The sequence below is a fragment of the Phaseolus vulgaris genome, chromosome 9 (assembly GCF_000499845.2).
Source record: "Phaseolus vulgaris cultivar G19833 chromosome 9, P. vulgaris v2.0, whole genome shotgun sequence".
Taxonomy (NCBI): domain Eukaryota; kingdom Viridiplantae; phylum Streptophyta; class Magnoliopsida; order Fabales; family Fabaceae; genus Phaseolus; species Phaseolus vulgaris.
The window spans coordinates 747,201-818,802 of record NC_023751.2 but is presented as its reverse complement, the minus strand read 5'-3'; the positions used below and the strand labels follow the sequence as shown (position 1 = coordinate 818,802).

The window sequence follows — 71,602 nt, the reverse complement described above, 5'->3', positions numbered from 1 at the left end:
TAGCGCCTTACCAACCTCCTATCAAGGGACACCTTCCAACTTAAATACGGAACAACCAAACCAAACTCAAGAAAACATTAAACAACCTGCCTCATACAATTCACTGGGTTCAAAAATTACAACAGGATTTTACAAAAATCTAAGACCAATCATTTACATGTAACAGTGCGAATACTTTAAGCGCACCTACCACATTATTATATGTTAACTTTAATTTTGATATCATAATTTTATCGACACAATATTTTAAGAAATTAAAAAACTCATTCATAAGAGACTTTAATTTTAATTTATCAATTGAATCTAAACTTAAATATTCTCTTGTATCACCTACAAATGTAACCAACAAAAGTAAGTTATTTACCCATTCAAATGTAAAATTAATTATCATTTTGAAAAACTAATTTTATAGACAAAAAAATAATTAGTTGTTATAGTGACTAAATTAGATACCATTTTAAAAATGAAAAAAAAATTGGTTTCTAAATTATTTTCTATTATTGTTAAATAGTTTCTAAATTGGTATCTAATTAGCTATCAAGGTTTTAACTACCAATTATTTAGATTCTAAATTTGGTAACAAAAACTTTGGTTGCTAATTAGATATCAATTTAGAAACCATTTAACAATAATATAAATTAATTTAGAAATCAATTTTTTTTAACCTTTAAAATGGTCTCTAATTTAAACATTATAGTAACTAATTATTTTTTGTCTTTAAATTTAATTTTTATTTCATGATTTTCTGCATCAAACAATTTTTAAATTAGTACCTTAAAACTTGGACAACAATTTCAATAGTTAATTGTTTTCAGATATTTAAATTATGTAAATAGTTCAAATTACTACAACTAATATTTTAACTGAACTCATGTTCTGATGTTATAAATTATTGCTAAATTAAGTTAAAATATTTTATTTATAATTAATTATTTATAATTCAATTTTTTAAAATAATTCAGTTTCAACCTTTGTTTTTAAGAATCCTAGCCTAACGTAAAACCAAATAAGTGTTATGCTTCTCTCCAATTATCACATTCTTATATAAACATATGACTGTTATGATTAGATAAGCACCAAGATGGTATCTAATAACATTAAGTAAAGCATCGAACGAAACTTTTATAGGGTACATTGCATATCAAACTATATTTACTATACTTTAACATATTATTCCAGACAAGAAGCCCAATTGGCTACGTGTATTATGGGTTTGGTAGAGGAAGACAAAGAAAAAATAATTGTGAAATTTATTATATTATTTTCCACATATTTTTTTATATATAAAATTAATCAAATTAAGTAATTTTCTAAATGTGTTGAACTTTAAAATCAAAGTAAGTTAAAGGTTGGTTTTATAGTCACATAGATAAAAAATAACGGTATCTCCTTCCTTCATTCTTAGAATTTTAAATTATTTTTTTTCATGCACTATAAGAAGAAAATGAAATTGAAATCAATTTTTAGATACAAAAAATAATTAATTGCTATAATGACTAAATTAGAAACCATTTTAGAAACCAATAATTATTTAGTTTATAAATTTGGTAGCAAAAATTTTGGTTGCTAATTAGATAACAATTTAGAAATCATTTAACAATAATAAAAACTAATTTGAAAATCAATTTTTTTTAGTCTCTAAAATAGTCTTTAATTTAGTTACTATAGCAACTAATTATTTTTGGTATCTAAAATTGATTTCTATTTCATGTTTTTTTATTGTGATAATTTTTATGAGAATAAATAAATTAAATTAAATTAAATAGAATATTTAATAGATGTTTGAATTCCGTTTTTTTTTTAAAACTATATATTTCCAAACCAAATTTAATATAAGATCAACGACATAACACACTTATATATGAAGTATGAAGTGACTTGTATTAATTAAAATTTTAATTGAATACAAGTATTTTGTATTAGTTCAATTTAGAGTGGACATGCGAAATTAACTTTGTGTCGAATTTAAATTGAATTCACGTATAAAGCATTTTCTAGATTAAAAAATAAGACTTCTTTTAAGTTTTTATAAGTAGTTTATATTTATGTTAATTTTTAGTGGATATAAAAAAATCCTTAAAATCAACATAAAGTTTTATGAGTAATATCACTACAAGAAAATCATGAAATAGAAACTAGTTTTTAGAGACAAAAAATAATTACTTGCTATAGTGACTATCTTAAAGACTATTTTAGAGACTAAAAAATTTTTGGTTTTTAAATTAGTTTTTATTATTGTTAAATGATTTATAAATTGGTGTTTAATTAGAAATAAAAGTTTTTGCTACCAATTATTTAGATTCAACGTTTAGTGCAAGTGAATCAAAAATGAAATAATCAAATTTTCTAGTTTTTAATCATAGCGTGGATAGTTAAAATCAAGAAAAATGTCTTGTTAACACCCTCTGCACCATGACACACATTTGACGTTGTCAACGTGGCGAAAAATGATGACGTGACAATGACAGTTTTGTAATAATAATGTTTTCAGAAGCATGTGGGAGACCGCTTCTTGGAACTCCACCACCACCGAGGACTCCTCCGATGACACTCTTGCCCATATCCTGGCTCCGCCACCTCCTCCACGAGTTTCTCTGTTGTGAGACCGAGTTGAAAGTCGTCGTTCTCATGGGCTGCGACCCCTCCCAGATCGCCAAGTCGCTGCTCGACAAGCTCTTTCCAGAGCTCGTCGACTGCGTCGTCAAATCACTCGATGTTTACAATGTCGTTGCTCTCGACCTCGACACCAACAAGAACCTCCAGTGCCTCGCCGAGATCGTCATTGTCGCGCTCGACATGACGACACACTAGGAACAACTCCGCCGCTAACAGTAAGGACCCCGTGCGATCACTGTCGTAAACAATGGCACGGAACTGGTCGACGTTGAGACAGATCCACACAACTCTCAGAACGCTGTCATTTGATGATTCGAGACCGTCAGAAACGCCGGTGTAAGGTCCTTCGCCGCGAGGATCAAAGGCGAAACTCTCCAATCCAACACCACCATCAATCGTAACAACCTTCCATATCTGAATATGGGCTATATATTACGTCGGTTAGATGGTTTAACCGGTGTAATATTGGTCATTCTGAGTACAAAAAATATATTACAACGGTTGTTACTAAGAACCGATGTAATATTCTTTTTTACTCTATTTTGAAGTTCATATTGCTCATTCATGTACAATTTTATTCTGCTATGTCATTGTCACATCTGTAGCATCAAATTTATGTTCTGTTAGAGGGTGTTCGTGTCTCTAAAATCTATACACATTTATATGAAGTTAACTATTGGATGAATTTAAAAATATTAAAATGTAATTGGCATTGAAATTTGAGTAAGAAAATGAGAAAAAGTGAAACTATAATAAAATGGCAATGGAAGGAACAAAAAGAGGCTACCAAGCTCCAGAAAGTCCTCAGCTAACAGCACGCTGTCTCTTATAGTCATAAGTCTATCATGTGTGCATCTTCTCATCCACAAACTTTAGGTTTGATGCAGCTACTCACACCACTCACATCACCAAATTTATTCTTACAAAATTAACTTGGGTTAAACATATTTTCTTCCATATGCTTTTACGAAAAATTAGTATTTTTTCTATTTTAAATTTTAGTTGAACTTTTAAAGTACTCTTTAATAAGAAAATTATTCTAATACATAATAAATGAATTTTTAATATAAAATAAGATATTAAAATATTTCATATTATATAAATTTATGATAAAAATTTGTTGATTATATAAAAAATATTGATAAAACCCTAAACCCTAAACCATAAGCCTAACTCAACCCCATAAAACCAGCTCAATAAGATTGAGGTTTGCACCCACTTATATACAATGAAAGGCTCTAATCTCTAGTCAATGTGGGATCTCCAACAAGTTTCTATATTACAAATACCTTAAAATCTAAAATACGTCTTTATAATTTTTTTTATATGACAAACAGATTTTTACAATAAATTAATTAAGATATTAAAATATTTTATGTTATAATATTATAGTATAAATTTATGTTAAAAATTTATTTATTACATAAAAAATACTAATAAAAATATATTTTAATAGTTTTTATTACAAAGTAACATAAAATCTAAAGTTTATACTTAAAAAAATTTAAATTTTAATATTAATATAAGAAAAAACATATTTAACCATGAAACTTTAAACTCTAAGTTTAATAGACATAAGTAAAACATTATCAGTAAATTACAAATCATATTTAATATAAAATTTAAGACAATCATTATAAAAAGTAAATAATTGTGATTACAGTGTAACTTTTTTCCATATATATATATATATATATATATATTACTTTTTATAAACAATTTTTTTTAAGATAGTAAAAAAGATGGAAACTCGTCTCAGATATGCACCAAGGTGGCAGAAGTATAGAGTGCAGAATAATGAGGGAGTCGAAGTTGGGGAATTAAACATTATCATTGACAAAAATCTAAAAAGTGAATCATGAGCAAAGCAAGAGGACAAAACTGCCAAACTTAGCGGTGGCCACATTCTAAATTACACATAAAACTATAATAGGAACAAACTGAGTCCTCCACTTTTCGACCACAAAAGAACAAGCTCTATCAGTTAATCAATTCATTTGTTTCTAGGTGCACTTGCGTGTTTATTTGGACACTAATAAAGTGCTCCCAGTACAAAGGTTCTGAGCATTTCTATCCACCAACGCCGAAATCTACATCACTTTCATTTTTTCCTCATCTGAATAATGCCTTCAATTCCATGCATTCCCAGCATATATATGTTGTTCATGATTCCGAAAGAAGCAAATTAAGATCTTGGGTATGTGAAATATGGCATACCGGGTCTGAAGGAAGCAAGGGGAAACGGATATGGTGGTGGAGGAAAAAGAGGTTCACCGTGACCAGCAGAGGCTATAGTTACACCACTACTATCTCTACTGTGGATTGAAGCATTATTCATAAGACCAAGATTATTTCTCTGCTGTTCATCAACAAGGCCACTTGAACTCCCACCCTTATGATTATACCCTTGTTCAGGGCCTTGATCATATAGTATTCCACTGAATACATGCCCCCCAATGTTCACAGATGTTTGATACGCTACTTCATTGACCGCATCATCCATAGACCGAACCTGAACGCACCGAAACATAGCCATCGAATTCGCAGCACCAGGAAATTTCATCTCTAAACCTGAAACTAAAAAAAAAGAGAAACGTAACAAAAACTTTGGCTTAATAAAGCTGTATATACATCCTTCACGCCTTGGTTTTAAGTGTATAAATAGTAACCTGAATAGGGATTGATCTGGTTGTGCTTTTGAGGAACATCTCCATGAAAGTTGTGTGGAGGTGAAGGTGGTTGCTCCGTGTTGCGCCTCTTGTCCACAGGAGTCCAAGTACTCCTGATATGGGTTTGGCACTTAAACCCTTTGTTCTTGCAACAAGTTCTGCACCTTGAATATGAACATTCCTTCTTGGCTTGGTTCCCACAGTCTTGGCACTTGGAACCCCTTGACACTACTTCTTCTTCGCCTTGTGTTCCTCTTTTCATCTTCTTTTCTGTTAAATTCGTATCACCCTACTCCTACTGAGCTCATCCATGGCTCTAATTAAAAGAAAACGATAACCTTGTTGTCTTTGTTAAAAAAATATAATTGTTACCAAAGTATTATTTATATAATGATGTGCACTTTGCTCGAGTTCTAAAATAGAAGCACACCATGGCATGAGAATCGATTCTGGGTTGAAGTAAAATCCACGTCACCGAACCACTAGGCAAACATACCGGAAAGAAAAAGTGATTAAAAAGGAAAACGTGTTAGAATAAGGGAAAGGTAAACTAAAGGGTTCTGTGCACGACAAAATGCAGGTATAACCAATGGCTTTAGGAAGTGAATCACTTAAAATGTGAGTGTGAATCTTCAACAGTTTAGATGTCTTTGGTTTGCATGTTTTGAAACTAGCAATTATTGGTTGTGTATGAGACAGTATAAAGTTAGCGTGTCAAAAGTGGTTTTTGTTATGCATTTGTCCAGATATATTAGGAACATGTCTTTTGAAAGTTATTCACTCGTATTTTTTTATTTGGTAAAATAAAAAGGAATATGGGTAGATGTAACTAAGAGTGAAAAAATACTTTAGGCTCTTTTGCTGTTCCTTTTTTTACTTGGCGCCTTTCCTCCGTGCATGGATTATTCGTCTATATCCTTCCTTTTTCTTCATTTTCAGATGATTGTTATAAAAATAAATAGGTTATAAATTTGCATTATATGCATTGCTTTTTGTGGAATCTCAACTCTAATTGTTATGTGCTTTGGGCCACTGAGCTGCTACTGGACCATCTTAGAGTGTTTTGGGCCTTTGATCTCAACCCGGAAAACAACTCACCATAAAATTTTAGAAAAATGATAAATTAACCATCTTGTTCCAATATACCACTTTTTTTCTTTGTCTAAAATTTCAATTTTTATATGTGAAATAATAAAAATATTCTCTTTTTTATATCATCAATTAAATGTTGTATAGTCAAGCAGGTTTTCAATATATCATTCATCAAAATTTTATGGCAAATTCTTCCTACAACTCTATACTTTATCGTTGTATCTTTATATTTTTTAAAATTTTAATAATATTCTTTTGAGTATGGTGTTCTCTTCTTTGTTTTCAAGTGGTGATGATTGCTTATGGTAGTTGGTGGTGAATATTGGTAATTGATGTAAGTTTTGTGTTGTCTGTACTGGTTGTGAGTATATTTTCTTTCGCTTATTCTTATTTCTATTTTTCTGGAAGTCACACAACTAAAAAAAAATAAAAATCAACAACCTACAAAAATGGAGTACAAAACTTAAAAAAAAAATTTACACCGGAAACGTCGAATACAATTAATCTTATCACCAATCATCTCACACACGTTCAAATGATATAAGTGCTCTTTTAAACATTGTGGCGGAAGAAGAATGAAAATATTGTAGTTCATAGAGAGAAGTGTGAGAGTGCACTTGAGATCATGATTTATTTAGAATTATTTAAAAAAAATTAAAAAGATTAAAATCAACTTTTCATGATTAATATGGAAGTGCGTGTAAAAGTATAGAAGTTGAGGGCAAATTTTGTCAATTTTATCAGTCACTTAGTTAACAAATGCTGGTCTAGCCTTCAAAACATCATTACTCAACGCAATCACAGTGCTAGCAAGTTAAAAATAATGTCACATTTCAGAAACAGAAACCCTAATTTGAAGAGAATCAAAACCAAGTAATCAGGGTTGCCCCCAAATTTTATTTACTTGTACACCATATATCTGCCAACTTATGAACTCACTTGTGAACATATGGATAAAGAGATAGTTTTATAACAATGCATATGCCATCTTATGCAGATTAATTATTCAAAATAGTAAAGCATAAAAATCCCATGCTGCATAATAGCTATTACAACGACGATACTCACTTTTTTTTATCATTGAATTAGCTTATGATGATTCTCCACAAAAAAAAAAAAGGTTATTGTGATGATATAATTTTTCAGAGAAATTTTAATAATTGTTATATTAATATAATATGATATATTAAATATTAGTTTGTAGAATACATGATTTTATATATTATGGTAGAAGTACAGTGTCTGTGATAATGGTTTACTATTGTGGAGTATACCTTTGGATCTAATGTTTTGGTTGGAACAATTGTAGCATGTGGGGGGCATCTTAAACCGGTGAGAACGAAGAAACTAAAGTAACAATATCAATTAAATAATAGGCCAAATTTTATGCCTTTGTAAATTCCAATGTCACTTTTTTATTTTTTGTGAATATTTACTTTTTTGGAACTACAAAAGAAGAGTAAAGTCATGAACAGTGATTAAAGTTGACAACAAACTGATCAAACATCTTTTTGACTTTGAGTTGCATCTCATAATAGTGGTATTTTGAAGCCATCATTTCCTCTTTACAAATTATCTTTGTTTTACAATGCAGAGGAGAATAAGAAATTACAAAAAAGAAACAAATGAGATCAAATAAATTCTAGGATAAAAGAAAGAGAAAAAAGAGTTATTAAAAAAATTGCAAAAATTATATTACTTTCTTTATGCTTTAAATTTTTTTTCAAAATTACAGTCAATTAGATATATAAAAATAAATCATAGTAGGAATTATTTGGTGGCAAATACACATGTATTGGTATGGACCTACCCATCATTGTCATGGACTGACCGAGCCGACCGACGTACCATCAAGAATTAGGTAATACAACTGTGAGTGTAATCTATTCCACTAATCAAGTTCAATAAGGTAAATCCATTAAAATAATATAAATAACGCACATCCCAAGAAGAAATGTACGTTATTATTACTGTACACACCCAAGTGTCGAATATCCTTTTTACTAACTTGAGCATCGGAGTGCCTTATGCAGGTACCTCCCGCATTTGGCATTTATCCGAGACTGAGAGACTGAGAGCCGAAGGAGTAACGCGAAAGCCAGAAGGATCAGAATGAAGCTTAGCAACCTGCCCGAAGAAATAAAGAAAACGAAACATTCAATAGTTTTTTAGGTCTCATCTCCCTAAAGAACACATATATCGAAATAGTACTAATTCAATCAAACATTTGTATTTGGATATATAAGAAGAGAAGAAAAAGAGTGAATCAAATGAGGAAATGAATTAGAGAAAGAAGTGAAGAAATGAATTATAAATTGTGTTGATATTTTGGTTTTTGTTGATGAAAAAGGTGTGAAGTTAGTTGAGAAGTGGAATAAGAAGGCCCAGCAATATTTAAAATGTGTTATATGACCACAAAACGAATATCTTAATAGATTCCCTTTGGTTATGGCCCATTCCTCCCATCATTTTATTTTTTGGTGCATCTTACATCGATGTGACGCCCCATAACATAAAACACACAATTCACCAAATTTTAACTTCTCATTCATTGCAATACTCCACCTTATTTTTGTCATCATATATACATACTTACGCACTCTAACTACTTATTTACCACCATCTTCTCATTCTTTCTTTTATATATTATATATTGTTAACCTCACACCTTATTTTCATCTGTCAAAACGGTTAAATGTAAAAAATAAAGAAGATTTGTTATCAACGAACTTCAAATTTATATATTATAAATATTATATTTGTATTTTGTAAAAATTATAAAACATATTTAAATCTTGAGTCACAAAAATGTTTATAAATATATATATATATATATATATTTAAGTTATTAGAATATTATTAATGATTTCATTTTAATTATTTAATTCAGACATTTTATACTTAGATGTAGTTTATGTGCTTCAATAAATTACTTTACATTTTTTGTCAATATTGTTTTTACTATTTTCTTATTTTAAACCGTCCAATCTATTTCAAATAATATTTGTATCTCTAAAGATATTTTATAAAGATTTAATTTATAAAAAAATAACATATAGTGTAAAATATTTCATTCCCTATCCTTCGTACATGCAATATTTCTTCTCTTTTTAAAGTTTTTTTTTCTTTTCTGTAACATATCTTTTAAAGTCTCACTCTGATTCTCGTATTTTTCAAAATCTAATTTCGTCTTTCAAAAAGGGACGAGTTTAGAATCATTTCTACTCAATAAGTTTTCAAATCAAACTAAGTATATTTTGCTTTGAAGATTTTTGTTTTTCTTTTCTTATTCATTGTAGATATCTATCTCGATTTTGTCAATTGAGTAAAGTAAATTTCTAAGTTTGTTTAGTTTTATACTAAAATTTGGTATGTAGTTTAAATTTTTAGAATGTTGAAATTCGTTGGTTATTGAGGGTGTTTCGTGTAACTCTAACAACTTTTTATGTGGAAGCTATTTTTTTTTTTTTACATTTTGTAAATAAGTTAAAGATAAATGTTAAACTAATCCTAAGAAGTGAGAATTCTATTGAATATAGTTTAGAAATATGGAATAATTAATTGAGTAACGTGTGATCGTAGAATTTGAAGTAAATGATTGATTAAAATTTGAACATGGATTTTGAGATTGTTGAGTTTGAAGACAAACATAAATATATTATTGTTTGTATAATAAACATATTCTGGATTATATACATGAGAGTAGGCATAAGTATATGTTTAGGAAACGTAGATAAGATGAATAATATATTAACTTTTGTTTTACTTTATTAGTAGAAATGTATTTATATTTATATAAAACTTATAATATATTTTAAAATTATTTTATATATAATAATACATCTCTCGTAATATGAGATTTATCCTCACTTATATACTATGAAATGTCTTTATTTCTAGTCGACGAGAGATCTCCAACATATTCTTTAATTTATGCTGATACAACATTGATGTCTTTAAATATGACGATCGTTTACCTGCAATATCGGACTTGGCGCATAATACTAGACTTAAAAAATTGACCTTAAAATAAATATTTTCATTATAAAATATTCTTATTTCTACATCTTCAATAATTATTACAAATGGGAAACTCTGTAAAAAAAAAAAAAAAAGTTTTTCTTCTAGAAACAGTGGTGCAGTTATATTTGTTTACCAGATTTGAGTATGAAAGAATGAGGCAAAGTGTAGTCTTTATTCTGGTTATAAAGAGTAGACGAATAGGAAGGAAGAAGAGAGAAATAGAAAGGAGACAAATTGTACGACACATATTAATGTAATAGAAAAGCATATATAATTGAATTCACAAGTTGGTGAAGTTAGCACACCAAGCATTCAGTGGCTGAGCTGGCAATGCCATGTACCAGAGAAGCTACACGAAGGGTCATGGGGTCACCATATTTATTTCTCTCCCAAAAGAATCAACTTTATTAGAATAAACTTCAAATTCTCTAAATTGTGTATATTATTCCTTTTGATTTTCTTAATATTTTTATTTTCAGTTTTTTTAATTTTGTATAGAGCTATTTTTTTAAAGTTTATTAAATTTTATTTTAGTTATTATGTGCAGGTGAATTTACTTTAAGAACCAAAATAATAACAAACCTCAAAAAATTGGAGGAGGTATATAAATTGTATGGTTTTTTTCTTAAAAGACGTGTAGAGGGTTGAAGGAGGAGAGAGTATATAAACTACCTTTAGCCTCGACTTCTGAAGTGGGACTATATTGGCATACTGGAACAAGCCTCCCAAGTCGAGGGCTAAGGAGCCTCTTGGGCCCCACAAGGGATGTCAATGTTCCGACTTCAAGTATGAGAGATAGCATCGCTCGGGTCAATCACCGCGAGGCATTGTCTGCTTTGGAAGTCAGTACTTCATTACGGTTTTGTCCTTAAAAGACGCATCAGAGAATTGGAGAAGGAGGAAGTATATAAACCGTCCATAACTTTGACACTTGAACGATGTGAGACTATATTTACATATATGAAAGAGAGAGTAACAATTCATTCGAAACAGATTTGAGGTGTTTCTCTCAGCAATTATCATTAGCAAAATCATTTCACTCTCTACTGATATCTCAAGGATATGAGTTGCATGCTAAATATAACATCATGAATTTTGGAAAAAAATTATATTATTTATAATCATTTTGGGTGTTGACTGTGTTTGTGTGAGTCAATAAACTATCTGGGAAACAAAATTCTTCGATGTAAAAGGATTTTGGTTAGTATTATGATTATATTACAATATGAAAGTGAATGGACAAAGATTAATGTTATGAGGTGTTTGCATAAGTTGAATGAGAATAACTAATAATAATAATAATATAAAGAAAATATTATTAAAAGCCTTCAACATCATAGATTAAAACAAAAATAACATTTCACAGAAAGGAGGATTAAATAATGAAACAAATTTATTAAATTTTTTTGATAAACTTTTAAAAAATCCTACACATGAACTAAATACAAGTGACAAAATGAGTAGACCACCTATTATCAGTGTTTACATGATATATAATTCCAAACGAATAAAATATTGTTCTGCAAAATAAACAAAAAAACTAAAAAGGAAAAAAATTTAATTAAAAGAAAAATAAAATAAAATATATATATATATATATATATATATATAATCTCACATTTAAACCTAATTTTTTATATGAATAATATTGGTGCGTAAAAAGTGTTAGATTTTTATAAAATATGAATATAATATTGATGAAGTGGATTATTGGATAAAATGAGGAGCAAGGTAGATATCAGAAAGGGTCCCTGGTTTGTAGGTTAAATGTTGGTAATAGTTATGTGAGGCATGTGAAATTATGAACCTGCAGTGCAGAGCAAACAGAATGTAGGCTACTTCCACCACCTTTCTCACTGTCAAAACCTTTTCAACTTTCACTACCTCTTCCTCTTTAATTTCGCATTCAATTCGCCAAACATAAATACATGGATTTAATATCCTTTATAAAACCTTTCAGATCTCTGACATAATAACTTCATTTTTTTACTAAAATAAATTTTAAGACTGTAGTTCCAACCAGACTTCCACGGACATTTAGTTCCACTAACACGTTTAACAATGTCAGTGAAGTTAAACTACCATTAAAAATTAGGTAATGCAATTATAAATGTGATTTATTCTACTAAACAGATCCAATAAAGGTAAGCTCATTAAAAAATAATATAAATAATGCACATTTCAATAAGAAAGGTACGTCATTATTATTGTACATCCCCAAATGTTGAATACCATTTTTACTAACTTAAGCGTCGGAGTATCTTCTGCATCTACCTCTCTCATTTGGTATTCATCCGAGACTGAGAGATCGGGTAGAGAAGAACCACAGTAAAGTACCAATGACCTACCCGAAAAAAGGAAGAAGACGAAACCTTCAATAATTCTCTAGGTCTCATCTCCCTAGCAGGAACAAATACAAAATTACGAAATAAATTTTAAATCTATTTTACAATAACTCATAAAATAAGAATTACATTTATTATATATTATTATATTATTACTAGTTCACGTGGCATCTCCAAAAATACGTTTTATCATTTTTAAAAAAAATACCTTTTAAGCTATAGAAATAAGAACCATGTAAGATATGTTTTTATGAACCAAGACTTTAAAATATATGTACCACTTTGTGAGTAGTTATTAAATAAGAAGTGATTTTGTATTTTTCGAAAAAATAGTTAGCATATGTTTAAAGTATTTATCTTAAGATTTTTATGAAGTTTGAAGCATGGGTTAAGGGTGGAGGGGTTGTGTAAGGTGCTACTTCATTAACTTGATTCATCGACTCAACAACTAACAAAGCCTGTAACCTACCAAAATATAGGTTTAACATAAAGACAAATATCTCACTGTATTAATGAATATTTACACTTAAGCTTTTTGCATTAAAAAAAATATAATAAATATATGATCACACTCTAATATAATATTCCAATCATTTAGATATCATAGTTAAATTTTATTAAATGTTGATAAAAAAATATAAAATGTAAGTAAATATATTGAAATCTTACATCAATTAAATATAAAATATTTCATAATATAGAGATGAAGGCAAACTTCATTTTATAAATTTGTAAAATTAAATTAAATTTAAAATATATTTATTAATATAATTATTATTAACCTTAATAAATATCTTGTTTAATTTTTAATATGTTTCTGTTAGGGAGATGAATCCTAAAAAACTGTTGATTGGCTTCGTCTTCTTCCTTGTACCGATCGGTCAGCTCACATTTCAGCCTACTCCTTCAGTCTTCGTGTTATTTTTTTAAGTCTCGGTCGCCTGATTGCTTAGTCTCTAAGGAGAATGCCGAATGAAGTATCTGCAGAAGGCACTTCGACGCTCAAGTCAGCAAAGGACGTTCAACACTCGGACGTGTACAATAATTAATGACGTAGTTCTTGAAATGTGCGCTATTTATATTATTTTAATGAAACTTATCTTATTTGATCGATTTAGTGAGATAAATCACACTTAAATGTGTATTATATAATAGTTTAGTTTTACTAATTTTGATTAAGCGTTAATGTACCAAAGTGTCGATCATCCTACACGAACGTCTATCATTTCGTCAATTCCACTAAGTCTAATCTAGTGTTGACAGTTCGATCCGGTACATAACCTAAATTATTTTAAATGGAAAGAAAAAAAGTAGATAGGAAAACACGTATCCCAAAACTTTATATTCTGTATCTTAAAGGGAAAGAACAGAGCCAAATGAATAAAGACAAGCCGAGAGAAGCAGTAAAATTTTTGTTGAGAGTAAGAGACTACGACCCATAAACTTTTTCACTGTACAAGACTGATATATCTTTTCCTTCTATAATGTACTTTTGTCTTTTACGTAAATTATACAAATAATTCTTTTTACTTTCTCGATAACAAACAATATTATATATATATATATACACTTATTTTTATTCATAGTTTTATTTTCTCAGTACAAAATAACGTCAAAATTCTCTCATTTTTTTTTCTTTTAGTCTTATATTCTTACTCACCATTTCCTTCTCTGTTAACTACACAAAAGTTAAACTTTATCTTAGATTATTTTATTTGTTTACCCAAAGTATATGTGCCTGTAAATCACTTTATTTTCCTCTTTATTATCTTAAAATGAAATAACAAGTTCTTCCCTCTGTAAATCTTGCATATGAAATTTAAATTAATTGGCAAAGATCCCAAAGGTGTGCTAGTTACCTTATTGGTGCCGACAACTTGCATATCATAGAACATATCCTGTTCAAAGATTCTAAAACCGTGATAAAAATAATAATAATCATCATCCATATCCACTCACAAAAAAAGTGTTCTTTGTCGTTTACTTGGATCTGTAGAGTCACTACTTTATTCACTTTTCCATTTCCACCTTGTAAAATACTATATTTAATATGCATAGAAGAAGAAATTATTTTCCTTTTAAGACTTAAATATATTTTTGATTTCTCAATTCTACCAATTATTCTTTTAGTTGCTTAAAAAATTACAATCCTTCCAGAATTATAATATATTTTTTAATTATTTAAAAAATCTACAGGAATATATGTAATCTCTTAAAAGAAAAATTTATGCAAACTTAACGAAACAAATTACATCTTTTAGAGAAAATAGAATTCATGGTCCCTTACAAAAACATAATCTAGCCAACACAATAATTATTATATTTCCTTATTTATCTTCTATTGTTAGAAAATAATATGCATCTCATTTCTATAACTAAACAAAAATTATTAAATAAAAATTAATTTTAAAAAATAATAATAATTAATTGTTATATTGATTAAATTATATATTATTTTAGAAACTAATTATTAATATTTAAATTAAATTTTATTATTGATAAATATTTTTTAAATTAGTATCTAAGTAGTGAGTAAAATTTTAACTACCAATTACTTTATATTAGATTTAGTATTAATTATCTAATTCGATACTAACTTTAAAATTAGTTTTATATATTAATAATTTTTTAATTTTAAAAATATTTTTTAATTTTATTAATATAGTAACTAATTATTTTTATATAAAATTAATTTTTATTTTATAGTTTTCTCTACTAATAAAATATCAAAGATTTCATAAAATTTTATATAAATAAATAAAGAACAAAAGCAGTAGATATTTTATTTAATAATAATAAATTCGTTAATAAAATTGTGAGTACTGTTTTTCTAGAACTAGTTTTTTTAAATTAAAATAAACTAAAAAAAAGGTTAAGAAAACAAAAAAAGATAAACACATTAAAAATTATTTTAAAAATTGTTACAAATGAGTGGTACTTGATCTCTTTCCATCTATTTTATTATTAAAAAGTTACTTTAACAATTATATAATAAAATACATAATTTTAATTAGAAAAATTATTTCACCTCTTTATATAAGATCCATATTTTAATAAAAATTTATTCATTCTTTTATTATAATCTAATACATAATTGTTAAGCCACATAACAATCTTTATTATTGGGCATTTTAAATTTTGCATCGATTCAAAGTGAAGGAAGGAAGGTCTGACAAGAGTCTTAGAGTACGGAGTAGTAGGGACCTATATTTTGACAAAAAGTTATTTCTTTTTATATTCATAAATTTGCTTTTTTAGGTATGGCACGTCACAATAATTGATGCCTCATAATGTCACACTATATATAGCTACAAGATCGTGAGGATTACGATTGAGAACGTAATTTACATCCTAATTTTTAAGTTCTATTACGAATTTCTAGAACAAGATTTTTGCTATATATTTTAATGTGTTATCCTAGATACATAGCCTAAAAATATTAAATATATTCCATTAAGTATTTTTAATAATTTAGAAACAAGTGCTGGATAAATTCTGAAGTTAAATACTTAAACTAAGAAGTTGGCACAGTGGTTACATGGCTTTGTGCCCTTTTTAATGGCAATGGTTCTCTTACTTTAGCATTTAATGAAGCTGTGATAGATAAGCTTGCATGCATGAAGTTGTTTGTTCATAATTAATTGATAATAAAATCAATTTAAAATTTGAAAAGCACTTCCCACTCTTTCTCTCATTTATTAATATGTTTCTTTTATTCTTTTTGTACAATTTCGGTTTCTTAATTATATATTAAAATTGGAATTCTTAAATTTTCTAATCAGTTGATTTATGTAATGTTACTCGTAATGTTTTTAAAAGTTCATTACAAATATATGCTATTAATGATTATATTTTGTTAATGTTAAGGTTTTCTAAACACATTACTTTTGTAAAAGTAAAGAAATCAAATATGGCTAGCAATCGACGAAAACAAAATCCATTGGTTATCAAAATAAGATGTGACAAAATGTGTTATGATAATTGATTTTTTTGAGACAAAGATAAAAAGAGAAAAACAGAAATACAAAATAAAATAAAATAAAAACAGAAAATATAAGAAAGGATATTATAATGGATTTAACTTGCCATAATCTTGAAAAAGACTATCATACACCGTTTATTAAATCATAAGTGAAGAGTTTGGCAATGGGGCATAGCTAATAAAGATAGTTTTGAAACACTCCAATAAAACTGATTGAAGTGATAACCAAATAAACTACATGTGTGGATAAAATTTTCAATTGATTTTAAAATATAATAAATTTAAATAAGTTTATACATATAAGTTTATAAGAAACACAATTTTATCCAAAGTTCAGTTTAAAATTTTAGCTAGTAAAGTGTATTTGATTTATGTTTTTCGGTCTGGTGTTGGAATCTTTACGGTGTATGAGTTTTGTGAGATTGATATGTAGTGTTTATGGTTATTGATATGTCCAATTTGGGAAGTTGTTGTATGTTTTTTGCAGGTTATTTATGGTTTATGTATCCTCCTCGTAGGATCGGTTTGTTAATGTTGACACTTGGTTATTTGGCGCACTTCAGCCTGTTGCAAAGATATTGCTTAGTTGTTGGATGTTATGTCTTGTATTGAGGGTGTGATCTCTTTGGTGAGTTATTTTTTGTTTACGTTTCCTTCTTGTAGGATCGGTTTGTTGAGTTTGGCACTTGGTTATGGCACTTCAACCTACTAGCAAATATTTTGTTTTGTTGTTGGATGTATGTCCTATATTGAGAGTGGGATCTCTTTGGTGCTTGATGTAATTGTATTTGTTGAGTTTCTATATCTTGATCTAGTTTATTATTTTGGTTTGTAGTGTAGTGTATGTTGGATCCTTAGTTGGTAGGGTGCTAGGAAACTTGTTTTGGGTTTTTTGTATAATTAAGGGTTGAGACACCCTGAGATGTCTCATTTTATTTTATTTATTCTTTGCTGATAAAAAAAATATAATAAATTAATTATAGGCATGTCCATCTTAAGAATACATCTACATCCTTACAATTTTTACTCTAAAAGCATCTTTAGTTTTAAATCTTTTATCAAAATTTTAAAAGGAGAGATAAGATCTTTGACATGAAAAATGAGTTCTTTTATAATATTTCCAATAAAAAGGTATCATATTTTAAATTCTCTTACTAAAAAATCATGGTGAGACCTACAAGAAGTTAGTTAAGATTTTAAAAGTGATATTTTAGAGTAAAAATTGGATGAAATGTTGTATCCTCCTTACAAGAAAATCACTGAATAGAAACCAATTTTAGAGACAAAAAAATAATTAGTTGCTATAGTGACTAAATTAGAGACTATTTTAAAAATTAAAAAAAATTATATTCTAAATTTGGTAGCAAAAACATTGGTAGCTAACTAAATATTAATTTAAAAACTATTTAACAATAATAGAAACTAATTTAGAAACAAAAAATTATTTTAAATTCTAAAATGATCTATAATTTAGTCACTCTAGCAACTAATTATTTTTTTTTCTAAAATTAAGTTTTATTCAATGATTTTATTGTAGTACCTATTATTCATACCGAGAAACATACATAAAGTAGTGTAAGGTAAGATTTCGGTAAGGTATTCACGCTTTTAAGAAAGAAAAAAATATTTTCTTTTATTTAAGAAGCACCATATTAAATTGGATGGTCTTTCAATATAATTAAATAAAAAAAAGTGTTGTATTAACTAGATTTAAAGTTATTACTCTATGGATAACATATTAAATTATTAAGATTTATTGTATGAAAAAAATGCAAAAGAAAAGGGTTTGATTAGTTTGTTTGTATGTGGATATGTAGGGTTGTGTGAAAATGAGTGTAGAATGTTATGGTTAATTATGTTTTCCATGGCAGCTAGGTATGTTTGTTTGTTTGTGGGTTAGAAGAGTGATTATAGTATTTGAGGGGAAAGGAAAGAGGTAAGGAAGTGGATAACGCAGACCATGCCTGAGAGTTGAGAAGCACAGCGAATGAGAGTGAAAGATTTTGGAATATGTTGAGAATAAAAATTGGAGAAGAAGATGCAACTTGCTCTCTCCCAATCCAGATTTTTCTCAAAGTCAGAACACACTAAATAGGGCTCAACCTAAAGCCAACTCGCCCATAATTCTTTTGTCTCATACACCCCACCATTAATTAAACCCCTTCTTCTTCTTCTTCTTCTTCTTCTTCTTCCTCTTCTTCTCTTTCTCTTCTAACTCTTCCAACACAAACGACCAAGAACCTAAGATGAAGATCCAGTGTGACGTGTGTGACAAAATGGAAGCCACTGTCTTCTGTCCTGCAGATGAAGCTGCTCTTTGCCGTAGCTGCGATCGCACCATTCACCACGCCAACAAGCTTGCAACCAAACACCCTCGCTTCCCTCTCATCTTCCCCACCTCCCAAGACTTCCCTCTTTGTGATATCTGCCAAGTACTCACTCCTCTCTTCAACTTTCCACAACCCTCTTCTTCAACATCTAACACACATATACATTCTTTCAAATTATTCAAACTAAACTTAATACAAAACAACCCCACTTCACTATGAAAGAAATTTTTCATTTTTCTATCTCAGTTTTCTTATCTTCAGATATCAGTTCTTTCTTCATATTCTTGGTCTCGTTTTTTTTGAAGAAAAATAGCTTGTTTTAACAGGAGAAGCGTGCATATCTATTTTGCCAAGAGGACAGGGCATTGCTGTGCAGGGAATGTGACCTTCCAATCCACAGAGCGAATGAGCATACGCAGAAGCATAACAGGTTTCTTCTCACGGGTGTGAAGCTCTCGGCCACTTCTTTGGATTCTGCTTCCTCTTCCACCAATTGCACCGATACAGTCACTGCCTCTGAAGGAAAAAACGGTCGATCTAGAACCAACAGACCCAGATCAATTTCCCATGAAAATCTCACCTCTTCTTGGAAGGCTGAAGACAACGTGGGCAGCGACACTGGTTCGGTTTCAACCAGCAGCATTTCTGAGTATTTGATCGAGACAATACCCGGTTACTGTTTCGAAGAACTCCTTGATGGTTCATTTGCACCTACTAATGGTTTCTGTAAGGTTTGCTTTACACCTTATAATATGATGCAACTTGCAAGTATATATAGCTTGTTTTTCTTCCGAGGTTTTTGTTTAACAACTTTGAACCCGCGTTTGTTGTTGCTGTTGTTTTGTCGTTGTGGTCGCAGAAGCAGAACCATGATCATCGTTGGGCGTTTCAGAACCAAGATCTAGTTCAACTTAGGACGTGTTTGGTTGGAGTTAAGGAAATTCCAAATGGGGGATGTTATGGTTGTGCCGTTCCTTAAAACTAGTCATGGATTGATAAAAAAATCTAGACCAACTACTTGTAAAAATCTGTTGGAAAATATCTTCCATGATTTGTTATCTGCGTTTCTTTTTTATAAACTGAGTGTTTTTATTATTATTATTCTGATTTGGCTGATTAGTATATATAATATTTTTTGGGGTGAATTCATTGAATAGCATGCTCCACTTTCTAAAACGGATAGCATGTTTTGATATGACTTGTAACTTTAGGCGTATAAAAAATGTTGTTAATGAGTTATGAATCTTTAAAGCTATGGAGTATTTTGGGTAACATGGCAATCAAATTGTCATAATTCATAGTCAATGCTATTAAACAACAACAACAACCGACAGTTTTTGCCTAGTTGTAGTGCGACGTTGATTGATGTGATGGATATCAGGATTTTTGAAGCTGTTAATATCGTCACCTTGGGGATATTCAGAGAACGACTTCACGCAAGCTTCAAAACCTAACATGGGGGTTGGTACACGGGCCATTTCTCTTTCATTTTCATTATAACTCTATTTTTCATACAATTCATTTTTTATATTTGACATTATTAAGAGGCCTAGTTAAATTAATTACAACCTCAAATTTTACACCAATGTTTTGTTAACACATACTGAATCTACTTGTTCGTCAAAGTTGTTATGTTGGAAGGAAACATGTTATTTATAACATATTGATAGTAAGGGTGTTTGTTCTTATAAATTAACAAGTTTAATTCCCAATAATATTTTGTGGCTCCAACTTTTAGTAAAATATTTGTTATGTGTTCTTACCTAGTGTTTTGGTGAGGATTTTAGTATTATTATGTAAAAATGTTTTCTGTCATAGACAGAGAAGAGGAAGTTTCACATAAAAAAGAGATTTTCTGATGTTTAAATCAACAAAAATATAAAATAAATAATATGTGTGTTAAATATATATATATATATATATATATATATATTTTGAATAAGATAAAATTATAGTATTTATAGACCTTTTAGATAATGACTCTTAAGTTTATCTTATGATAGTCACTAGCTGATAAATAGTCTCAAGAATTATAACTCATTTAATTTTTAATTAACTGTTTTACTGTTAGTAATTAGAATTAAGTTATGTGACTATAAATACTTTCAACTTTACGATGGATAGGTACATTATGCTAATTTCTTAATCTTTCTTGTATTTTTTCTGTTAAAATCATTTTTCTTGTAAGTTACATTGTGCTTGAATAAAGAAAAGGTTAAAAAAATGAGATAAATTTTGAAACTTAAATGGAAAGAAAAAAAAGTAAAATTACATTTAATTCAAATACAAAAATCAGTCAAACCATTAACTTTAGATAAAAATTATATTTTTTTTAAATTAGTATTAGTATTAGTATTTACCTATTTTATTACTTGCTAATTCTTTTAATTAAATTATCATTAGTGAATTTAGTGTAATGGTAATTAAAATGTTTTTCCTGTGTGTGAATTGAGTTTTGAATATTGCCAGAGAAAAAAACAATTTATATTTTTTACCATATTTCAAAGTTTATTTTAGACCTAAATATATGTTGGACTGACTCTTAGTAAAAGAAAAGAGTATTTTAATTTTTTGTGTTTCACTTTATTCTCTTTCTTCCATATTTTTTTTTTCTCCAAAACAAAACAAAGCAAAAGAAAAATATATTTAGTTATATTTTTCCCCTCCCAATTAAGTATACCATAAGTCATCTCTTTAAAAATTTGATACCGAACTTAGTTATTCTTAATAAATTATAAAATAAAGTTTAGCAAACATGTTCTTTCTACCTTATTTTATAAAGTTCCCTAAAGTTATATACATTCTTATACGATGAGAGTTTATTACTAATTAAACACAGTGGATATTATTTAAACACACGTTCCTGCTAATGCCCATCCAAGTTTTATCCAACCTGAAGAGAAAGATGTGAGCGACGCAAATGCCATGTTTTGCTTTTCTACAAACGAAACTATAATCATAATTGCGTTGGATACCCGGTGCTTATGGTTTCATATTAATGTCAATTACCTCAACCAAAAGCAAGGTTCAAACAGACACCGGTAGTGCTTTTCCACCTCGTAGAATGTTATAAACTTCTTAAGATGACATGTTCCATATAATTGAAGAAGTCATTTTTTTTATTTTAAAAAAATGGAGATATTATTTCCTCAAAATAAACTCATGTTAGCAAATAAGCTCTGCACCAAATATAGATTGTGGAAACCTTGCCCCGAACGAAATTAATTTCCCACTACAACAATTCCAACGTTGAAGACTGCACATGCCCAACGTTAAACATAACTACGATTTATATGCCTACAATTGAATCAAAACGCAAGTCAAGAGAACATCACATCCTGAGTATTCTTTTAAATTAACAAAGCGCAACAAACGAAGTTTATTCAGTTAAATATGCTCGCCGAGTTATTATAAAAAAAAATTAAAATGGTAAACATAAACAGTGATTACATTTAAATTAAGTCCTCAATTTTGTCACAAAAATGGTAACGTCAATTTGTTTGGCAAAATAATGACTTTTTTTACATAACATTTATTTAGCACAAAATTTCATTAAAAAGTATTTTTTTTGAAAATATTTAACGTCAAAACGGTACCATTTATTAAGTAAATCAAATTAACCAGTACAATTATATTAAGCTATATCAGAATTTCACTTCAATATTATCTTATTTCGCTTTAAAAATATTTTATTTTTAAAACTATTAAACATTTTCCTCGTCGACCTCTAGAAATGACAAAAAGTGGCAATTGAGGATTAAATTTAGTCGATTAGAGCTACCCAAATTAAATAACGGTTTTGATTTTCTTTTTTAATTAAAACACTTTCTAAAATAAATAAAAAATACAACAAAACATTATCTACAGCACAATTTACTAAGTGAGGCTATGATTCCGGTTAAACTCTAGCAAGGTCTCCTGTGTTTGCATCCCATTAAATGTGGGTGTCGTACTGATAGATAATGGGTATGAAAAACTACGGCAGTGCAGCCGGAGAACGAAAAAAAAAAACTCACTGCTCTTACACTGAGTAATGGACTAACGGATGAGCAAAAAAATTCTGCTGGATTTCATAAAACAAACGTATAGTGCATATGTACTTGAGCAGTGCTGTTTACACCTCTTTCCTTTATACATTCTTTCTACACACCCCTTTGTCTCCCCTATTATACAGTTCCCATGGGGTAGTATAAAAGAAAGAAAATATTGATATACCTTTTAAACGGCTTTACGTACAGGCAAACTAATAAAAGAATTGCACCCATTATAGCATGGAGTATATTAACTCAATGGGATAGAGCCCTGCAAAGATTAGAAAACCGAAAATGGAAATAGTTAATATTTTACACATTTTAATGGAGAGAGTTCACAAAACTATTGTAAGATAATAACAGGACCTCTATTATGTAAAAGCAAAAATCCTATCTGTAATATTTGTGCGGCATATTGGACACTCAGAACAAGCAAGTGAACAAGATTTACACACTGCAAGATCAAACGAGAGAGGCTATAAGTATTTTGACAAAAATTGTAAACGCATAGGAAAATCATCAAATAAAATTAGATTAATAGATTCAGGCAAGATTGGAGAAGACTTACAGCAAAAATGTCGGCATGGAAGCAGAATTGCTGCAGTTGGAGATTCAAAACATACTTTACAAACATGGGAATTGGCGTCGCCATTCCCAAGGTACTTGAGCTCTTTTTCCTTCATTTCTTGCATGCGCGCCTGAAATCATAAATTGAACCAAAACTCATCAAAGTCTCAGCAATGAGTTGCATAACAAATTTTAGGAAGTGAAAAACTCTCAAATGATGTCTACGTGCACTAAGAATAAAATTAATATTGAATTAGTGTTTTTATCATCACTTTTATTCCATAACTATTATGATTATAATTTGTTTTCCTTTAGTCACATGCAATACCCAAATAAAAAAGAACAAACAAACTATGATTAGAGGAAGTCATAGATAATTTAAAAGTGCAAAAGCTAAAAGATAACATATTTGAATAATTTCTCCTTCAACACTTTTAGTAAAATTTATTCAAACAATATCTTACTCATTTTCACGATGAAGGTCCAATACATTGAGGATTAAGAACTAAAATAAATGTGGTTGACTTTTCTGTAAGTTACAGAAAGTCGTTAATTGCATATCGCAATTTAAATAAATAAAAATCTCATTGTTTTTTATAGTTGGACCTGGACGTTTGCCAAGAGATATTTTTTTTATTTGTCTTTCTTGTGACTATCCTTATGATATATGATTTAAAGAATTTAGTTATTTTATTACATATAAAATTACAGAAAAATATTTTTTGTCAGTTTTGTATGTCTTCCTACATAAAAGATTGGGGGATACTACATGCGCTGTTTCGGTGTATTTTCAACAAAAGAATAGAAGTATGATAGTGCTCATTTAAACTCGCTACTCTAAACTAATAGAAGGAATAAGTTGTAACTCCTAGTCTAATTTACGCTAATCACTCTATAGACACGAATGAGATATATATTAACGATAATGGTCTTCTATATAAAGAGAGCACATACAAGTTCAGTTAGCAAAAATAATATTGAAGATTAAACTGATAAATCATAAATAGATAGATAAAATGATTGGGTCAGTATTTTTTTTTATCAAAATCAAATCAAATTTATTTAATATCCCATTATTCATGGTCTTTTGCCAATAATAAAAAAAATTATCTTTATTCCTTTTTTTCATTATTCCTGACCCAAACTCAATAATTTCAAAACTAACCGAAAATCAATTAAAAAAAATTTAGAAAAATATAAATAATTGCATCACGGGGTTACCTTGAGGCGAACAACCAATGGCTCTTCTTTGGGAATTTCATCATCCGGTTTTGGTGCATCAAAAAGCTGCTCCTTGGGAACTATATTACTTTCAATGTCATTAATTTTTGTGTCATTTATGTGTTGTGCACCATCATTTTTTTTATCCATGTTCGATTCTGGAACAGCATCCCCTTCTTTTTTCAACTTGGCAACAAGGATCCACATATTTGCTAGATCATTCTCCAAGGCCTCTTCTCTTTTCTTAGCCTCCTCAGCTTTTTTCCTGTACTGTTCCTCCACAAATTCCTTCTCGGCTAATGCAGCCTCCAGAGCTGCCTCTCGTTGTTTCCTAGCCTGTAGTTCCATCTTCAAATCATCAGCATCAAGACTCCATGACTCAAAATCATCAACAGCTCCTGAAATTTCATTAGCACGGCTAGAAATCCTCCCCTTCCTTCCAGATCTTGCTTCACTGAACTTGCGGTTAACACCATTAACTGTTTGCACAACAGCACTACGAGAGTTGACCAGATCTCGCGTAGCCATCAGTTCTTTTTCTAACTTTGCATTCTGCAATGAAAGTTTTGTCACCTCCCCCGCCAAATTTTTCAGTTCCACAGCAGCAGCAGAGGCCAGTTCTTTGGCATAAGAAGCTTCTTCAGAGAGTTTCTGATTCTGCACACGCAACCCACTATTCTCTTCTGACCAGTGAACTTGCTCTAGTTTTAGTTTTTCATTTTCAATTTCCTGAAAATAGTGAAGAGAAGTGATTTAAATATTAATCTTAACACGGAATTTCATTAATAAGTACTGGGCAAAGGCAGAGGAAGTATTTTTGCAAGGCAGGGAATACAAAATCATATAAAAGGGAAAAAAAACAACAAAAATCAAGTAAATAGAATCAAAAGCATATAAAATATTCACCTATACTACTACAAAAGCAACAAATTAAGTTACCTGGGATTGTATTTTCTTTTTCAACTCATCAGCGTGTTCTCCTGATGCACAGTGTTCAGAAGACATTAACAATGTACCACCAGTTACTTTCGCAAGTTGCTGCTCTAGCTGCTTCACCTTTTCTAGCAACTCTCGGTTTTCAGAACACTGTTAATAAAAGAAAAATCGAAGAGGGAAATGTCAATATAGAAACATGTATACTGATGAGGTTTCCATCATCCTTAATTTCAAGGAGGGAAAACAAAAAAGAAAGGGATCGCATAAGGATCCAAGTACACTTACTTAGCTTAAAAGTGAAGAGAAAAGGTCAAAATGTTCAGAAAACAGTAAAAAAAATTAAAACCAAGTACCTTATCATTTAGCTGTTCCTGAAGGACACGGTTGTCTGCCGATTTTAGCTACAGATATTTTAAAAACACAAATTAAATTTTAATGAGTGGCCATTATTGATCACGGATTATATTATGCTAAAACGTATACTGCAATTGCCAAATACTAGGGGAGCACAATTTTGGAAACAAAATGACAGCTCAATAACACCCAAACAAAGCTAAAGTACTACTCACCTCCAACTCAAAGGCCTTCTCATTACATTGAGTCATTAACCTTGTCACTGTCTGTCACAACAAACCCATAAGGAAAAAGTATAAATGAGCTTTACCATAGCATTTACATTAATATCCAGGCTTCAAATCTATATTTATTAATTTCAATACCAATATCACTAACCTGCTGCATTTCAACTAGTGATGAATTAGCCACTGGAGATTCTCCAGTCTCAATTTCAATTAATCTTTGCTCTAACACTTTCATTTGCTTCCTTTTTTCTTGGATCTCACGTTCCAAGTTCTCAATCTGTTATTGAGACAGCATTTTAACGAACGGCAAGCATTTCAGTTAGTAATGAAGACTGTAACTTTTGTTAAAATTTTATCACTCGCTTAAAAGTAGCACGTCGGGTACTAAGGATTACAGCAAAATGTGAGGGGAATCAAAACAATACCAAAGTATTGTTTGGCATCAGTAAACACGTCAAACAAACTTGACTGACAATGTTGTAACGTTTAGTTGGAGACATCATTATTGACGAATTTAAAAATATCAGAGAGAAAGTTACTGATTATTAATTTCCTAGTGCTTTTATACCAACACATTTCAATGCAACATTGTTTGAAAACAAAGCAGAATACCTGAGTTTTGGAGCCTTCAGGGTGATTTACAGATTGCTCCATCAACCGCTTCAGAGTGCTGGTACTTAAAGCAACATCTCCAGCTAGCATTTTGACTTGTTCAACAAGAAGATCCTTCTGATCAGACGCTGTCATCCCACCCTACAATTCAACTAGCAGTCCCGAGTCACAATTTTAATAAAACATACAGCAACAAACTAGTTAAATAATGAGTGCATAAATAAGAAAGAAAAAGGAACAAGAAGTTTAGGACACATTCAATCAAGACCAAAGCTATGGAGATCATCGGCCTAAGGAAAGCATGGGAAGCACCTTAATTTGCTATATCAAATTATCATTGTTCTATTTGCGTTCTAACTTATAACAAACATACATGTGGCTTATGATTGTCTTGTGAAATATTATAGTTGTTGTAGATCCTAGAGATTAAAACATTTCATAGTATATAAGTAGGTGCAAACCTCACCTTATAAGCCATTTTTTAAGGTTGAGACTTAAAGTCAACTTCATAATAATAATTGTTAACTTGTTTTGCTAAGTTATAGTTTAAAACTATTACATCGAGCACTATGTAGATCATTTAAATGATATTCACACACACGTATATATGGTTATTTTTCATTGTCACTAAATACTACTACCCATGTTACGACTCACAACTCAAAAATGAACTTGCGAATTCACAAGTTGAATAGTGATTTTTTATAACCACCCGCTTATTTCTTTTGGATCAATTGAAGGAGGTATTTTGCATGAAAGTTTTGGCTAAGTTGTAACATGTGATTGCAGTCCTAGTTAGATAAATCCCCTCCCTAGGATACGCCTCCATCACTCAGGGCATCGACGTTAGCAAAAGGAAAAAAAAAACTTGGCCCTGGAAAAATACTTTAAGTTACTCATCTTCTATCTGAGAAATTTATATAAAAACATAAATTGAGGTCTGATAAAAAGTAACACTTTGTTACAGAGAAGTTTTATGAGTTTACCACTGTCAATTTTGTTCTACTGATCAGTTCACCAGCTTGCGTTGATTCAGTAATAGTACTGCTAGCTGGGGAGAACTCTTCATTCCATCTACTAGAAGTTCTTTTATGCCTAACGTCATGAAACACATCAGATGACACCGCAGAAGTATCTTTCTGACTCTCATTTTCAGTCAACGCACCATCAGGCAAGGCATCAAATTTCTGGAAGAAAAAAAATACACGTTTACTGTGTTTGCCACCTGGTCCAAAAAGTCACATAATGAAAGTTTAATTTGAACATAAGAGGGACATTTAAGAATGGTTTACATGAAAGCCCCTGTAAGCTTTCCAGCATGTCCAACAAGGAGTTATTTACTAAATTAGTGATAGAAGAAACACAATCACTGGAAATGTAAATTGAAAAAAAATTGCTCTAATTAACTGAAGGATGAGCTCACATCATCCTCGCCAACAGAATGACTTCGCTGATGGTTGGGAACATCAGTTAGATATCCAGGAATCGCATTCTTTGAGGAAACCAGAATGAGTTTGGTTAGTCTCTGGATCCTACTCATAAGAGCAGCTTTGGCTTCCTCCTCTTCTTCCAATCTTGATTGCATTTTCACTTGACCTTCTTCCAACTACGCATATAACAGTACAAATAGATTAGAAAAGCAAAGATGGTTACAAATCACAGAAAACATGTGTAAAAAGTAACAACTAACAATAGAAATGAATATCCGGAAAGATAAAAACCTTTTGCTTTAAGGTCAAAATTTCCTCATGATTGACACCAACTACCATTCCCTTCTTTAGTTGATCAAGTTCAAGTTTGAGGACAGAAATTTCTCTCTGGTACTTCTTAATTAGAGATTTCTCATCAATAATCTGTTAGCAAATAATTTCACAATGAATAAGCAACCTTTCATGCTTGCAGGCATGCAATTCAATAAATAATCACTAGCTTCAGCCAACCTTATTGCGGGAAGCATATATTTCTACTCGTTTTGCCCTGCTGGCAAACTTCAAGGTATTATGAGTTTCCTCCATATTGCTGGATGCTGGAGTTACTGTGCATATAAGCTGAAATTTTCACATTGCAAGAAATTTTATTGTGGTGCCTATACACAAACAATCTAACATTGCAGGGACAAAATGAAAGAAAAAACCAGAATACCCATAGCTTACTAAAGATCCGCATTCAAATAGAATAATAAGTCTACATGATAAGAGACAGAAAATTGTACTTAAACTATATAAGAATTGAAAACGCTGTAGACCCAAAACTCACTGAAACATGCCCATGTCCACTAAGAGATGATTGCAAGAGGCGGGTCAGCTTTGAATCTCGATAAGGAACATGAGATGCCTTCCCCTCGCTCAATTTCCCGATAACCTTCACAATGAAATCACAAAATCAAGACTAAACCTAAGATTCCCCATCCACCCCCAAAAACATTACAAAAAAAATGTAAGCGATTTCATCTATTCCCACTAGAACAAAAGGTGAAGCCTTGGCACTGCTAGTCTACTTGCAATGCAGGAATGTTCTTTGAAAATTGTTCTAGGTCCAGTGTAACAGATACATGTTTTTTATCAACATATAACAGAATGTGATATGGTAATAAAATAATTTCTGGTTGCTTCATTACCCAATAAAATTTTCAAAAAATATTTCTTTTCAACCAGTTATAAGCATATCTTCTAACAAAGATATTGCAAGTCATACAACTAGTCAGCTCAAGTATAAAAAAATTGTCACAGCTTCTCCCATGTAAAAACATAGAAATTATGAAGTACAAAAATAATGCATAACTAACTACTACATTGACAAACACAAATTTTGTAACACCTACAGTTCCAAGTGTCAGAAGACTTTTGTTGATGTAAGATCCTTCCTTTCTTCTTAATCCAGTTGTTTCAGTTTTTGAGCTCTCAGATCCAGCCAAATCAATCAAGTTCTGAAGAAGAAAACAAGCAAAGTGAACCAAAATATCCAGTAAGTATAAACAAGGAAATATTTTGGGAAGCCATAAATAATTTTTACGTACTAGCTGAGAGAAGATGACCCCATCATAATCATCACCATGAGCACTGCTCTCTATCATCTGCAAATGTATTAGATAACTATAACAATAGAGCTCGGTTGTTTTTTTTCTTTAAAAAATAAAATAAAAATAATAATAATAATAATAATAAACAGCGGGCCTGAAGAGGTCCAACAGAAAGCCAAAATACATGTAATCATTAAACATATTCTTCGGCAATAATCAATCAGCTTTTAAGAAGTATGTAGAAAAGGCAAGTACAGCAATTCACACAAGCAAATACATTTGGCAAGTTAGCATTTTCGAAACTACAAAGCCTCAGGCCTGATTCAGGTATTCTTTATTCAAATGCAAGCAACTACCATATCAAGCATGCTTACCAGTGTAAATATTGTGTGACTCCGGCTGCTGAAGAGATTAAAATTGTTTGATCCAACATGTCGATGCTCTGTGGTGTTAAAAGGAAAAAGAAAAGCTTGTTAAAGAATGTTTCTCAACCAACCATTAGTCAAGATTCTGGTAATAAATAACATACAATTTTGAAAACAAAATAGGCAGAATTGTGGCACTATCATTCTCAACATAACTACCTTCTCCAGCAGCAATAAAGGAAAGTGCATGTCCAGGAGATAGAACAACTTCTTCCTTTATACCCTCCACATAAGTTCCCTGGAAAACAAGCCATCATAAAAAATAACGTTCCAATTAGACTAGAGAAAGAAAACATAACCTATCAAGTTCAAATTTAACAATAACTTCCTAAATTTTCTTTGAATTACAAATGCTGTCATTTTATTTCTTTAATGGAAACTATAACACATGATTCCAACTTAGAAGTGAATCTTTTAATGTACAAACACAAAACAACAAAAACATAAACATTCTTACATGAACATGGTCACAATTACATTGTAAGGGTAGAAAAAAAAAGTGGAAAAAATAATAATACTCAAATATCAGAATTTACTAGGGAACCAATTTAGTATCAACAATTGCAACAAGGTAGTTTTATTTTTAGATTAAAATTTCATACATAATACATGGACTCCATTCCAAGATAACTAGAAATATCAGTATTCATGTATAAAAAGCCAAACGGAGACAGATTAAGAGACTCGTCATTTACAGATAGAATAAAAATAGTGAACTAAGTACTCTAAACAGAATTCAATTGAGATGAAATAGTAAGAAACTAAACCTGTACATCTTCTCTAACTCGTAAATTTTGGCCAGTTGGATCAAGTAAATCATTTATCACCTGATACCAAGAAGAAACAACCAAAAATATTTTCAGCATACCAAACATTAAAACACAAACAATACAACAAGCAAGAAGGTGACAATCAATGCCACATAGTGATAGAAAATTTAAGGCAAGACAAAAAGTGTTATTGTACAAGGGCTAAACTGTGTTCAGCACAAAAATGATGGAACAAGGGCTGTTTTGTCATTTACCTCGTTGTATATTTCTAGATATGACACTCGGAGTAAGAATTCTCTTCCTGGGGTCTGCAGTAAAAATACAGTTAGGCACCCCAAGCAAGATGAGAGTAAAATAAAATTAAGATGGAATACTTTGGTAATCAACTCAAGTCAAGTTGAAATAGCAACCATAAACTATTATGAATCAAAACCTAGGAGTCAAGTATCCTTTGAAAGTAACTAAAAGGAGCACCAAGATGACCATGCAGAGAACAAAGCAAGAGAGTGATACACTATCAACAAAAGATACAGCTGCCACACATGATTTCAAAGCATAAACTATAATGAACAACAATAGCATGATTCTAGATATGTGATTTAAACAATCAACAACTACTGAGCTAGGAGAATAATCTTACATCTTGGATCATACTGAAAACATCCTTTATAGCCAGCGGTATAACACCAGGTGAATTTTGGTCTCCCTGTACATTATTATTGAAAACAAAAATCAGAGCTTAGAGACATAAGTGGAGAGATCATGTCTACACAGAAAAGGATAAATTAGAAAATGCAGTTCAAAGGTATAAAGTACTTTGAAACCAAAGCAAGAAACATGACAGTGTAAAATGGGGTAAGAACTACGATTTAATCAAGCATTAGCAAGCTACAACCAAATTTAAAACTTCTGCAGTGGACATGCTAATAGGATCATTATACAAATGGTTGCAGCTTACAATAAGTAAGCATAACATATTACCATCCTTTGTATCCTGATAAAATGCATATAAGGAGCATTATCAGTCACCGAAGAAGATTTCTTATTGTTGCTTTTGCATAAAGGACATAAGTATATCAGATCATGGTAACAAACTTTCAGAGAGACCAAATTACTTGATAATATCATACTTTCTACAATTCAACAAGAGGAAGAAAATTGGCAGTCCCAACGTAAGGTTATGTTAAATGGGTAGCAAGAATACGCTATCAAAACTACATTTACTGGATGGAAATAAACGGTTCAACGACTGCATTCGTGTATGTGATTTCATAACTAAATCGCATTAGAATACAAAACTCCTATACTTTGCTCAATACTTGTAATATAGTCTTTATATGTGTGTCCTACACATACCTTTTTAACTTGAACTAAATCATAATTTCAGATATACATTGTCAGCACTGCCAATATGAAATTTACCAATTGCCACCGAAAATGATCCTAACCCTAAAAGTTGTTTCATGCGTAATTGATTGTCCTACATCAGTCATACAAGTGTTTATTGGTAGTTTACAGATTCTGCTATACAAAATAATAGTTAACTGTTTATCCTGTCCAATTTCCAGAAAAACTAAGTCAACCATAAGTGGATCAATCTCCTTTAAACACCACCCAGAAAATAATCTTCTGATAAACTCTCCTTTTCAGATTTCATCTCAAAACCAATTGGCGTTAAATGAAGTTGTACAACAGATATATAATCACACTTCTAGGCAAGCAATATGGAACTTCTCAACAATCCTTAACCACCGTAATATCTAAGAACAGGTGGAATAATATTACCGTCTATATTTTTCACAAAAGAAAGTATACCAAGTCGATGTTTACACGTAGTACATACATATCATATGACATATGTGCTGCTGTGTTCAAAAATATAAACCAATACAACATCACTAATGTAGAACATATCATCGATAACCAACTCTAAGAAAAAGAAAAAACTGTAAAATATTGATGACACGCAAGTTGCAAATTTGCAACATGATTATTGACGAAAGGCGATACATGAAAAATGAATTTTCAGCACAAAACGTAAAATGGAAACAAAAAGGAAAACGAAATCAGTAATTTAAAGAATGACACTTACATGCATAGTATGAGTCTTACCACTACTTGTCACTCCATAGGCAAACACAGTTCCTGCAATATTAAAAAAATCATCTTCAATCAACCAAAAATAATTAATGAACAACAAAGAAGATGACTTCCAAATTTAACAGAATCCACTTCTCACTCTAACACTATACCATAATACAATTAATCAGTTACACCTAGTAATTCAAGTAGACACAGAACCAGTATACAACCATAATAGTTTTCCTCAATCCATTAAAATGACTTGATAGTACAAAAATTAGACTCTGCTCGCATCACATTGTCATTTTGAATCGAATCCAAAACCAACACTCCATACCGTTGACGCCCTCCATGGCAGCCTTCACCACAGGTTTTGCCGCTACTTCATACACTTCTTCAGAATTGGTATGTGGTCCAAAAACTCTATCTGCCACAAATTAAAACAGAGTTCTAAATTTAGCATCCACAGTTTTTCCGCTGACATCAAAAGCAAAGTCAATCTTCCAGTAGAAGCCTCATTGACTGATAAAAAATCAATCAACACGAATGACCACAACACCACACGAGGAAGACAATAAGCAATACCAAATGCATAGGCAGTAGCTGGATTGTACTCGTTTCTGACAATCTTGTCGCCATCCGCATACCACGCGATCTCGTCCCCTCTCTGATACTCCCTTTCACTACAACCGAACCATTCAGTGAGAGAAATTCAACCTCAGATAACACAAACGAAAAAATCGAACGATTCAATCGCGCAGCGAATGGATCTGAAAGCACAACCTCAGATCTAAGCATTACCTCAACGGCCTAAACCGAATCGTGACCGAAATGCTATCGCCGGTCCTCGACGAATCCACCGGCTCCGCAACAAGGTCCTCCTCACCGAAGGCCACCGGAGAACGGCCGGCGTAACCTTGAGAGCCGTTGTACGTTGACTCGCTGCGACCGCGACTCGGAGTCATGGATCGGCCACCGGAGTTGAAAAACGACGACGAAGAGGATGAGCCGGAGCGAGGCATTAACCTTCCGTTGGTGAAGGAAGAGGAGGAAGAAGTGGATGAATAAGGAGTGGAAGGTTTACGGTAAGAAAACGGCGAGCTACTCCTTCCGCGTGAGGAAGAAGCCATAGAGTTCAGTCTCACCGAGTTGGTGACACAGTAGAAACTAGCGACGCAGCGAGGGAGAAGTAGCGAGGGGAAGAGAATGTGTCAGAATTCTCACATGGCTATGCAAAGAAAAGGGATCAAAATTTGGTTCTCTTGGCTTTTCATTTTCTTTTCTCCGTTGCTTCCTTTAGATGGTTTGGGATATTATTGTATGAGACAAAGAGAGGAAAACACGCAAGCACGCACGAGCACGGAGACACAGATCGTTTCGTCTTCTCTAGTACACAGGAACTAGCTCTAGCCGTGAGTGAGGATGAATGGAAGCAGAGAAAACGGAGAAGATGCTCATCGTCACAGTTCAAATTTAATTTCCTTTTTTAATATTTTTTAGTTTTGAATCACAAGAGTTTAAACTTCTTCTTTTTTTATTACAAAATGGAATAAATTGAATTTCATTTAATTTTACCAGGACAATAATGAAGTGGGTTTAAATTGAATTAAAGTGTTTGGAAGGACCCGCGCCGCGCACGATAAAATCGAGTACTGACGAAATGCCTTTCAAAAATAGGATGTGAGTTGAGCGGGAATAACTGCGCCAGCCGATCACCAATAATTTCATTTCATTCCATCATCAATAATAAGACAAAATTGTAGTTTACTTTATAATAATTATTTTACACTTTTTTTTCGTTTCATTCTTTCTACAATGAATTCTTTTTATTAAATAACTAATATATGTAAAATAAAAACTCTAGACATGCAATTTTAATTAATAAAAAAATATTTTGTCTACCTATATTTATTTTATTTTTAAACGCAAGATAACTCCTTCATTTATGACAAACTAATAATATAGAGATAATTGACTACTTTGTTTAAATTTAAACTGACGGGTTGGTTCTCAAAAATCGACATCTATTTTTTTTTTGCTAACATATTTTAGTTCATTTTTTTAAAAAAAATTCTGGTCTTTTATATTTTGAGAAGGTACTCGTTAGTCCGTTTGCCATATTAAATTAACGCGGTTAACAATTTATATTTTAAAATAAATGGTAGTTAAAAACTAATTTTAAAATAATAACTTTTGTAATCACCGTAATTTTTTAATTGTAGAATAAGAAAAATAAGACGATCACATAAAGAAAATGACATGAGGTAAAGAAAGTGGAAGAAAAAGATAAAAAAATAAATAAGAGAGAGAAGATAAGAGGTAAAGAAAATGTTAAATAAAAAATTAACCTACCATTTTCAATTTTATAAACTTTATACACAGAAAAAAATATTTATATTTAATATAATTTCGAGAAATAAAATGTAAATGTTAAATGAGAGAATGTTCGTTATATACTGTTATAAATGATGGATATGTGAACAGTGTAGTAACTAAATTTTTCAAAACAATTGTTATGACTAGTCTCTTAACACTGGTCAATATATTTCTTAAAAACATAAATATTACGTTGGAAAGGTTCTGAAGTGTGTAATAACGCGATCACAATAAAAGACTTTGAATTTATTCTACATTTTTTGGGCATTGTGGTAATTTGCCACTGTTTGAATTCAATTTTTTACTTGGTCAAGCTTTTGGGCGAATTGCGCTGGAATTGGGGCATTTGGTAATTTGCGTGTTGCCCCAAAATGAGCTCACGGTGGAAGTAGAAGGAGATTTTCCGTTCCGTTGCCTTTTTGTTACTGGAATTACGTTTGCTGCGCTACCAAAACCACAAATTGCTCAAATACAAAACAAAGAGAGACTTTGACCAGGAAAAAAATTATCACTCAAATAATTTAATAATGAGTGGTTATCAGAGTTGGAGTCAAAAATAAATAAGAACTCTAAAATTAAGACAAAAATGTTGTTCCAACTTGTCTGAGAAATTAGCATCGTTAGTGTTAATCATAGCATCTGAGGTATTGTTCATTTTGAAGTTCACGATTTTATTTTAAAAGAAACTCAATAAATTAATAAAAAATTAGTATATAAACTGTTTTTAACCTCAACCACTTCTGTAAAACTATATTGACTATCCGAACAAATGTCAAGGAAGAATATTGACTATCCGAACAAATGTCAAGGAATAATGAAGAAAAAATTAAGTATAATTGTCATGTCATAGACAACAAATAAAAAGATAAAGATATGAAAGAATTAAAATTTTTTGTTTACTAATTAGTTAAGAGTAATACAATTTGGATCCAAAAATAAGTTGCGAGAGTATTACAACATAATCCAAACTTACCAGCAAACAAACATCTATACCCGCTTCGCGTATTACAATTCTTTAAATAGGTATTAAATATCTTTTAGATTAATTAATCAAATAAGTGATATAAGTCAGTTTTTTTTTGAGAGGTGTGAACTTCTATGTGTAAATCTTCTATTAATTTTTTTATTTTGAGCGCATAATTCTTTTTATATTTGTTGATTCATAATGAATCATTCCTTAAATAAGATGTTCATTTTCTCTCGGTCTTTTCCATATTTTGTTTATTTTAATTAGTTGAGTTTAATATGACTGAGAATTTATGATTTAACATTTTCTTGTTATAATATATATATATATATATCCTTTTTTTTCCAAAATTAAAACTTAATTTTTCTCTTTATAGTGTGCCAAAACACACACATATAAACATGTCTCGGTTTTAAAAAGTTAAACATAGCACAAATAAATTTTTTCTTTAATTTCTCAACTCACTTTGGGGTGAGATTTCGTGTAACACACAATTATCATAATCGATTAAAAAAAACACAGATGAAAAAACAGATAAAATGTAATTTTTTAAACAAAATTTTTACATATATTAAATTTAATTATATATCCACCTCACAATTTTATCTCATTCATACACAACAATACAAGTTCTATTTAGTCATTTAAATCAATCATGTATAATCAAGTATAACTCATAGAAGAAAAGTAATGACATAAACTATAAGATGTTTGACTTTACCTATAGAAGACACATGCAACTTGACTAAAAGATTTATATATATCATACTACTTTCGTTTATGTTTGTCGCCACTCATATTGGAGAATAAATCCATGTAACCTAATAGACAAAATATTTTCTCCATTACAAATTAAGTTATAGTAATATTTTTCAACTCTTAACGCCTCTTACTACCTGTTAATTTTTTTCTTTATGATTCCAATATCATTAATATTAATATATCTTATTTAATAATCCTCGATCCAATAACACATGTTAAACATATAAAAAAAAGTCGACCTAAAAATTATGTTTACAACATACCAGTGTTAGTTTTTTTATAAAAAAACTTATTGTTCAACGAGAATTGACTCATTTAGTGACAAAAGTTTTTGAACTTTTAATTAAGCGAATTTTACATAACAAGAATATGCTCTCCAAGTAAGAATTCTTCCAACTACCAAAACTCTCAAAGTTTTTTATATATTCACTTAATAATAATTAACTCATATAATTAATCTGCAGAAAATATTTTTTTCTGCATAATCAATTACATATTACAAAAAAACAACATTATTATGTTATAATAATTTATTGTAATTTTTTTTTCATCGTTTTACTTTTTTTGACGCGACTTAATTTCCGATAAAGTCAGTAAAATATCATAAAATTGGAAAGTTTAACGATGGCATAGAGAACAAATTGTAAATTTCGTGAAATATGATCAATAAACGGCATAGAGAATTAAATTATATTTAAAGCTTGAAAAGCTTGAAACATTTGTGTTCTGCGAGATTGTTTGTCGTCAATATTACAATTAAATTATTTAAATATTAAAAAGTGGTAAATATTGGATTATTAAATGATTTAAAAACACATTGATGTATGTATAAGTGAGATGTATTTATTAAAGAGAGAGGGTTTAAGTAAAAAATGTTATGCATTTATTTGAAAAAGGGTTGAGAGATAAAGATGAGATGGAGTAAATTAAAAACAAAGAAAAGAGAGGGGAAAAAGGAGAATGATGGTGATTGCAAGTACTGAGAAATTATTAGCTTTTGCTTCCAATTTAGAAGACTATCTATCCTAATCCAAACCCATAAGTTTCTTGAGTGATGCTGATTTGTAAACTTAAAAGTGTGAGAAAAAGCGTAAGATCTAATTGTGGGGTCGTCTTAGAGGAAAACAAGCCTGAAAGATGTGTTTGTTTCAACTAACCAACAACCATGCCTCCATTACAACAAAAATATATGCATAACGCATTAGGGTTGCTAATTTGAGATTTTTTTTTAAATAGGATACTTTTATAGATTAATTATTAAAATATATAAAACTTCAAAAAATTATTGAAATAAGTAATAGTTTAACACATTGTTATTGTGGGTCGACACACCTCTTTATGTCATTAAATGTCATGTGAATTTTTGTTGCTTTTATGGTGATTTTGATTATTAGGTTTTATGTTATATTAATATAAAATTTATATTTATTTAATTATAATTTTAGTATAATTAAATTTTAATTAATACTAAAATTATGTTAAGATGAAAATGATTTTACTCACTTATATGATGGGTGGTCGGTCTAATAGTGATGACCTGATAAATCAAACAAACACTCGCTATGATTGATTCGAAAGGATTATGATACTATATTACGAAATGAACTTTAAATTTAATTCAATCTCATTAAACTGATCTATGAGGTGAAGTTTGCACCCATTTATATACAATGAATTGTCTCAATCTCTAGTCCATCTGGATTTCCCACACAACTTTAATTAAAAATTTACATCACTTATTTATTTTGATAATTTTTAAATTTTCAGTAATTAATTATAAAATTATCTTACTTTCTAATAAAAACCTTAATTTGGTGTAAGAATACGGTAGTAGTCCTGACTAAATTTATATAAAAATAGTTAAAAGTTAATTTTTTGGTTTTCTTACAAATATTTTTTATTTATTTATATTTAATACAACACTCAAAAACTTTAGGCAGATGCAATGAATTATAAAATATTTAGTGGTCCATTTTATTGGTGATGGTTGTGAGTGTGTTGTGAAGTTAGCTGAAGCTGTCACCTCCAGATTCAGCCATTGTAGTGCCTCACGTGCAACTGGGGCACTTTTGTTCTGTGGGTTCCAATTTTCATAAAAAGCTTCGAAAATTAGAAGGCAACGCTCCACCACATTTCAGAAATCAGAAATATATTTCATTTTGTCAAATAGTAAAAAAAAAGTATTTAATATTTTTAGAATTTTTGTGAAAAAATAAAACATATTTTACTCTTCTTTTTTAATCACACACTCACAAAGTAGGTAGTTACTCTTTCACCGTCCCACTATTGGGCAGATCAAACATGCATTTCTTTGATGTTGAAAATCAATAACTTTTTTTAGACCCCAAAATAAACAAACAAATAAATGACTTCTAAATTTCAAACTTTTACTTTTTCTCCACGTTAAAAAATTAAACAGCAAAATAAAAAAATAGAATAAAATAACATGTCGCAGTCATGATCTGTGGAAAGTTGACAAAAAAAGAGAGAGTATATGAAGGCATGTTGTATCGTGGTTTGCACAACTTTAGTAGTTCACATACCATGCGTTTCTAGCATAGTTATCATAAAATTTTATGTTTTACTATTAATAGAAAATCATTGTGAGGTCATAGTATTTTTATTTACAATCTTAATAAATTTAGTTAAATTTTTAAAAAATATGGCACCAGTTAAACAACATTGAGTTATCCTAAAATACAATGATTGGCATGGATAACCTGTTGTGATGGTAATGGTTAAATTATTTAAATTAAGGTTATATTTTTACAGAAAAATATATCATAGTTTCAATTTTTTTACTTTTTAATATTTGCTTTCTTAATTATTTTATTTAAATTTTCTTTAATGTATAATTATTCAAAGGAGAAAACAGTACATGTTTATGTGTAAAAATATTCAATGTAATTTAGAATTTTATTGTTTCTATATTTTATGAAACCTGAATTTTGATTTCTATTATTTTCGTAATTTAATCTCTTAATATTTAACTATCTGTAATTTTTTATCCGCAGTTTTTCTACACAATTTTGATTTTGATTTAATATTTATCTATCTGTATTTTTTATACTTTTTATATATATTATTTTAAATTTAGTAAGGCAACTTAGTTGTACTGAAATATTGAATTTTTTCTAATTTATTATAAAGTGAGCGTTATTGAAGAGATCCATCAATTCACTGAATTTGGTACACTTGTATAACTCACTTGATTTAATCACTAGCCGACTTATAAGTTGGTCTGTGAAAACTGAAAATTTCAATAGGTTTTAAGTTTTGTGACTGCAAAATTTACTAGAACTAGAATTCAAATAATAAGTTCTTAAAAATTAAATATTTGAAAATTAAAAAACTATTTTAGATTAATTCACACATTTACGTTTTCTTATTTCGATATAAATTTTGAAATTTCACCCCTCACTCAAATATTGATCATTTCAATTTCATGTATGCCATTTTCTTATCAATTTCTCATTTTTTTTCCACCAAATACCAGTACAATACAGTTCAAGGACGACGTGTATGTCCCAAACAATTGAGAGTTTCAGAAAAATATATATCCAAAGAAATTTAATAAAAATATTATGAAATGCGTAAAATTTAGCGCATACAAGGATAAATACAATCATTGCTCCTTATTCTTCTATCTAATGACCAAGTTACAAATATTTCAAATATTAATTGTGATCTTATTTTGTTACTTTTTTTCATAATTAATCTAATTTTCTATAATAAATTTAAATTTACACCGTTCAACAGGAGCAATTTTAAGAACTTTTCTTGCATAATAGGAGACAATTTAAGAACTTATTTACAAGCCACATATCTTAATCCTATTTTTAGTTTCATCTTTTAAATTTTTAATCATTTTCAATACATTTCTTACTTTTGATTTCAAATTTAATTTAATTTAACTATTCCAAAAAAATATTTTCAATTATCTTAAACCATTATTGTTTTACCCACGTACGATAAAATTATACTTTATTTTCTTAATCATCTACCCCTTTCAATTTATCCTTTCAATTTTCATTTTCAAATTAAATTTCAACATTTAACAAGATATCAGTAATTATAAATGACCTTATGTTACAATATAAACTATTTATTATAAAGTCAAAATATGATGTATGTATTAAATTATTTACAATTAGTTTAATTATTCTAATATAATTAATAATTTGAAAACAAACATGTACCTTTTAATTATTAAGTTTAGTAATAAATGTAGGCTCAAAACCAGACATCAATACCCAATTCCAAATGCCCAGTACCAAATCAAAACAGGAATGCTGAAAATAACTAAGCAAGAAAAATAACCAGCGGAACAACTCCTGAAAAACAACACATTAAAAAGAAAATCATTCTAGTTAATTTAATTAAAAAGTGGAAAAAACCCAAATTGAAATATACAAGTACCGATCGTATATGACTATGGATAGTGAAGTTATTCATTCAAATGGATTTAGCTACGAATCTTTTTTCTTAAACACGGGTAGGAGAATAAATATTTTAATACTTGAAGGAATTCATAGCTACAAATGATTTTAATACTGCATAAATCAACTGATAATCACAAGAAAAGAAGCTGTCATCTATATATCACAAATGGATTGGTGTATGCTAAGCACACATTATCCACGAAGCACAAACCAAAACATACAAACATACAAAACCCCTGAGGGAAGAAGCCACCAACTCAACCCTGCTCAGCAGAAAAAAAAATCAAAACACTTCGGCCACCTTGCTTGCAAGGACTCGCTCCCTTCTTTCAATGTATCCAAACGGAAACCAACCTGCTTTCCCTTTGCATTCGCCCTCGGCCCATCCATTGTTCGTCACCTGTCAATCAGAGTCATATTAGGAACAATTTAAAATGATTTTAGGGTAATTTGTCCCCACCACCACCACCACAACCAAAATTTCTTTTAAATATAACACGAATGTGATAAATAAGAGATACAGGCTCTTGCAGGACCACAATTCCTTTATAGCCAAGACAAGTATGTTATGACACAAGGTACAAGCAAATGACCAAACAATCATGGTAGTGTTAATCATTCATTGATCAACTGTTTTCCGATATCATATTAGATTGCCTATTCTGTCTGATGCTTAAACTGATAAGAAGAGGGTCTGACTATTACATTTTGGTATACTTGTATTTTACTGCCTTTTCACGAGTCAATTTCAAAAATTTTATTTAACAGGTCTGTAAAGACCAGAACAATCCATATATAAAACACCCTCCCCCCAGAAAAAAAACAGATTCCAAATCAGATCCTCTGCAGCAAGTTGTCTACAGCCAAATCTCAGCCGTTGATTAGTTGGTACATAGTACTAAAAGAAATAGAGAGAATGTAAATAAATGGTTCAGATTTTAGCCGCAGAGAACATGGTGCTGGAGATATGCAGTAGATGATACTGGTTTGATTCCTTCAAATAAAATGACATCCTTTGGTTCACCAAAAGCTGTAATGATAGACTTGGTAAGTGACAAACCTTTCTAACAACAATATAATCCCCAACTGATAGATTCAATTCAACTTCTGACTCCGCATGGTAGGGAAATAAAACCTGCACGAGTAAACAGCAGAAAGTAAATTAAGCAGTCACTTATTTTTTAGCAGAATATCTAATTTTTGTAAAAGAAAAAATCTAACCTCTCCTAAGAAGTAACCCATACTATCTGTTGAGCCATTATGTGCTTGAGAAGCATATACGCCATTTACTTCTTCATATGATGGAGGTGGTGGCGTGCTGTTATCCACGCTTGGGGTAGGAGGGGCTTCAATTCGCTGTCGTTCTGATATCATCTATTATTCAAATATAAATATGGCATGCAATCATATGTCGATGGCAAAAGAAAATGATGTAACTTTCTAATGGCATATTTGACTTTTATATTGAGAAGATGATGAAAAAATGACCAACGGATACAATGGCTTACCTCTCCCTCAAGCTGATCAAGTATTTGGAGTACTCTTTGATGATAGGCTCGCTCTGCTTCAACCTTAATATTAGAAATAGAACATTGGATTCAAGAGTAATAATTTCCGATAACTCAGATCCAAGATTTTAAAACATAAGAACTGCAACATCATATGGTAAAACGGCAAATACCATAGCTATAATACGCTGGAGGGTTAACCTCTGTTGCTGCGCTTCAACAGCAGCCATTGCAGCAGCTGCTTCTTTTCCCAATATGGCCATGTTTGTCTTCAGGTCTTGCAGCTTTGCTTCAGCTGCTTCCAGCTTCATAGCATTCTCAGTATTGCCTGGTGTTTCTCTTACTTTTGCCTGGCGTTTGGAAACTTCAATAGCCTGTCTAGGTTTAAAAGACATAGTAATTACAAAGTACACAGAAAAAATTATCGATGAAATATTTACTTATTTGGACATTTACCAAAATGTAAGCTGGTGACAAATGGAAAATATACAATAAAATGAAACATAAATTTACAGATACCTGGGCCTCGGCTTCCTGCCGCATTCTGTCATATCGTTGAGCAAGATGCCGAGCATCCTCCAATGGTGCTCCCATCACCATTGCTCTTAAGGGCTCTGCAACCTAAGAATCAACCAAAACTGAAAATGTTCACTGTCCGAGACATTAGGTCAACAAGCAAGAAAGACTAACACAGTGAATGTATACGTCCAATTACTATTAAATTCAATTAAAACGGTAAATGGATTTGAATATCCATGGCCATCCAGGATAAAAAAGAAAATCAGTAGGATGGAATCCAGGCATTAAATCAGTGAATCCAAATCTGAACATCTATAGAAATGTACGAGGCTCCCAGCAAACAGGGTCTGTCAGGGAAGGATATATATGTACATAATTTACCCTTGCAATTGGAGATGGGGCTTCCTTGAATTTGAAACTGTGGCCTAGGTCACAAAGCCACAATGTTATTACAGTAACTAGGGCTCTCATTTAAATATCTATAATTATGTATCTTATTCATTTTAGATAGAACAGTTTAGTTAGGGATAAATCCAAGAATTACATGTATGAAGCCAGAGCTGAACCCTTCAATCATAAAACTATCAATGGCTGTATGATGGACTCATGCATAAACCGAAGATATAGGTTAATGTGATAAACCCCTATTATTCCTACTTATCTTTACCAGGCACAATAATGGTGTGCAATATGTACAATATAACAGAAGCTACAAAATGTAATATCTCAAAAGGGAAATGGTAGAAATGTATAAAGTAAAATAAGTATCAATAATTAAATTTCATGTGAATAAATTACTCGGAGGATTCAGGAAACTGCTTGATATTTCACTGCTTCGCTAGGGACAGTGGATCTTGGATTAAAAATAAGGCAGCAAAACTGGAATATATGTACTATCCATCCAAGCAGTGATAATATATAACCACGCTTGTATTTTAAGATGCTTTGGTCCACATTACTCTGGCACAAAATCACATGTACTGGCATAAACTTGTTAACTTCAGAACCCTATGATTTATGAGTGTGCATTTGCTAGGGCATTTTTTACCTGTGTTCCAAGTGCTTTTAGTAAGCTCCCACGCTCCTTCTCCATTTGCGCACGGGCACGTGCATAGTTTAGTGCTGCTCTAGATAATGTGCTACCACTGGTACATGTATTATCTGCACCATATTTCCTGCTATCTTCTGATAACTTTGTTCCTGTTAAATAACAACAAGTATAGTGGTAATTTAATAACAATACTCATAGGAGGTGGTATTTAAATTAAATAACAGTTTAACTCAGGGAGAAAATCTCCGTTACAGGGAAAAAACAGCTCAACATATGGAAACGCATGCCAGAAAAGAAATGCAGAAATATGAGATAACAATCATAGCTGATTATACCCTCGCTGGCCTAAGCTACCAACTTACTCCCAAAAATTCTGTTCTGCCTTGCCATTATTCCCCACTTCCGCTCATTCACATTCCTATTCCTCTCCCCTTACCGCACAGTTATCTTCTTCAATAGCTTTCTGTCTAGTGTACATTCTATTACCTCTCCTATCATTGTTCTCTCATTCCTTCTAGCAGCACTCCTATTTCTTTAATTATAAACACACAATTAACATCCCATCCTCCTTTTTCTTCTCTAACATAATGTCATAAACTCTTTTCCCGAAACCCAACTACAAATAAAATTTCACCAACCAAAATTACGGACCTATTTCAACTTGTTTGGATCCAGTTACAATATAACCTTCCACACCACGAACAATATCCCTTTGATAATGCTGGAAAAAAAAAAATTCATATCAGTCAAGGAGGGAGCGTATAAGTAGAGTTAAAAAAATCAACAAAAATAGAGGATTGGTACAGAAAAACCAAATAACCTTTCCAGCCCGTGTTGATATGTAAAGCTTCTCAAGTTTCTGATGTTGTTGAAGTTCCACCTCATCAGTAACCATATTATCTGAACCTCCATATCCCCCAGCCCCAAACTGTTTAAGTACAGCCTAAATAGCAATAATTGTGGTTAAAACCTCAATAGGGGAAGAAAGCAAAACTAAGGATTAGCTAGCAGGTAAAGGAGCATGAGATGTATTGAATCCTACCATAAAAAATAACTCAAGAAAATACATGATAGAAAGGAGAGAATAAGAACAACCATGAGGGAGGATGATGTATCCTCTAAAGAAAAGTGGTAATCGTCATATTGCAGATCATAGTCAAATGAATGAAATCTCTTTAATTAAGTGTTCCAATGTCTCTCAGGGACAGGTTACTGATATTGTAAAACAGTATTGAGTGTAATCTATTTGTCTTCAAAATTTACTTTCTTTTACTTTCCTGTTTGTGGTAGGAGGAGCCAAGGCCATATCTATAGACCCAATTAATATTCATCCCAGCATTATGGCTTAGGAGGGCAGTAAATTGCATGGCAGTGTGCCTTTGTGTGATTAATCTCTGCGTAGGATAGTAATAGCAGTGCCTCTAAGATTATCTTATATTTTCTGGACTTTTGCTCAGAAATGCATTCAATCAGATGCTAAGACATGAAAATTGGCCTTTAAACACAAGGAAATATTTTTACCCTTTTATCTTTTGGAATGAACATAAGATAGGATTAAAATATAACACTAATTTTTTACATTACATGTGTATAACTAATAGGCTCAAATACAGCACAGAAGATTGGGATATGAATAAAAATAATCAAATCATAACAGTACAAGTAAAGGTATTTTAAGCGTTGATGCAATGTCCAAGATTAGTAGCAGTTTGATTTATACAGCTACAAATGACATCACTAGTCAACAACTATTTAGAAGTGTTTGTGCTTCCTCAAATATAAATGCATATTTTCAAATATTCTATAGTAATAACTAAACATGTTTGCATGTAGATTTTTTTTTATAAATGATCATGTGTGTCTGTATTGTAATTGTATTCATTGAATGCAATGCTTGTAACCATATCCTTATACTCATGCCATGCAATACAATATCATAGAGTAACAAATTTGCCTTCATTTAGTTGTGGCCCTTCAAAATTCTTTTGTTGATTTTGGTTATCATAGATTTTTTCTAAATGGTTCCTGTCACCACTCCGTAGAATTGCTACACACATCTAGCGGCACCAACATATTAGTAAGTGGCCGTTCTGCGGTGGATGCTTGTCACATACATCATCACTATTGGTAATAAAGGACGAGAAAGAACTAAAAACAATAACAAAAACTTTCTAGACCACTAAATCCAAATTAATCCATATTTTAGGGAATAAAAATACATTTTACCCTAAACAATGTACTTGATTACCAAGCGCGTTTCCAGTCCAAGCAACTAGCCAAATATTCAAGCCACCTTCCCTTCAGGATACCATCAGATCAATACAAAAAAATCTAAAAGTTCAGTTATTTCAAAAAGCTTATTTCACGAATAAACTTAATATTACTGAACGAATTGCTTAATCAGCATCAAGTTCTAATCTATGCAGCGTTTCCGAAATCGGCGACGTAACAGCTTAAAATTAAGCTTATTATTCTAAGAATTTGGCAAATCAATCATTACAAAATTTCTAAACCCTTCCCGCAATGCAAGTGTACGACAAGGTTGGTCAGAACTCGGAATTATCGGTGCGAAGAAAATAATTATCCTAATCGAATTTAAGAGGCGCGTACTTGTGTTGATCTATTGGAAGGGATGCATTTGCGTTGATCGGAGAAAGATCTGGCAACTGAAATAGGTTTTATTCAGAGAACGAAAGAGAGAGAGAAAGAGAAGGAACCTGCTGTTGGCGAGCGACCTGTTCTCGAAGCTTGGAGGCTTGCTTTCTGATAGCTTCCATTCAGAAATCCTTTTTTTTATCGAATCTTCCACCGCAGTGCACAGTGTTGATTTGATTTCAACCGAAGCACCAGCAGCAACGGTGTTTGAATATCACAGAGAAGAGAACAAAGAAAAGGGACAGACAGAGGTTTTTCAAAATTGCGCTGGAAATTATTACATTCTATATGTCATGGACAGTCACTTTGTTTCTTCCTTCCCCTAGACACCTTGCTTGGTTTTTTAATATATATAATTATACATTATATTTTACTTACATAACAGTTTTATTTATTTTTTAAAATTTTCTATAATTTTGGTCTGAGATTTTTAAAATTCTATATATTTGATTCATTTGTCAAATTTACATATTTTTTTACTTTTTTTAAATTTAATTCATTAAATAGTATTTTAAAGCAATATGTTAAGTCAACTATAAAAATATATACAAAATTGAAAATTTGGATTAAATTATAAAGTTTTTGAAACGTATAAACTTAAATTTTAGAAAATAAACAAAACCAAAATTACGTATTACAAATTAAGAAAATGTAATTTGACCCTTTTTCTTATCTTACTTATCTCGCTCTGAAAAAGTGGTACAAAGTAATAACTGGATTTGAATGGGCGAACATGTCAAGCCTTCACGTGTTTAAACATTACAATTTAATGAATTTCTAACAACGACGTATATAATTATTTTAAGAATAAATATAATTAGAATTTAATTTAGTGCATTTTAACATTTAATGGTATTTTTAGTTAAATTAATAGAAATAAAAATTTAAGTCTAATTTTATTAAGTTTGAAATAATTTATTAACATAAATTATTACGTTATCCCATTAAAGAAATCATTTTTTTAAGGAAGGTAACTTCACAACTATTTATTTCTTTTTTTAAGCAGCAACTATTTATTTCATTAGTTATATACTTTTTGGAAAAAAATATGTAACTCTTTTAAACACTTGTTACAAGTAGTATTTTTATGGTCAGTGAATGTATATTTTTGAATTCAATGATTACTAACATTTTATAGGATTTTTGTTAATTAGAAAAATTAATTACATTAAAGAATTTAATAGTCAGTATTTTTCCCCAAAATTGAAAATAATACTAAACATCTATAACAACTAATATTACACAAGTGCTAATGGAATATGAATCATCCATTATATATTAAAGATAATTAATATTTAGTTTCTAATTTAATTAAATTTATATTTAAAATTATTCAAACTATATATATGTATAGTTATATATATTTTTTAATATGTTTGGATGAAATTGGTTGATATTTTATCTCCATTTATTTCAAACTTGGTACTGGTTAAAGTAGTCAAAATAAGATACAATAATTACAATAAAATTAAATCATGATTGAATAGAGTGGTTGGAAGGAGGTGTAGAGAGAAAAGCATACGCATAAAAATATTAAACAGAAGAAAGAAAAGGGTAAAAAGAGATGGGCCTGTTGGGCCAGGTTCTCACACTATAACTCTAACGTGAATCTTTCTTCCTGCACCTCCATATGTTCTTCTCACACCCCCATACAAAACATGAAAATGTGGTTTTATCCTTCTTATGCCACCCCCATATTTCATATTACATAATCCGAAAGTTAATCTCGAATTCGAAAATAGCTTATAGATTATATAATCCGGAATATATCTTTAAAAAATGGTATTCCGGATTATATAATCCAGAAGTTTGGATTTGAGAGTGGCTTCCGGATTATGTAATCCATAAATGCATTTGAAAAAAGGCTTCCTGATTGGAAGGTAAAAAATACTTTCAGATTATGTAATCCGACAACTAATAGTGCATATGAAGAAAAGGCTTTCGGATTATGTAATCCATAAGCTAATTATGAGTTTGGAAAATGACTTCCAGATTACATAATCCAAAATATTACATAGGAACAAATGCAAAAATTTATGGAGGTGCAAGAAGAAACAATCCTCTAACGTGGTACTTAAATAAAGCCAAATTCTTCCCGCCATCTCCATCCCTTCTTCCTACATGTTTTATTTTTTTATAATCCCTTCTTCCTACATGTTTTATTTTTTTTATAATTCAAACCTTATCCTTTTGTGTTAGGATATTTTATTGATGGAGAGTGTGATGTCTTATTCTTTCAAGTAACTTAGAATGCTTATAATGGTCGTAATGGTAAATATTGGTGATTGAAGTAAGTTTTGTAGTGTTTTTAGAGTTTTTTTTTTTTTCATGGGATTGTACAATTCGTAACACCCCTTAGTGTAATATGCATTATGAATTGTAGAATTTATAACACTCCTTAATGTAATCCATATAAAAAATATCTTCCAAACTATCCAATTTGTAACTTATTTTGAACTAACAATCTCGATTGTATAATTTGAAAGACAATTTCATAACCAAATTTACCTTCCAAATTATACAATCTAAAATAAATATATATTATAATAAGGTGTGTTGCGAATATATAATCAGTAATATATTTCCAAATTCAAAAATATCTTTCCAAATTCAAAAATATCTTTCAGGATATTGTAATCCAAAATGATTTTTTTAATATAAAAAAAAGTTTCAGATTGAAAATGTAAATAGAAAAAAATAAAATTTGAAATTATAAAATCGGAAATATATTATTTTAAAGATAAAATTATATTTTTTTCAGACCTATAAAGGTTGAGTCAAAATTATGGAGGTGCAGTAAGAAACGCCCTTAAATAAAATCCTTGAACTCGTCGAACTATAGCAATCATCTTACCAAGTGCTGTGATATTTTTTGCATTCATTAATCATGGCTTCAGATTTGAAGGCGTTGAACTTGACATGGTCTTCGAGAGGAAGAAAACTCAAGTCATAATCAAAATCTATCTTTCTAATGTGATCACATATAGCTAAGTTCAATGTTCCTTTAGCTACTTTTACGTCACAAAAAGCTCAACCCATGAAATCTAGCACATAACAACTTGACAACCAGGCCTTCATCATAACTTAATTACCTTATTTTATTCATCAACGTATAGCAACAGGAAAAGGTCAAATATTCACATATTCTTATAACAAGAACATCATAACAAACCCTTCTTAGATTAATTAATTTGTATCTTTTTGAAAATAGTTTATTTTATTGAAAGAGACATTTTCTTTAGATAAAGTCTTGTTAACCTGATCTTTTAGACGAAATCCTGTTTTATTCTTGATTCGATCTGAGGAAGTTTTTATTATAAATATAATTTTTCTAAATAATTATTGTTCCTACAGAACTAGAACTCTAGAATCCTGCAGAACACTTCTTCTTATTGTAATCTTCTCGTCTTCTCGGTTTTACGGTTAGACTTCTTTCGGCTGGATCTCCTTTGGTCTAGACGCGATGGGGGAGTACCTGCGATGACACTCCGACAATTAAGTCAGTCTGAGAGCTAGGTACCAGAGGAATAGGGAATGAATAGTTACCTCGAGTGTTGTGTCTCTCCCTCTATTTACACTACTGTGGATGAGTTCTGACTGTTGTGGGCCTGCATTCGAGTCCAGTTGGAAGTCCAATTGCACCCTAATCATGCTTTGCGCTTAACCTGGTTTATTTTTGTACGTGTTTGGCTGTTAACTTTGTCGGCTAGTCGGCTAGTCGGCTTCTCGGCCACCCGGTAGTACAATTATCTTTTTCATTTTTATTTGTTTGGGTTCTTGGATTAGTAATGTGTATTAAGTAAATTGATAAAAAAAAATTATGAGATTGAGTAATTCATATCATAGATAAAAAATTGTTTTACAAACATATGACTTAGACATGAAATGGAGAGACACCAAAATGATGCTATAATTGTACGATTTTTGTTGCAATATTATGATGAAAAAATAAACTATTTTTTTTCTCTAAAACTTGCTAATAAATTTACTTAAGAAATCCCATATTATTAGTTAAGTTATTGAGCTTTATGTTTTATGTGAGTGAAGCAAAGCTTTATAAAGATTGTTAACTCATGTTCCGAAGAAGCATTATCCAAAGACGCCGCAAACTCAGAGTAGCGATTTAATTGACCAAGAATTGAATATTGTTGATAGAAGTAGACATTTAAGTACTGAAATTGAAATTCATTTTAAGTTCCTACAGGAACTGTCTTGTCGTTTTTCCATTTTTGTTTCTTTCTGTTCCTATTGAATCTCTGTTTGACTTTGGTCTTTGTTGGTAAGTTATATATCAAATTTAGCAGAAAAAAATATAGCGATCAAAATAGAATACTGAAAATTAATGACACTAAAATAAAAATAATAATTAAGGACTAAACAGCTATTTTAAGTAAAGTTTGTAACAGAATGACTTTTATAAAGTAAACATATAAAAAAATATATAATTTCATAACTTTTATGAAGTTATGCTTAACTTAAGGTCTTACTTTTTGTATTTTGGTTTTGGTTTAAAAATGCTCACATAAATCACAGAAGCACCATTGCGTCTGTGTCATTATTTGTTTGTAAAGCCCAATTCAAATGCAAAGATCAAGTGAGTGATCATTACATTGTCCTTTTAGTATTTATAACAAAAAATGGTTTTGATACTTGTAAAAAATTACGACAAAATGTGTTTTGTGTAATTTGAAAGACAGTGTGATTACGAGCAAATCATTACATATAACAAAAAATCTCCCTCGAGAGTCAAGCAAATTATTAACCATAACAATAATTTATGATGTGATTCCATATATTGTGTAATTTGAAAGGCAAGTTCCTAATGTCATTACTATAGGAGAGTAGGGGTAGAGAAGAAATAAAGTTGATTAAATATATTTTTAAATTTTAATTATCAAATTCTCGTCAAAGATTAGTACAAAAGCAAACTAACAACCTAAACGATAATTTGTCATGAATTTTAATTTTAAAAAAAGGCATTGGGTGATCCAATTCGAGGAGTCGTGCCACCTAGATGGAGAATGGAGAAGGTAGAAAATAAATGTTGAAGATATATTTTCATAAATCTCTTTAAAATATCTTACGAAAATAATAAATATGTTTTCCATCTTTTAAAATTATTTTATAAATTAATTAATAATTAAGGGAAATATTTATCTTTTAAAAAATCAGTTTTAGTTTATGCATGAATTATAAAAATAATTTTCTTCATTTCTTTTATAAAAGTTTGTAAAAAAAATCAATTACATTGCACTTTCAAATAGTATATAATGCAAAATGTCCTATAGCATGACTTAAATTTTGTGTAGTTGAATCAAGGGTAAGAAAAAAAAATTAAATAGCTAATCTAAATTCATATTACTTTAATTTTATTTGAATAGATTTATTTTAAATTTAAATTTATGTTTTTATATTTAAAATCTAAACTATTTTATTGGATTTAGATATTATATAAATTGAATAATTTATTGGATTTTTTAAAATCCTAAATCAATGTACATTTAGGTCATTTTATCTAATGAAATATTAGGTCAAGTTAGATTCCATTAAAGTAGTTCATAGTCAAAATCAAGTTAAGTTAATCTAAGTCCAAATTAAATTGAGTCAGTCTTTGTCTAGGTTGAGTTTAGTGAGTCTTTGTCCAGGTTGAGTTTAGTCTATCCTAGCATAGGTAGAGATGAGTTAGGACTAACCTACATTTAATTGAGTTGAGCTAGGTTTAGGTTGGTCCTTATTTGATAAAAACTTGATTAGGACTAGATGAAGTCGAGTCATCTTCAGCCTAAGTCAAGTTAGTCAGTCTAAAGATAGGTCAAGTCGATGCGACATGGGGTTAGGTTGTGTCGAGTAATTTCAGGTATAGGTCGAGCTAAGTTAGTTTGAATCTAGATTGAGCCGATTCGACTTAGATCCATTTCAAACCGATTTAGGATGTGACCACATTTAACATAGGTTGGCTAGGCCCATGTTGAGTCAAGTTCAGTCAGGTCCAACTCGAGTCGGACGCAAGTGGGAGAAGACAGATTGGGTCAGGTTTGGACAAGTTGAGTTTGGCTTGTGTTGGGTCGAGTCATCAAGCCTATAAGGGGTTGATCAAATTATGTCAAGTCGATCTCACATCAAGTTGATACAAGTTGAGATAGACCCATGTTCAATCGAGTTTGGTTAGACCATGTTAGGTTGAGTTCAGGTTGAACCGAGTTCAATTTGATTCAAGTCAAGTTGGGCCTAGGTGGGATTGTGATGGATCGGCTGTTGGCCTTAAGTTGGTCTGTGTTGAGTTGAGACATCAGACCTACATTAGGCTGAGGTCATGTCAAGCTATGTTAGGTTGATCCCATGTCAAATCGAGCTAAGTCAATCTTGCTCACGTTCAATCTAGTTTTATTTGACCCAGGTCAACAACGAGTTTGATTTGAACTAGATTTGGTTAGTTTATATATTTAATCGATTATGGTTGGGTCTAAACCAATTTGGACTCAAAGAAGATTAAGATGACCAAGCTAAGTCAAACCAAGTTAATTTGAACCCATATCCAACTGATTCATCAAGTCAATAACAAGTTGGGGTGTCAAGTTAAGTTGATTTAATCTCGTATCATATTGATTAAGTCGATCCCAAATAAAATTTAATCTAATTACAAAGTATATTTAATATAAATTTTAACTAATATAAATCGAATTGAAAAATTTAAATAAATTTGATTTAGTTAAAATGCAATCAATTTTATATCAAATATATTTTATTGATTTATGCACATGAAAGCTTTTTATATATATAAAAAAATATTTTATTGAATTTGTATTTTGTGGGAAATATGATGTACCTCTAACTCCTTAAATCCTTAAATGTTTAGGGTAAAACTTGTTATTACTAGATAAATATTTTGAATGGGTATTTATGAATATAAAAAAATAATTACTTATTTATTAATTAATCGTAGATATAAATACTATAGTATTCAATCTTTATATATTTATTATTGATTGCTAAATTACAGTTTGAATATTTTAAAAGGAATTAAATAATAAAATAAAATTATTAATGAAAAACATGAACGATTAAAAAGTGTTTAAAATTTATTTTATTTATTTATTCTTATAAAATTAAATTATTTAAAAAAGTTATTAGTTTTAAATATATATCGTGTGATGTTCGTTATTTGAACTTATTTTTAGGGATTAAATTACTTTGCATTAATATTTTATTATAGTTTTCATTTAAAATATAGTTTTAAATTGAATTTATACTACTGTTTGTATTTGAAATAACTATTTTAAATTTAATTTAAAAAATCTATAAGTATCTAGGATGTAAAAGGCCAAATTACATAGAGAAATACTAAAAGTTTCAAAATTTAGTCCATTTTTAAACGAAATTACATGTGTGCCCGTAGTAAGAAAGTTATAGTAGATATTTTTGTCTTTTAAAACTTATTTTAAATCTCCGAATCCATATAATTGTATAAAAATGGAAAAGACATAATTAAAAAACGTATAAACTGTTTATTGATTAAAAATATATTTTGTATAGAATTATTAAATGATAAAATAAATAGAGTAAATTATAACTTTTTAAGATTTGCTCTAATTCTTTTCGTATTTTAAACTGTTGAAAATTTCATAAATTTTGACATGTTTTTTTTAGATTTACATCTAGGCACACAAAAAAACGTTATTAACTCTGCGAGATGGGTGCAATTATTTCAAAAGGAAGGAGTTCACATGTAATATTTTTATAAGTTTATGGGATGAAAAGTTATTGATTTTTTTTATAATTGAGAAACTACAAGAAAAATCAATTGTTTAAAGTAGAGAAATATTTTTTTTTATACATATAAAATTAGTTATGGATTCAACTGATCTTTTGACTTAAAGTTATGAAAAAAAAATGTGTTGTATGGTGCAGAAAGGTAAAACAACGATGACTAATTTATATTTAAAATAGCGGTTATATAGTCGTATTTGTTGTACACATAGTCTTAAATCGAAGTTATAAGAAGGCGGCTAATTAGTCGCATTTGTAAATATCATTTATAAATGTGACTATGATAAATAGTCGTATTCGTATATGCTTCTGAATGATTTTATGCAGGGAGGAGTAACGCATTTACGAATGCGACTATTACCTTAGATGTATTTATAAATGACATTTACGAATGCGACGCTATAGTAAAGAGCCGCATTTATAAATCTTGCGCTGGATTTATAAATACGGCTATGGTAAATAGTCGCCGTTGTAAATCGTGATTTTTTTAGTTCAATATGTTTAATGCTAATTCCTATATAAATTAACCTGTTCAATTATAATCCAGTCAGACAAATACATAAATTCATATAATCAAATTTTATATATTCATAAAATTGTATTACAAACACTAATACGTCTAAGGTAATAGCCGCATTCGTAAATGTGTTACTCCTCCCTGTATAAAATCATTCAGAAGCATATACGAATGCGACTATTTACCACACAACAATTTTATCAACCATTGATAAGACAAGTAACTGCCAATGATCCCTAAGTCAAACAACTTTCAACTTTTTCCAAAATCTCTAAGAGCAAAACAACTGGTTGATTCGACAAAACAACAGGTTGTTTTTTCACTTAGTTGGAAAAACATCTAATTCAAAAAAGGTTTCAATTCACATCAGTTTTAGATTCAACAAAAGAGTGGATCACACTTTAATCTACCCAGATCTCAGCCACACACAGTAACAACACCAACCTTTCATCAAACACCTTGGATTTGGATTCTTCAAAACTCTTGATCACTCTTGATCAACACTTTTTTATCTTCTTGATTCTCTAATATCAGGCCTTCTAATATCAATCCATTATCTGTCCGACCTTAATAACTAATAAAATGTGAATTCTTTGTATTGTTTCTTTACTTTTTCAGACCATATATGGTTCAAATTGGGATGGTTTAAGTTAACTACCATTATTGTACAAAATATGGTCAAAATTAATCATACAGCTGTATCATGTCCATTTTTTTGTATCTCATTTACGGTTTCTTTTTGGCTTTTTCATATTTTTTTCCTTCATCTCATTTGTTCATTTGTCCATTTTGTTTCCATCCGTATCATTCGTTTTCCATTTTCGTATTATCAATTCTAAATATAGAAGATAAAGTTTGTTGTTAGCTTTGTGATAGTTTTTTTCTTCATCTACTTTGTTCATTTGATTTAACTTTGAAAGTGTATTTTTGTTTCCACTCTTGATGTTATCTACGGTTTGTATTTCGCTTTGTCATGTTTTTTTCCTTCATCTTATTTGTTCATCTGTCCATTTTGTTTTCATCCGGATAATTCGTTTTCCTTTTTCGTATTATCAGTTCTAAATAGAGAAGATAAAGTTTGTTGTTGGCTTTATGATAATTTTTTTCTTCATCTAAATAATTTGTTCATTTGATCCAACTTTGAGACTGTATTCTTGTTTCCACCTGTTTATATTATTTAATTTCATTATTTTATTATTTATTTTGATCAAAGTGTTACCTTTTTACATTATGGGTTGTGAATGTCATTATTTTATATTATTATTGTTTTATATTTTTAATGGCTCATCGTTAATTCTCATCATTAATGTAATGATGGTTTAATTCTCATCACTTTCTGATGGAGGAGGGCCCAAGCTCACCACACGATGAAAGCCAAGCCTCCAAGACTAGACGGTCTAGCCTATGATGAGGAGCGGCTACATAAGAAGCGTCTAGGCCATGATGAGGATTCCTTCTAGACCGTCTAGCTTCACATACACATGGGTCAAAGCTACGATTTTGGGAAGAGAAGACCTTTGTAATTGTTACATAAAGGCCCATTAGGGGTGCTTAGTAATTAGAGTAGTGTAGAAAGCATATTTGTGTGAACATTCTAGAAAGACCATGGAGGGGGGGGGTGAGCATAAAAACTAGACACACCCCTCCCCATGTGCTCATTTGTGCACCCATGTGCCATGTGCACCCATGTGCTTCACATTTACATTTCATTTGGCTAGCATTAGGGTTGCATTATGGTCCTCCTTAGCCTATAAAAGGAGGAGCCTACACCTTGTATTTTCAAGTTTATTGTGAGTAAAGTTATGCTGCCCATTTGTGCTCAACTTTGCTTCTCCCTAGAATCCTAGGCTCTAAACTTCAATTCCTTCATCTTTTCCCTTGAGCTGGCCGAACCACTCAATACCCATACCTATCATGCACCTACAAGATCAACACCACTCTTAGGAGGATCTTGCTCACCTTCATTCATTGCTTCCGCCCCATTACTCTTACTCAATTAAACTTCAATCCTTTCACCTTTCTCCCTTGAGCTGGCCGAACCACTCAAACACCACACTCATCATGCACCTTCAAAGCCAACACAACTCCTAGGAGGGCTTTGTTTCACTCACCCATTGCTTCCGCATCACTTTTTACTACTTTGATTCAAGAAGAACACATGAAATGCCATCATTTGGTATCATGAGCTTTTGGTTCTTCAAGATGAGTAGCTTGGTCTTTTAAATTTTCAGTTCTTCTTTATTTCATATTGTCATTTACATTCCATACTTGTCTTGCTGTTTTTTACTTTTTAAATTGTTCTTGGTGTGCTTATGGAAGATCCAACCAAAGCACAATTGTTCAATTGATCTTGAACAAATTCTGTGCAGCTTGTGATAGGATTCCTTACACCATTGAGTGGCTGTTTTTCTTTTAGGAATTTGAGTCCTTATTGCTTTCTTAATTTTGCTTCATTTTATGCTTTGAGTCTTTATTTTCTGAATCTATAAATGTTGTGTCAAGTCATGTGAATCCATATTTGTCAACAATTCTTAGTAGTCCTATTATTGGCTTGGTTGTTTCTTGCTTTTGGGTCTCTTTAAATTGTTTGAATCTGCTGTTCTTTGCTCCTTTGGTGCCTTTTTTATTTTTAGTTTGAGTTCATAATTGTGTCTTAGTTCTTACACAATTTCCGTTCTTACAATTCCATTGTGTTAAATTTTGGTTATCTTGCTGTTTTTTTCAGTTTTCCAGAATTCCCCTGTTTACACCTTCTCTGTTTTGGCTGTTTTAACCCAGAAAAATATTTCCACCCATAGAAAAATTCTGATTTTCTGGAAAATGCAAGTTTAAAGTGTTATAGAAAAGACAAAAAAAGAATTAGGTCAAAAGAAGCAACAGAAAAAAAATGATAAATCTTACAAAATCAGAGTGCAAATCTTGAGCGCTCCAGCTGGCCTAACCGAACACCAATTTTGAAAAATTTATTAAAAAAAAATGGTGCATCCGTTTTGAGTGAATCCAAAGCCAGATTTTAGATAAGATCCTGAATATCTTGCATAACAAATTTCAGAGCCAAATTCCAAAAATACAGATCAGCATAAATCGGGGAACAAACACGTTTTCTAGCCCACAACATTTTCTAGTGGTGCTGTTTTTTTATTTGGTCATCTAATCTAGTGCTTTTCTTTAGGAATTCTTTTGGTGTGCCAACCTTTTATTGAGTACCTTTAATTGTTTGCTTTAATTTCTTGAATCTCCTTCTAAGTTGTCATATTATAAATCCTTTTGGTGGTACTGTTTTCTTTCAATTAAATTTGTTTCTTGCTTTTGTTCCTTGACCTCTCTTTTTGGGTGCTGGAATTTAATTTCTCCCTTGGTGCTTATGTGCATGGAATTTGACTTGGTTTAAGGTTTAGCCCTTGTGAATAGGTGCTGGAAATTGGAGAATTAAAGCCAACATTCTAAGGAGGAGACAAAGCCAAAGCCGAAACAAGCTTTCTTGAAACAAACACTACAAACACTTAGGAGATCAACAATCAAGACAACAAAGAAGTGCACTAACCAAAAGGAGGAACAACAAAGGGAGTTTTCTCTTATTTCCTTTGCAACTTGGTTTATTGTTAATTACCTTGTTAATTACGTTTAGTAAAGTGGCGATGAGCATCCGGAATCTGAGTCTGGACGTCGCCATGCACCACATGCTGACGGCCTTGCGGCCGGGACCCTTTGCCGACAACCTGTGAAGCCGGCCGACAGCCTGGACGAGCTGAGAAAAAGAGCTGCTAAGTACATGCAGCTGGAAGAGCTAAGAGAATTCCGTAACCAGGCCTGTGCCGAGGCCGGTGTGGAGAAAAACAAGGAAGAGAAGGATCGCCAGGGGCGGCCGAGTCAAAGAAGTGACCGACGCCGGGATACCCGAGACCGACCGATCCGATTCTCAAGGTACACACCCCTAACGAATGAGAGAGGGAGGATTCTGGACGAGGCCCTCAACGCCGAGTTGATCCCTCCCCCAAGGAAGGTGGCCAGCCCAAATAATGCCGACCGGAGGAAGCAGTGTCGGTACCACCAAAACACCGGACACTCAACCGACGAGTGTCAGGCCCTTAAGGATAATATCGAGGAACTTATCCAAGCCGGGCATCTCCGTCGTTTCGTCAGGAATGGCCGAGACCCACCCGGCCGGGCGGATCCACCCAGGCGGACGAGGTCACCTCAACGCGACCGAAATGACCGAAATAACAGAGGCGACCGACAACCCGCAAGGGCCGACCCCCCTCGGAGAGATGATCCCCCCAGGGAGGTCAATCAGAGAGGTAACCGAGAGGTTATCAACACTATAGCCGGCGGCTTCGCCGGAGGAGGAAGCACGAACAACGCTCGGAAGAGACACCTCCGGGCGGTACATCAGGTGAATGCGGTGGCATTCCGACCGAGGATGCCACCCATCACTTTCACGGACGAGGACTTCAAGGGCGTAGACTACCGCCAGCAAGACGACCCGATGGTGATAGCGGTCGACAAAGACCGATTCATCATACGGAAGACCCTCGTGGACCAAGGAAGTTCGGTAGATATCCTTTACTGGAAAACTTTCAAGGCTATGAGGATGGCCGAGACCGAGATGATGCCATACGACGACCACGTGGTAGGATTCTCGGGCGAGAGGGTGGGTACCAAGGGTTATATCGACTTGTACACCACCTTCGGAGAGGGGAAGAGCACCAGGACCATCAAAATTCGATACCTGGTCATCGACGCCAACACCTCCTACAACATTCTACTCGACCGACCCTCCATCAACCGGCTGATGGCCATAGTATCAACCCCTCACCTCGCAATGAAATTCCCTTCGAGGACAGGGGACATTCTCACAGTCCACGTAGACCAGAAAGAAGCACGAGAGTGCTATGCCGAGAGCCTCCGGGTGGAGCCTTTAAAGGCCGACACCTCTTCCCTTCGGGCGAGAAAATCCTCCCGAAAGAACCGCTTCCCCAGGAAGGACCGGCCAAGGGCGGTCCAACCAACCGTGGCACTGGTAGACCTCGATCCCCGGGTGACCGAGGACAGGCTAGAGGCAAGAGAGGAGCTGAGGAGAGTCCCCCTCCTCGACGAAGAGCACAGCACGGCTGTAGGGACAGCCTTGGCAGCAGTTGAGGCCGAGATCATGCACGCCGCGCTGAAAAAGAATATCGACATGTTCGCATGGACGCCGGCCGACATGCCGGGGGTGAGCCCGGATGTCATCACCCACCGACTGTCAATATTCAAGGAAGCCCGTCCGATCTCCCAAAAGAAGAGAGACTTGGGCAACGAAAAGCGACTCGCAGCGAAGGAGGAGGCCGAGAAGCTCCTGTCGGCCGGATTCATAAGGGAGGCCCAATACACGACCTGGCTGGCCAACGTCGTCATGGTCACCAAGCCGAACGGTAACTGGAGGATGTACGTCGAATACAGAAACATCAACAGCGCATGTCTGAAGGACACCTACCTACTTCCGAACATTGACCGACTGGTTGATGGGGCGGCCGACCACAAAATCATGAGCTTCATGGACGCTTACTCTGGCTATAACCAGATAAGCATGCACCCGAAGGACAAGGAGAAAATGACCTTCATGACGGCCGACGCCAACTACTATTACGAGGTCATGCCATTCGGCCTCAAGAACGCAGGGGCGACCTACCAACGCCTTATGGACAAAGTCTTCAAAGGCCTAATCGGCCGAGCGGTAGAGGTGTACGTGGACGACATAGTCGTGAAGTCCGACTCATTTGATCAACACCTGAAAGACCTGGACGAAGTCTTCAAGGCCTTAAGGGGAGTCAACATGAAGCTCAACCCCGAAAAATGTACCTTCGGGGTCGAGGGAGGGAAGTTCCTAGGCTTCATGCTCACCCACCGGGGGATAGAGGCCAACCCCGACAAGTGTCAAGCAATACTCAACATGAGAAGCTCGAACAGCGTGAAGGAGGTACAACAGCTCCTAGGGCGGCTGACCGCCCTCTCCCGGTTCGTCCCCTGCCTGGCCGAGAGGACGAGGCCGATGGTCCAGCTCCTCCGGAAGGGCAAAAAATTCGCCTGGGACGACCAATGCGAGGAAATCTTCAAGCAGTTCAAGGAATTCCTCACATCCCCGGCCGTCATCCAGAAGCCGAGGCCCGACCACCCAATCCTGGTGTATCTGGGAGTCTCGGAAGAGGCAGTCAGCGCTGCCCTGGTACAGGAAACGGAGGGCGAGGAGAGACCCGTATACTTCGTCAGCCGAACCCTCCACTCGGCCGAGACCCGATACCAGATGATTGAGAAGGTGGCTCTCACACTGGTCCTCACGGCAAGACGAATGCACCCCTACTTCCAAAATCACTCCATAACTGTAAGAACCGACTACCCTATTTTTAAAATTTTGTCTAAACCAGACCTCGCAGGGAGGATGATAGGATGGTCAGTCGAACTCTCCGAATTTGACATACGCTACGAGCCGAGGGGCGCCATCAAGTCTCAGTGCCTGGCCGACTTCTCGGCCGAGCTGACACCACTGCCCACCCTCCCGGGCGGGTGGACGCTCTAGGTGGACGGCTCCTCAAACAAAACAGCCTGTGGAGAGGGAGTCGTCCTGGAGGGACCGGGCGACCTCTTCCTAGAACAAGCTCTCCAATTTGGTTTCCGGGCAACCAATAACCAAGTCGAGAACGAGGCCTTGCTCGCTGGACTAAACCTAGCCTACGATATGGGAGCGCGCGAAGTGACATGCAAAAGCGACTCCCAGGTGATGGTCGGCCAAGTCAACGGGGAGTTCGAAGTTAAAGAACCTCTGCTGCAGCGATACTACCACGCGGCCAGAAATAGCATCGCCCGCTTCAGCAAAGCACCCTTGGAACACATCCCGAGGGAGGACAACAAAAGGGCCGACATTGATGGCATTTTCATGAATTTCTTCTTGAATCAATGTAGAGTATGGGGCGGAAGCAATGAATGAGAGTGAGCAAGATCCTCCTAAGAGTGGTGTTGATCTTGTAGGTGCATGATAGGTATGGATATTGAGTGGTTCGGCCAGCTCAAGGGAAAAGATGAAGGAATTGAAGTTTAGAGCCTAGGATTCTAGGGAGAAGCAAAGTTGAGCACAAATGGGCAGCATAACTTTACTCACAATAAACTTGAAAATACAAGGTGTAGGCTCCTCCTTTTATAGGCTAAGGAGGACCATAATGCAACCCTAATGCTAGCCAAATGAAATGTAAATGTGAAGCACATGGGTGCACATGGCACATGGGTGCACAAATGAGCACATGGGGAGGGGTGTGTCTAGTTTTTATGCTCACCCCCTCCATGGGCTTTTCTAGACCGGCCTTGGTAAATTTAGAGGTTTTTTTAGAAACTCTAAGTTTACCTAGGTTGGTGTTTTAGGTGCCAAAATTAATTCTAAGAAAATTACAAATAAAGTTCCTATGCTAATTTTGACAAGAAATTAAAGTCTACTCTACACTAGAGTTTATGGCATTTGAACATGTAAAAGAACGTCTTCTTGGATCCTCTTGGCCATAACTCTATGGTTGGCCCAAATCTACCCTTTGGTGGGCTTGCATGTGGGCTTGTGCTTGGGCCTCTTCCATCAGACATCCTGTCCAAGCTGTCGGTCAGCAAAAAGAAGAGTCATCAGAGGTCGGTTATACAAATATGGCTGAGACACCCTAGTGTGACGGAGGCCGAGGCCGAGTGTCTGGCTATAGGAGAGGAAGAGGCCGAGGCCGACAACTGGATGACACCCGTCATCCGATACCTAACGGACGACACATGCAAGGCCGACCAAGAGAGGGCGATGAAACAACAATGCACCCGGTACACCATGATCAAGGAAGATTTGTACCGGAGAGGCTACTCGACCCCCTTGCTGAAATGCATCACCAACAAAAGGGCCGAGTACATTCTGGCCGAGATCCATGAGGGGATCTGCGGGAACCACGCCGGAGCGAGGACGATGGCCGCCAAGGTTCTGAGGGCCGGCTACTACTGGCCAACCATTCAAGGCGACTGTGCCGAATACGTGAAGAAATGCGCCAAGTGCCAAGAGTTCGGTCCCCTCCACCACACCAGGCCGGAAGAACTGCACAGCATCATCTCCCCATGGCCGTTCGCCATTTGGGGAATGGACATCATCGACCCCTTTTCCCCAGGGAAGGGGCAGACCAAGTTCCTGTTAGTGGGAGTCGACTACTTCACCAAATGGATCGAGGCCGAACCCCTCGCCTCCATCTCGGCGAAGAATGTACAAAACTTCGTATGGAGGAGCATTGTCTGCCGATTCGGCGTCCCGCACACAATAGTAACTGACAATGGCCGACAGTTCATCGACCGAGGCCTACAGTCCTTCTATGACGACCTGGGCATCAAGTCCATCACGGCCTCGGTGGAACGCCCACAAACCAAGGGGCAGGCCGAGGCCGCCAACAAGGTCATACTCAACGAACTGAGGAAGCGGCTGGGCAAAGCAAAGGGCCGATGGACCGAGGAGCTGATCGAGGTACTTTGGGCGTACAAGTGCACCCCCCAAACTACCATGCAAGAGACACCCTATAGCCTGACATACGGAACAGAGGCCATGATCCCAGTTGAGGTGGCCGAGTCCACCATACGACAGCAAATGTTCGATCTCGTAAGTGAGCTCCGTGACAAAAGCAAGATTCGGGAGGCCGCCTCAAAGCCCGGGCGTCCAGAAGGGACAACACCAAAGTCCGGCCGAGAGGTTTTCAGAAGGGCGATCTCGTCTGGAGAATGCGCAGCGACGCAAGAAAAAATGAAGGGAAGTTCTCATCCAACTGGGAGGGGCCTTTCCGAGTTCGGGAAGTTGCACAAGGAGGAGCTTATCATCTAGAATGGCTTTCAGGGAAAATTGTACCGAGGACGTGGAATGCCACGCACCTCAAGTTCTATTACAGCTAAAATCAATAAAATCACGCACTCTTTCCTCACCCAACCAGGGAGGTTTTAACGAGGCGTTTTTATCAAAGTATTGGAAATATTCTGCCCCCACCTCTCGAAAATATCCTACCGAACAAGCAACGACCGACTTCCCACTTGCTCGATTAACATCGCAAGTGCCGGCCGACCGATTGCCCACTTTCTCGATTAACATCGATAAACGTTCGCAATTAATGGTCGATTGCCCATATTTTACTTGCTCGAATTTAACGTTCGTAATTAATGGCCGATCGCCCGAATCAGTGGGATACCGATTGATTAACTTGTCAATTCTTATGCCAAAGTGATAAAGGAAAAGTTGGACGATATATTAATAAAAAGCACCGGGCGATACATCAAAACACAAAATAAGAAGGCCACGCCCCGGCCTCGGAAGATGCTAAAAGAAAGGGAAAAGGCCACAACCCGGCCAAAGGTATAAACCTAATCCCGCACTTCAACACACTTACCCTCCTCGGCCTCCGCCTCCCTACCGTGAACCTTGACCTCCCCTCCTTCGGTCCCGACCGGTTCAGCCCCTTGAGCAGTCAGAGCGTCCACTTCGGCACTTGGCAGGATCCGACCCTGATAGACCTCACAGTCAAGGTCGAACTCCCCAGTAGCCGGCGACCCTCCATATAGCACGTGCGCTTGACGCACGGCTCGTTCAAAGCACTGCTTCAATAACTCCTCGGCCTCGTCGTAATTCTCGTCGAGTTCAGCTTCGACTTTGGCCTTGGCAGTTTGAAGGGCAAGCACCTCAGCGGCCGACTCCGCGAGCTTCTCGTCGGCCCACTTCTTCAGCTGGGCGATCTCAGCAGCCGCCCTCCTCTTCTCGGCCTCTAGCTGCCGCCTCGCCTCGCCGGCCTCACTTTGGGCCAACTCTCTCTCGGTCGACTCCTTGGCAATCTTGGTTAATAAGTCAGCATTAGCGGCCAAAGATTGCTCCAAGGACTGAGTGGCCTCCGAGAGCTGATGCTCCAAATGCGACACGATCTGCACGTGTCGTTCTTGCCCCTAGAGACCGTGCTGAAAGAGTACGACCGAGCGGCACACGAGCTCGAGGCCGCTCCTCAAGAGTTCTGTCGGGGCGACATCCCGAAGCGACTCCCGAGACTCATCGGGGAGGGCCACACGAACCCTTCGTGTGAATTGATGGCCGCGCCCCAAGAGATCGAAGGGGGTCGGCCCAGACCTCGCCACGACATCAGAGGAACCCGGGCGGGAGCGGGGAGAGGGCTGCGCCACCTCGGCCGCTTCTCGACGAGGAGGAAGAGGCGTCGGCATTGAGCCGGGCGACCTGACGGTAGTTGCAATATTGCTACCCTCCCTAGGCCGCTTCTTGGACTTCTGGGAAGGACCGGCCTGCTCCCTGGACTTGGCCCAACTTCATTGGCCAGAGGCATCACCTCCAAGCTGCGGCGACCCCTGCGCTCGGCCGCTTTCTGTCGGTGCTTATCAAGCACGCCAACAGCATTTGGTCGCTCGTTCACCATGGTCTCTGCAAAAGAAAACACAAGTTAGAAAATGCCGAACGGTGAAAGACGACGACCGACTGACCGACTAAACGCAAAAATAAAAACCCATACCCCTAACGGCCGCCCAACGCCCAGGCTTAGCGTAAGCCCCGAGCAGCGTCCGACATGGAAGCCTCCTCGGGAGGGCGTCAAAGAGCGAAAGAATTTTCAGCTCATCGGCACCCTCTGTCGGCCTCGACCATTCTTTGAAGCCACAAGGCTTGCGAGTCCAGTAGAGAGGGAACCTCGATCCACCGGACTCATCGAAAAAGATGGCTGTCGCCTCCGGCCGAATGATGACTTTAACAAAATGCTCCTTAAATCTTTTGTAGGAGCCGGCAAATAGGTCGAACAAAACACTACCCGTCCGCCCAACCAACGAATGCCACGAGGCCTTCTTAGCGGGATGAGAGGCATAATAACAAAGAAAGCAAGAAGGAGAAGGATGGAGGCACATCACATCGCACAACAAGCGAAAGGCCTGAAGGGACGCCCAGGTGTTCGGATGAACCTGGGTGGGCGCCACGTTGAGCGCCCGAAGAACGCCCATCGTGAACGTGTCAAAAGGCAAAGACACGCGCAGGTATACATATAAAAGAAAGGGGGACCGTCGCCCGGTCGCCCCATGCAGACTTTCTCGGTCGGCCCACAAGGCACGACGTCGAAATAGCTGGACAGACCGCCCGGCTTTAATGCTGGGTTCTTGACGAAGAACTCGACCACGCACTCCGCAGTACTATAGGTGGAGGATTTCCCAACCACGTTGGGATCCACCCAGCTAAAGTCCATAAGCGGTATGGCCGAGGGATGAGAGTCTGACCGGTCGCACGCAACCGCCGGATCATCCTCCCTCACAACTTCTACCAGGGACGACCCCTCGACCAACCCAACCAACTGAGAGCCGATGGTAGAAGAAGAAGAAGAAAAAGAAGAAGAGGAAGACTGTCCGATAGGGGAAATCGAATGACCAACGGGACCAGATGGGGAGAGGATGTTCGACCAGATGAAGAGGATGTAGGCCGAGACCGGCTCGACATGACTAACCTTTTTTTGGGAAAGGAAGTGTGGGCGAAAGGTCACTTGGCTATCAGAGATGAGGGCGAGAGATCACTCGGCTACCAGTTCGCTCCAATAGAAATCACAAGAGTGTGACACTGGTGGACCCCTATATATAGGGCCCATGGGCCTCGGAATGAGAAACGTCAAACCAATCTCAACCGTTGGATCTCGTAGATCTAACGATCCACAAACTCCCCCGCCCAAAAAATCCCTCATCAATGCACATCACATCACGCCATCTGAGGTCATGTCACGCCGCCTAGTCAAGTCACACCTCGAAAGATGAAATAGTCGCACGATCAAAAGAGGCCGACCGACATCTATCATCACAAACTCATCGGACACATCTAACATATCTGCCCTCGAGCTTGGGGGGCAAGTGTACCGGTATGGGGCGAGGCCGGGACCCACCTGGCTGCCCGAGGCCGACGGTCCAACTGACCGACACTTGGTTTAGACCTAAAGTGCTTTGGCCGGGACGACGAGGCCGACGGCCCACTTGGCTGAGACCTTAGAGGGCTTGGCCGAGGCAACCGGAACCGCAATGATTTGGCCGATGGCCGACCCATATCATGGGGACATGGCCGATGGCCGAATCCCATTACAATTAACGCTCAAACCGAGATCAGTAAAGCTAATCCATCATCAAGAATTAGGTAATGCAACCCTAAGCAGTATCCACCTTGATAAACGGGTCCAACAAGGTAGGCCCATTAGAATAATATAAATAGCGCGCATCCCAAGGAGTAAGGTATGTCATTTATTACTGTTCACCTACCTGAGAGCTGACCACCCGCTTTACTGACTTGAGCGTCGGAGTGCCTTCGCAGGTACCCCCACCATCCGGTAATTCGCCCGACGACCGAGTGCCGAGTACCGAAAGATAAGCAAGAAGACGAGAAGAATCACAGTTCATCACACAGTCACCTGCCCGACCGAAGGAAAGAGAAGAAGACTTCAATAGTTCTCTAGGTCCCATCTCCCTAGCAGGAACACTTTCAATGTAATAACTCATCTCATTTATGCTTTGTTTGGATTAGAGAGTGGAAATGAGGGAGTGAATTTAAGATGATTTGAAGAGAAAGTGTAAAGAAAGTTAGGGTGTTTGGATTAAGGTAAATAGAGTGGAAAGTGTGAGGAAAGTTTATGAAAGTTTGTGAGTGATGTGATGGGTGTGATTGAAATTGTATTTTTTTTAATTGATAAAAATGTAACTTTACATATTTGCCCTTACATTTAAAAATTGTTCAAAAATTAATTTAATTTATTTATTTATAAATTATAATTATTTTTAATTAAAACATTATTTAAATATTTATAATTATAAATATTTAATAAAATATCATTTTTATATTAAATAAAATTATTATTTTTATCTTTATTTTTTGTAATTAATAATTATTATATAAACTTATTTCTTTATTCTTAAAAATATATTTATTATTATTATTTATATTTATAATTTATTATATATATAGTATAATTAATTATGTTATTTTATAATAATTATTTTTTATATTTAAATTATAATTCTACTTAAATAAAAATAATTTAAGTTTAAAATAAAAAGAATAAAAAAGTAATTTACAATTAATAATTAAATATATATAGATGTATTGAACTTTCTTCGCAAATGTGCGAAGAAAGTTTAGAAATAAAAACTTTTTCGATTTCTGTGTTTTAATATATTTTATTGCTTTGATTTTCGCATTTTCTTCGTTAATAGTATATCTTTGCTTTTCTCTACTCAAATACAAATGCACCCTTAGGCTTTGTTTTTGGCTTTCTAATATTTTTTCTGTTCAATTCTAAAATACATTGTACTCATGAAGATGAGTTTTCACCACGCGGAATCCCAAATAAAAACGTCAAAAGACTCTTCTTGAACAACATAAATGACGAAAACAAAGAGCATGGGAAATGACAAATTGCCATTGCGACAATTCCTATTTTTTCAAAATTTTAAATTTTCAAAATTTGTAAATTTTAAATCAAATTTTCACATCCTAAACTCTTTTCGAAACACATCAACTTTCAAATTTTTTTTTTTAAATTTCAAAATTTATAAATATATTAGATAAAAAATTGGAAACAAAATTTTTATTTAAAATATTTTATGAAAAATGTATGTAAGAATAATTTTCAAATTGATTAAGAAGTTGTCTTTAATCCCTATTGGATCTGAATATCTTCATTACGCATAAACTCATGTACCCATTCTATTTCACACTTTCTTTTATGTGCCCTACTTTCCAATTTTTTTCTCTTTCCTTTCTTTTTCCATGTAAAAGCATATTTTCATTTTCACTTCTCTTTATCTTTCTATATTTTGATTAATCTTTGTGGAACCCTAATTTGACTTTTGTCTTATGAAATTGTAATTGAAGTTTGTAACTAGATGGAGGGGAATGACTTAACAAAAGAAGTTGTGGGAACCACCACAATCATGGGTAATTCTCTTTATGTGCATTTCAAATTGTGAAACACTAATTTGACATTTTCTTATGAAATTGCGATTGAAACGTGTGATTGAAATATTTAATTTTATTTTATTATTATGGCCATTGCGACATTTCCTATTTTTTCAAAAATTTAAATTTTAAAAATTTTAAATTTTAAATTTATCAAATTTTCAAACCCTAAACCCTTTTCGAAACATTACAAATTTAAAAAAAAAATCAAAATTTTAAAGTTTCAAAATTTATAAATATATTAAGTAAAAAATTGGAAACAAATTTTTTATTTAAAATATTTTATGAAAAATGTATGTAAGAATAGTTTTCAAATATATTTAAGAAGTCATCTTTAATCCCTATTGGATATGAATATATTCACTACGCATAAACCCATGTACTGATTCTACTTCACACTTTTTTTTTCTGTGCTTTACTTCCCATTTTCTTTTCTCTTTCCTTTCTTTTTTTCATGTAAAAGCATATTTTCATTCTCACTTATTTTTCTCTTTCTATGTTTGATTAATCTTTGTGGAACCCTAATTTGACTTTTGTCTCATGAAATTGTAATTTAAGTTTGTGACTAGATGGAGGGGAAGGACTTAACAAAAGGAGTTGTAGGCACCATCAAAACAATCGGTAATTCCTTTTTATGTGCATTTCAATTTGTGAAACACTAATTTGACATTTTTCTTATGAAATTGCGATTGAAACATGTGATTGAAATATTTGATTTTATTTTATTATTATGGTCATTGCGACATTTCCTATTTTTTCAAAAATTTAAATTTTCAAAATTTTTAAATTTTAAATTTCTCAAATTTTCAAACTCTAAACCTTTTTTGAAACACTTCAAATTTTGAAAAATTTTAAATTTAAAAAAAAAATCAAAATTTATAAATATATTAGATAAAAAATTGTAAACAAATTTTTTATTTAATTTTTTTATGAATAATGTATGTAAGAATAGTTTTCAAATTGATTTAAGAAGTCGTCTTTAATCCCTATTGGATCTGAATATCTTCATTACGCATAAATCCATGTACCCATTCTATTCCACACTTTCTTTTCTGTGCCCTACTTTCCATTTTTTTTCTCTTTCCTTTCCTTTTTCCATGTAAAAGCATATTTTTATTCTCAATTCTCTTTATCTTTCTATGTTTTGATTAATCTTTGTGGAACCCTAATTTGACTTTTGTCTTATGAAATTGTAATTGAAGTTTGTGACTAGATGGAGAGGAGAGATTTAACAAAAGGAGTTGCGGACATCATTACAACAATCAGTAATTCTCTTTATGTGCATTTTAAATTGTGAAATACTAATTTGACATTTTTCTTATGAAATTGTGATTAAAACATGCGATTGAAATATTTGATTTGATTTTATTATTATGGCCATTGCGACATTTCCTATTTTTTCAAAAATTTAAGTTTTCAAAAATTTTAAATTTCAAAATTTTTAAATTTTAAATTTCTCAAATTTTCAAACCCTAAACCTTTTTCGGAACACTACAAATTTCGAAAAATTTAAGTTTTCAAAATTTATAAATATATTAGGTAAAAAATTGGAAACAAAATTTTTATTTAAAATATTTGATGAAAAATGTATGTAAGAATAGTTTTCAAATATATTTAAGAAGTCGCCTTTAATCCCTATTGAATCTTAATATCTTCATTACGCATAAACCCATGTACTCATTGTACTTTAAACTTTCTTTTATGTGCCCTACTTCCCATTTTATTTTCTCTTTCCTTTCCTTTTTTCATG

The 71,602-nt window shown here is 33.1% G+C and overlaps 5 protein-coding genes across 9 annotated transcripts; 2 read left to right on the top strand and 3 right to left on the bottom strand.

Moving 5' to 3' along the window:
• Positions 1 to 4,428: 4,428 nt before the first annotated feature.
• On the bottom strand, positions 4,429 to 5,649 carry LOC137821201 (protein SHI RELATED SEQUENCE 3-like). Of its 2 annotated transcripts, none has more exons than XM_068625676.1 (2): positions 5,286 to 5,649; positions 4,429 to 5,193 (listed from the first exon to the last, which is right to left on the bottom strand). In XM_068625676.1, exons 1-2 carry the CDS (start codon positions 5,545 to 5,547, stop codon positions 4,802 to 4,804), a joined length of 654 nt encoding a protein of 217 aa, XP_068481777.1. In that variant the 5' UTR covers positions 5,548 to 5,649; the 3' UTR covers positions 4,429 to 4,801. The 2 variants fall into 2 exon arrangements, with proteins under 2 accessions (XP_068481777.1, XP_068481778.1); XM_068625677.1 differs by having other exon boundaries at positions 4,429 to 5,187.
• A 13,016-nt stretch (positions 5,650 to 18,665) lies between these two features.
• On the top strand, positions 18,666 to 20,155 carry LOC137822641 (B-box zinc finger protein 20). Of its 3 annotated transcripts, none has more exons than XM_068627581.1 (3): positions 18,666 to 19,159; positions 19,384 to 19,788; positions 19,917 to 20,155. In XM_068627581.1, the coding sequence occupies exons 1-3, from the start codon at positions 18,974 to 18,976 to the stop codon at positions 20,034 to 20,036; spliced, it is 711 nt and encodes a 236-aa protein (XP_068483682.1). In that variant the 5' UTR covers positions 18,666 to 18,973; the 3' UTR covers positions 20,037 to 20,155. The 3 variants fall into 3 exon arrangements, with proteins under 3 accessions (XP_068483682.1, XP_068483681.1, XP_068483683.1); XM_068627582.1 differs by having other exon boundaries at positions 18,829 to 19,159; positions 19,384 to 19,783; XM_068627580.1 differs by having other exon boundaries at positions 18,826 to 19,159; positions 19,384 to 20,155.
• A 2,948-nt stretch (positions 20,156 to 23,103) lies between these two features.
• Positions 23,104 to 34,942, bottom strand: LOC137820540 (kinesin-like protein KIN-7D, mitochondrial). 2 transcript variants are annotated; one of them, XM_068624678.1, is made up of 25 exons: positions 34,103 to 34,942; positions 33,887 to 33,984; positions 33,639 to 33,728; positions 33,312 to 33,364; positions 31,860 to 31,925; positions 31,474 to 31,527; positions 31,217 to 31,276; positions 30,609 to 30,687; positions 30,399 to 30,466; positions 30,022 to 30,078; positions 29,827 to 29,931; positions 29,262 to 29,366; positions 28,946 to 29,053; positions 28,727 to 28,858; positions 28,429 to 28,611; positions 27,992 to 28,192; positions 27,006 to 27,146; positions 26,545 to 26,670; positions 26,382 to 26,432; positions 26,166 to 26,213; positions 25,816 to 25,962; positions 24,877 to 25,605; positions 23,657 to 23,786; positions 23,455 to 23,542; positions 23,104 to 23,359 (listed from the first exon to the last, which is right to left on the bottom strand). In XM_068624678.1, the coding sequence occupies exons 1-24, from the start codon at positions 34,429 to 34,431 to the stop codon at positions 23,460 to 23,462; spliced, it is 3,243 nt and encodes a 1,080-aa protein (XP_068480779.1). In that variant the 5' UTR covers positions 34,432 to 34,942; the 3' UTR covers positions 23,104 to 23,359; positions 23,455 to 23,459. The 2 variants fall into 2 exon arrangements, with proteins under 2 accessions (XP_068480779.1, XP_068480778.1); XM_068624677.1 differs by having other exon boundaries at positions 29,827 to 30,078; positions 34,103 to 34,792.
• A 6,960-nt stretch (positions 34,943 to 41,902) lies between these two features.
• Positions 41,903 to 47,918, bottom strand: LOC137821166 (SH3 domain-containing protein 2-like). Its single transcript, XM_068625633.1, has 10 exons — positions 47,644 to 47,918; positions 45,747 to 45,869; positions 45,578 to 45,647; positions 44,924 to 45,075; positions 43,876 to 43,977; positions 43,530 to 43,730; positions 43,357 to 43,419; positions 43,070 to 43,222; positions 42,909 to 42,983; positions 41,903 to 42,248 (listed from the first exon to the last, which is right to left on the bottom strand). The coding sequence occupies exons 1-10, from the start codon at positions 47,701 to 47,703 to the stop codon at positions 42,132 to 42,134; spliced, it is 1,116 nt and encodes a 371-aa protein (XP_068481734.1). The 5' UTR covers positions 47,704 to 47,918; the 3' UTR covers positions 41,903 to 42,131.
• An 11,719-nt stretch (positions 47,919 to 59,637) lies between these two features.
• On the top strand, positions 59,638 to 62,418 carry LOC137820568 (uncharacterized). The gene has a single exon (XM_068624713.1). It carries the CDS (start codon positions 59,638 to 59,640, stop codon positions 62,416 to 62,418), a length of 2,781 nt encoding a protein of 926 aa, XP_068480814.1.
• Positions 62,419 to 71,602: the final 9,184 nt, after the last annotated feature.

What these genes read in the sequence shown, in the direction of transcription:
- LOC137822641 (XM_068627580.1), top strand. Translation starts at nt 18,974, where the DNA reads ATGAAGATCCAGTGTGACGTGTGTGACAAAATGGAAGCCACTGTCTTC. An exon ending in CTCTTTGTGATATCTGCCAA is followed by an intron (nt 19,160 to 19,383) that starts GTACTCACTCCT and finishes TTGTTTTAACAG; the next exon opens with GAGAAGCGTGCATATCTATT.
- LOC137820568 (XM_068624713.1), top strand. Translation starts at nt 59,638, where the DNA reads ATGCAGCTGGAAGAGCTAAGAGAATTCCGTAACCAGGCCTGTGCCGAG.
- LOC137820540 (XM_068624677.1), bottom strand. Translation starts at nt 34,431, where the DNA reads ATGGCTTCTTCCTCACGCGGAAGGAGTAGCTCGCCGTTTTCTTACCGT. An exon ending in CTTTATTGCTGCTGGAGAAG is followed by an intron (nt 30,467 to 30,608) that starts GTAGTTATGTTG and finishes TTAACACCACAG; the next exon opens with AGCATCGACATGTTGGATCA. An exon ending in GTCTTCTGACACTTGGAACT is followed by an intron (nt 29,367 to 29,826) that starts GTAGGTGTTACA and finishes TTCATTGTGAAG; the next exon opens with GTTATCGGGAAATTGAGCGA.
- LOC137821201 (XM_068625676.1), bottom strand. Translation starts at nt 5,547, where the DNA reads ATGAAAAGAGGAACACAAGGCGAAGAAGAAGTAGTGTCAAGGGGTTCC. An exon ending in CCAGATCAATCCCTATTCAG is followed by an intron (nt 5,194 to 5,285) that starts GTTACTATTTAT and finishes CTTTTTTTTTAG; the next exon opens with TTTCAGGTTTAGAGATGAAA.
- LOC137821166 (XM_068625633.1), bottom strand. Translation starts at nt 47,703, where the DNA reads ATGGAAGCTATCAGAAAGCAAGCCTCCAAGCTTCGAGAACAGGTCGCT. An exon ending in TATCAACACGGGCTGGAAAG is followed by an intron (nt 45,648 to 45,746) that starts GTTATTTGGTTT and finishes TTTTTTTTCCAG; the next exon opens with CATTATCAAAGGGATATTGT. An exon ending in ATTATATTGTTGTTAGAAAG is followed by an intron (nt 42,249 to 42,908) that starts GTTTGTCACTTA and finishes TCTGATTGACAG; the next exon opens with GTGACGAACAATGGATGGGC.